At 37.9% G+C, this 66,076-nt stretch overlaps 2 protein-coding genes across 4 annotated transcripts in view; both read left to right on the top strand.

Moving 5' to 3' along the window:
* Window positions 1-3,407, top strand: part of DSC1 (desmocollin 1) — a 333,497-nt gene extending 330,090 nt beyond the window's left edge. Inside the window, exons 23-24 of the mRNA XM_082699479.1 lie at window positions 1-189; window positions 1,267-3,407. The exon at window positions 1-189 is cut by the window's left edge and continues 66 nt beyond it. Coding sequence (XP_082555605.1) covers window positions 1-189; window positions 1,267-1,464 — 387 coding nt within the window. The 3' untranslated portion in view covers window positions 1,465-3,407. The remainder of the gene's footprint in view (window positions 190-1,266) is intronic.
* Window positions 3,408-21,779: 18,372 nt separating this feature from the next.
* Window positions 21,780-57,936, top strand: DSC2 (desmocollin 2). Of its 3 annotated transcripts, XM_082699819.1 has the most exons (17): window positions 21,782-22,376; window positions 30,415-30,499; window positions 31,796-31,995; window positions 32,941-33,060; window positions 34,301-34,456; window positions 37,257-37,401; window positions 38,350-38,516; window positions 41,824-41,958; window positions 42,211-42,396; window positions 44,298-44,554; window positions 44,655-44,797; window positions 50,143-50,370; window positions 52,366-52,602; window positions 52,948-53,072; window positions 54,709-54,966; window positions 55,625-55,670; window positions 55,757-57,936. In XM_082699819.1, exons 1-16 carry the CDS (start codon window positions 22,308-22,310, stop codon window positions 55,658-55,660), a joined length of 2,547 nt encoding a protein of 848 aa, XP_082555945.1. In that variant the 5' UTR covers window positions 21,782-22,307; the 3' UTR covers window positions 55,661-55,670; window positions 55,757-57,936. The 3 variants fall into 3 exon arrangements, with proteins under 3 accessions (XP_082555943.1, XP_082555944.1, XP_082555945.1); XM_082699817.1 differs by lacking the exon at window positions 55,625-55,670 and having other exon boundaries at window positions 21,780-22,376; XM_082699818.1 differs by lacking the exon at window positions 55,625-55,670 and having other exon boundaries at window positions 21,780-22,376; window positions 32,950-33,060.
* The last annotated feature ends 8,140 nt before the right edge of the window (window positions 57,937-66,076 follow it).

Here is a 66,076-nt window from a genome sequence, read left to right on the forward strand (position 1 = left end):
CTTGGTGGCCAAGGAGTCAAAACACAGCAAAGCTTTGAGATGGTAAAAGGTGGCTACACTTTGGATTCCAGCAAAGGCGGTGGACATCAGACCTTGGAATCTGTCAAGGGAGCAGGACAGGGAGTAATGGAGGCTGGAAGATACACTTATACCGACTGGCACAGCTTCACCCAACCTCGGCTTGGTGAGGTGAGTGCCAATGTCTTTGAGTTCATATTCCATGAAAGTTAAAAACGATTTTACTTTTTATTTTTTTAAAAGATTTTATTTATTTATTTGAGAAAGACAGAGATAGTAAGAGAGAGCACAAGTAGGGAGGAGAGGGTGAAGCAGGCTCCCAGCTGAGCAAGGAGCCCAGCATGGGGCTCGATCCCAGGACCCTGGGATCATGACCTGGGTGGAAGGCAACCGTTTAACCCACTGATACACCCAGAGGCCCCTAAAAACGATTTTAAATCAAGATTTCCCAAAAGTTTTCCTCCTCAGGCACCTGGAACTCATCACCTTTTAAGTTCTTTAATTATCATATATATGGATTTAAGGCCCAAGCCCAAACAGAAAAATGATCCTTTCAAGTCTAACTTTTAAAATAAGGTTTACAAAACTGCTCAACTATCTACATATACATATATATATGTATTTAGGAAGTACAAGAAGACCAGTAGCTTCTTCCCTAAAAATTACCAGGAAAATCATTTGGAGTGAAAGATTTGTATAGAATGATACATGGATCATAAATTATAAACATTTTTTAGTATACTGAATCCTCTGTGTGGTCATAAAGGCCTGGCTATCAACATCAACCAGACAGGCTGTCAAGCTTTTATTTTGGGTTTTAGTTCCTTGTTTTAGGTTCAGATTAACCGATACTGGTTAATATTTATTCAGTTGAATATATTCCATAATTGTATATAAATGGAAGAATCATAGCCTATATGGGTTCCCCAAATATGTGAAGACCTACAAAGAGATGTTGGAACTATACAGCTCTTATGTTCAAATGGGAAATCATAAGTTAGTTTTGTGATATGCATGTATCTTTAATTTTCATAAATGTGTTCGCTAGGAGCATTTATATATCTGCTATATTTTCAGAATGAATATAATACAGACCAATCATGTGCATTTTTTATATGTAGGAATCCATTAGAGGACACACTCTGATTAAAAATTAAACAGTAAAAGGTAAATCAAAGACATTATTTTTATGCTAATATGTTTAGGTGTCTTTAAAAAAATAATAAAATGTGCTCTTTTTTGATACAGAAGGTGTACCTGTGTGGACAAGACGAGGAGCATAAACATTCTGAAGACTACGTGCGTTCGTATAACTACGAAGGGAAAGGGTCTATGGCAGGCTCTGTAGGCTGCTGCAGTGATCGGCAGGACGAAGAAGGGCTTGAGTTTCTAGATCACCTGGAACCCAAATTTAGGACGCTAGCAAAGACATGTGTCAAGAAATAAATGTATGTTTTAACAGAGAAACATCTACAAATGCATATGTAGGAGTTTGTTGAATGTAAATTGATAGCAGCATCTGCTAATATTTTGTTTATTGGAAGTAAACTTTGAGTCAGGTATAGATAAGGATGCTATAAATACAAGGCTCCCTGAAATTCTCCTCGTCTCGCATGACTTCCATATTCTCTAGAAAGAAAAGTTTCATGTGTTAATTTTCTTTTCTATGCATGTATATATCGCCCTTTTCAGGACTCTACCAATGTGGTTCTTGCATCTTCTATTTGAAAACTTATGTTACTCTCTATGCTACGAAAGTGTGTGGTGGGAGAGCTGGGTATTGTCGAGGCTAATAAAAAATGCATTTTAATTTGAGATGAAAATTAAATATTTTCCTTCAAAATTCTGGGGAGATTGTTTTTAGAAATCCTCTTAGAAACACTGTCCTTGGTGCCAGAGAATTGATTTCTCTACCTGAGTGGCTGTGTATTGAAGGACTTTTGTATTCTTTGGTTCAGTCTTCAGTTTGGGAAATAAGTACTCATTTCTCACTACACTTTTCACACTGCGGAGATGTTCTCAGCACTCTCGCTTTCAGAAGTCTTCAGCGCTTGGTCCTTGGATCTCTGCCCATAGGAATCCATATTCAGGTTCCTACAGCTTCTAGGTTTGTTGGAAAGGCATGGACCAGAACAAGCCCATAATAATGTGAGCCAGAGATTTTATAAGGATCAGATGGGAGAATTTCCAAGAAAGAATTGCAACCTTGATGCCCATGGTGTGACTTAGACTCACAAATAGGTTTTGTTTGCCCACCGGGATGTATTATTACCTTTTTAAAATATAAATACCTTGACAAGAGCATGCACTGTCTAGTTTGGCAGAGGCTGGCCATCTTCAAGCATTTGTAAAACCAGCCTGGCAGGCATTAGATTTGCAAGCCTGACACACGGTGCTTAGCCTTTTAAATATGGTAAAAATGGAATGAGGATCCATATTGGAATTTAACACTCTGCCTACCTTGGTAATTACTTTAAGAAAATGGAAAATCAGAAATACTGAATTTCTAGCATGTAAATGTTAAAACATGGAAATCTATGAAAGCAACACTCAACCAAACATTTGTTGAATGATGGATAAATGAATGAACACATGAGTTAATAAATTATTTTGAATGTGTAACATTTTAATAGGCTATTATATTGTATTAATTTAGAAAGCAGTTATATATTTAAATAGTATTTTAATAGTCTTTTGTGCCAAACTCTCTAAATTTGCAGACAATAGCAGCATATATTCCATGGAAATTTCTCATTCAGACCAAAAAACTGTTTCATTTTCTTTAATCTACTAACTAGTTAACTATTGAAAAGGTTATTTGATTTTTAAAAAATTCTGTAATTATTCTTATTCTCAATTACAGCTTCTGATTAAAGCTATTTCTTGATGTGAAATTGGGTATTAGAGCAGAATATAAAAGTAGTTCTAATAAATAAATATTTTATTTTATAGGATGTCCATAATGTATGATTTTTATAGCAACTGTGGGTAAAATTATTTTGGAGGATAATGCAATTTATGTTGTCTGAGGTATACATTACTCTGACAATGGTACCAGTTCAGAAATTTTTAAGTATAACATTAAAAATTTGGAAATGAATCACGCCATGTTATATTGTTGAATGTAGGTGCAGAACATTTTCTGAGCAATTAAAAACTATTAGCCAAACATTAATTTATATGTGTTTATGTTTTCATTTATTATATTTACTTAAATAGGAAAGAGAAACTTTATGTTTATAACATAAAGTATAATTACAAGCCAAAAGTTATCAAAATAAGACACCCTAAAGTATTACCAGAATTGTTAGAGAGTACGGAAAATGAATTTGTATTAAGCAGTTTTGGCTAGCTTAAATATTCTCAAATATTATTAAAGTTTATCTCACAAAGGAAGTATGATTTGTCTTTCTTTAGGAAGCCCTAATCTCTGTTTACACTCAAAACTAAATGTTATTTGTATGACTGATAAAATTTATAAAACTCCACTGGCCTGTTTACCAATTGAGTTGGTTAATAAAACATTATATTATCTTTATGGATTATTTCATATAAGTTATCAATAGGAAATCATTATGAATTGTTCTTCTGTAATTAAATCTATAGTTAGGGAAAATATACAATTACATTTTTATCTTGATTCAGATCTCAAAAGTATTCCAAGTTAAAAAATTCTATAGGAATACCAAGATAGATGAAATTTGATATAATTATTATAAATTAGCTTTGTTAAATACCTCTCTAAGTTTACTGAGCTTTCAATTCTCCTGAGTTATGAAAAACATTTTATAAAATTTGATATACATACTTATGTTTACCTTTAGAAATTGGGGAGAACCTTGGTGACTCAGTCAGTTGAGCGGCTGCCTTCCCTCAGGTCATGATCCCAGGGTCCTGGGATTGAAAGCTGCGCCAGACTACCTGCTCAGCGGGGAGACTGCTTCTCCCTTTCCTTCTGTCTGCTACTCTGCCTGCTTGTACTCTCTATCTCTCTGTCAAATAAATAAATAAAATCTTAAAAAAAAAATAGAAAATGGAATAGGCTGTTACTTGGAAATTATTCACAATAGATGTTTTAAAGTTGAATATTTTTATTATCATAGAAAAGAAAAGCTAACTCCATTTTGTGGTGTCTTAGCTTTAAAAACCCTGTACCGGTTGAAAATTCTCAATTAGATTAGGGTAATGAAACAAAACAAACTATGTATATCTCTGCATGTCTCTGGTCTCTTATCTGCTTTCCTAATAAATCTGAAGGAGCACTGCATCTGTCCTTCTGCTTACATAGGTGAAAAAGAGAGCTGGAGAAGGCATCCCTAAGGATGGATAGACCCTTGCATATTGTAGGGTTCAGGAAAATTAAGTGAACAAATTTTTAAAACAACTCTTTGAAAGGATAATGTTGCATAAAAGAAAATAATAAAAATCACACTTCATCTCAAATCTTTATCACTTATCCTTATCACTAACAATAAAATAACCACTTTCCAATATAGGAATAGACTATGTAAGAAGCATCAGAAACAAGCATGTTAAGAACATTCATAACACACATTTTGTAAAGATTGATTGAATTTTTTAAAGTCTTCAGTGTCGAAGAACAAAAATTTAACTGAGTAGATTTGAAGATGTAATTGACTTTACTCAGGGACTCAGAAATGTACCAGCAACCACTCTAGTAAGTTTACAGGCTCTCTGAGTTGTGCAAAATGGAAGGTTTTTATAGGTAGAAGGAAGAGGGTGAGAGGAGAAAGTTATCAGCAAAAGAAAAGAAAGGATTGTTTGGGGTCAGGTGGTATCATACAGATTATCTCACTAATGCTAACCAGGAAATTTCAGATTGACTTTTGAAAGATCACACTTCTGGGAGAGTCTGAAACTGAAATAAAGTCGAGGACTGCTGTCCTGGGGGCAAATGACATTTTGGGCCTGTTGTTTTTTTTCCCCAACACTATTTAAAGTAAGTTTTTTGATAAGAATAAAATGCCACTTGATAAAGCCAATCTATAGTTAGAAGTTTTATATTTCCAAACTGTGGAGAAAAGAACAAAATTAGAAATGAGTGTGGACTTCCTCTGTATTTGGCCGATTTTTGGTGTGTGTGTGTTTTTTTTTAAGATTAAGTTATTTATTTGAGAGAGAGTGCGAGAGAACAAGAACACACTTGAGCAGGGGAGGGGCAGAGGGAAAGAGAGAGAGTCCTCAAGCAACTTCGCTAGGAGTGCAGAGCCCCACAATAGGCCTTGATTCCAGGACCTCAAGACAACGTTTTTAAAATTTACTTGTCAGTGTGCGATAATTAATACCTGGAATTTTGGAGTGTTCTTATCTGTCCATGTTTAGGGACCTTTAAATGCTGCAATATGGAATTATTAATGACGAATAGAGGCTTCAAGTCTTCCTTTGAGATAGCTGAGGTTTTACCTAGAATTCATGCTAAAAATGCATGTAGCATTGTTTTCTGCCAGGTATATAGTTCAAGAAAGGCTAAAAGGAACTTTATAATCCAAAGTGGAAATGAATTCCCTTGCCTTTCCTAATGTACACAAAAAATTGAGGAATTAAAGATGGATAACATTCGTACAGTTTATCTATTTAAAATTTGAAATCCAAATTCACAAAAGACACTTCATCCATCATGGGTATTCTACAAGCTAGATATGTTACTATCTATGCCCTCCATATTTTTCACCTGTCTGAGATCTATGCTGAAAGTCTATTATCAGTTGTTCTTGAAATGTGATTCCTGGACCAGCAGTATCAACATCACAAAGGAGCTAATTAGAAATGCTAATTTTGGGGTTCCTGCCCCAGATCCATTAGATAGGAAACTGGGAGGGTGAGGCCCAGGCATTGCTGATTTATTACTAAATACCAGTACTAGCTCTTTGCTAGTACTCTGTGTCATTCATACTACCTGGAAGCTTGTGAGGAAATTGGATTCAGGCCCCACCCCCGGACCTATTGGATCAGAATCTGCATTTCGTCAAGATCCCCAGGAGATCTTCACGCACAGGAAACTTCGAGATTAGCATGGGTAGTTGATCCCTTGAGGAACCTGCAAAAACTAATACGTGAACTACACAATGAGCCAGTTATAGTAGGTGACACAAGTAGCCTCAGCAGCAAGTCTGTGGCTGAGATCTGGTGGGGAAATGGTGCCAGTTCACCTTGTAGCCTAAACTCAAGCCAGCTTGCCTCTTGCCTCCACAAAGCAGACCCTCCCACTCTGTTCTTCTGCACCTGGATCACCAGCTCTATGAATTTTATACCTAAGAGTGCCTTGCACTGGAGAGTATACAATGACACATACGGAAACCAAATTTAGATAGATGACATGTTCATTGTCGTTTTGCTTAGTAAATTTATTCTGCTAACCCGTAATTTTAAAAAATCACATTTTGAGAGTAATTATTTTTGATTAAGGCTATCCAATGTATTTACCAAATCATGTTTAAAAATCAACCTGAATAATCCTGAAAGTCTAAGCAAAACACACTCATAGTTTCCTGATTTCGTTTTGGCATATAGGTCTCTTGCTGTATTCTTTTCTGACTGAACCAATTTATCCCCACATACATTTCTAACGTTTTATTTTTCTGGGTGTAGCTGACTTGGACTATTATATAGGTGTGGCTGAGAACCTGTCAGAACCAGTGGTGTTATATAAGTCAGCAAAGTCTGTCATGATTATTTCTTCCTGTTTCAGACTGGGTAGAAGAAAATTAAGACAAATTTTCAGAGTTGTTTTGATTTTGGCATAGTGCATTATTAATATTCAGTACATATGGTACCATAGAAAAATAGAATATATTTGTTAAATATGTCAAATATTAACTATTAATATTAAATACTGACTTGATATTGATGTTTTTAGATTAAATATATTTGAAATTAAACGTTAAGAACAGTGTTGATGCTTTTTTTTCTAAGATTTTATTTATTTATTATTTATTTGACAGAGAGAGAGATCACAAATAGAGAGGCAGACAGAGAGGCTGAGCAGAGAGCCCGATGCGGGCCTTGGTCCCAGGACCCTGGGATCATGAGCTGAGCTGAAGGCACCCAAGAACACTGTTGATGCTTACAAGCACATGTCCCTTGGTATTTTGTGAGGGTGATGGCAGAGACTGCTGGTTGTCTACCTACGATCTTCTAAGTTAGTTCATTAGAGATGAAGCTCTGATTTCAGTCAGGCTGGCTATGTGCCTCACTGAGAGACCACTATTTCCCACCCCACCCCTGATCCAAGTGTGACATGCCCTAAATTCTGGCCAGTGAGAAGTAAGTGAAATGCTGTGTATAAGATTTCTGAGTAGGTCATTAAAGGATGTGATTTGGCTAGAAGATTTTTTTTTTTTTTTTTTGAGTAAGCTGTACACCAAATGTTGGGCTTGAACTCACAACCCCAAGATCAAGAGTCACATGGACTACTGACTGAGCTTTCCAGGTACCCCTGCTTCCTCCAGTTGTATTTCATGATGCCTAGAACACAGGATGTGATGCCTTATGCTCAAGCAATCCTATTGTGAGTTTCAGATTGGAAGCCATCAGGCATTTCTTGAGAATGGAGAAGCATAAGGATGGAGGATGGATCCCTGGTAACTTTGTGGAGCTGCCTCCAAACCTTCTCTGGATTTCCTATCTCTAGACTTGTTCATGTGAGTGATAAATCTGTGTGTGTTTAAGCAATGAAATTTTAGATTTTCCATTAAATGTAGCTGGATCTTATCTGATATAGGGAAAGAACAGAGATTGAATGGAAAGAATTGATTATGATTCAATAAACTTGGGAACTTTTTTCTTTTGGGTAAGATTTTAAAAATGGATAGACTTGAAGACATTCCCGTGTTTTCTTTCCTTCTTTTCTTTTCTTTTTATTTTTTTTGAGAGAGAGAATGCTCACAAGTGGCAGGGGGGAGCAAAGGAAGAGGGGGAGAGAGAATCTCAAGCAGACTCCAAGCTGAATAAAAAGCCTGAGCAGGACTCAGTCTCTCTACCAGGGGATCATGACCTGAGCTGAAACAGAAGTCGGACACTTAACAGACTAAGCCGCCCAGGTACCCCACGGCACACATTTTTATTTTGGGTTTTTAAAAAGATTTTATTTATTTATTTGAGAGAGAGAGAAGAGCAAGTAAGCAAGAGAGAGGGGGAGAGAGAGAGAGCATGGGGGGGGGCGGACTGAGCAGAGGAAGAAGCAGATTCCCCATTGAACAAGGAGCCTGACATGGGGCTCGATCCCAGGACCCTTTGGTCATGACCTGAGCTAAGGCAGACGCTTAACCCACTGAGCCACCCAGGTGCCCCACACACACTTTTAAATGTTGCATACCACTTCTTCCACTTCATCCTCTGCTCTTCTGAACTGTGTGATCAAGTTGATATGTTCCTTTAAGTCTGAAAAGATTCAATATTTTGTTCTATTCTAACAGCCTGAGGCATAGTCTCATTTTTTGATTAATTAATATATAGGTAAATAGAATTTATTTTTCTATTTATCCAATGAATTTCTATCATAATCTGAAACTCTTCTTATGCCAACTCAAAGAGACTTGAAAATGAGTAACGGTGTGTTTGACAAACACAGGAAATTACAGAGGTTTCAGCATGTGACAAGACAGTGTTATGGTTTTGGTATATGACAAAAGGTGAGTCCATAAGCTAATAAACACAGTTGGAATTCCGCTTTTTTATATTAGTGGCTATAGAAAAATGCATTTTAAAAATTATCTCAGTGAATTGGCTAGGACTTGCCTTAGAGCATTTGATAACAGAAATAAAGTGGCTTAGACAATGTAAAAGTTTATTTTTCACTAATGTAAAACAAACTCAAAATCTGAGACTTGGGGGCGCCTGAGTGGCTCAGTGGGTTAAGCCGCTGCCCTCGGCTCCGGTCATGATCTCAGGGTTCTGGGATCGAGTCCCACATCGGGCTCTCGGCTCAGCAGGGAGCCTGCTTCCCTCTCACTCTCTCTGCCTGCCTCTCTGCCTACTTGTGATCTCTCTCTGTCAAATAAATAAATAAAATCTTTAAAAAAAAACTTAGACTTGTATGGATGCTTAAAAAAACAAATTAATTTATAATAAAATAATAAATAATAAAATAAAATAATAAATAATAAAATAAATACATTTATTAAATTAATTTATTTTTTTACTGTTTTTTAAAACATTTTTTTAAGAATTACCATGAAGGGGAGAAGTTACAGATTGGAATCCACTGAATCTAAAAATTTCTCCAGAGAAATAGATATCTAAAACTAAGTCAAAAAACAAATAAGAAAATCAGGAACAAAAATAAGCATGTGTGAGAGACAATATATTTACTTTTAGTAATATACTAATGAATCTCGTAAATTGATATGAAAATAATAAATTACTAAGTAAAATGGGCAAAGAATATAAACAGGTCATTCACAGAAGAAAAGACAGTTAAATTTTATTTGAACAAATGAAAACATTCTTATCTAATGACTAGATTTAAAGCAATGAAAAAGTAAACATCTGTTTACTACTATATTTCTTTCATTAAAATTAAATAATTTTTAAGTACATATGGCCAGGAAAAATTATGGAGAAATAGAATCTCTCATAAATGACATCTGTAGGCCAAAGTGTAGCCAACAAATGTTTTGGAAAAAAAATTATGAATATATTGCTATATTCAGATTAAGACATTTTACCCAAAATGTAAACTTGTGATTTCTTTTGAAAACTTAGCTGTTCTGGTTACACTGAATCTATTTTCCCAAAGGCTACCGATCTGCTAAAGCCAGCACATTCTGAACTTGCCCTGTTCATGTCTCAGATGGGAAGGCTTCAGTTATCATTTATTAGGACACTTGTACTATTCTTTCTTTCTCTCTCTTCTTCTCTTCCTTTCTTTTCTTCCTTCTTTCTTTCCTTCTTTCCTTCCTCCTTTTCCTTTCCTTTCCTTTCCTCCATCTTTTCCTCCCTCCCTCCCTCTCTCATTCTTTCTTTCTCAATATGGAATGCTTCATGAATTTGTGTGTCATCATTGCTCAGGGCCATGCTAATCTCTGTATCGTTCCAATTTTAGCACGTGTGCTGTCGAAGCCTCTGTATTACTATTTTCTGAAGGTAAACTTAGGAAGTGAAAAGAAAAAAGTTTTCTGTACTTTTGCTTTTTCAAAACAATTTCAGAATAATTTAAAAGGGCAGCTTTTTTCAACAACGTGCCTTATTTTTATTTCTTTCCTGACCCCTGTAGGCATTAAGGTTTGGAGCTACTTGCCCTATTTCAACAAAGAAAGAGTTATGATACCTTTTGGCATACAATATAACTGACTTCCCTGTGTTCATTGTTTATTGTTTTCTCTCTCCTCCCTGCTTTTGAGTGTAAGCTCCACCAGAACAGTGCACAGCACATAAGGGGAACTCAATAAATGTTTTTTAAAGAAATTTATTGAGTGCCTACTATGTGCAAGCATTCCAGAACTCTCTATTCCTGAATATTATCTCATTAAAAATATTAACAACATAATTCCGATTTAGGCATTATTATTCCTATTTACTAATAAGAAAACTTAGGTGGAGAATGGTTAGCTGACTCAAACAAGCTCAGACTGCTAGGTTTCCAAAGAGCCAGGATTTAAATCCAAGTCTGACCAAATGAACATTCCTTTTCTAACAGCCCTCTGTATCCATAATACAATGGAAAAAAAAAAAATATTTAGGACTTCTTAGTCTTAAGAGAAAATTATGGGTCCTGTGACTCTAGGTTACTTATTCATGACCTTCTACAACGTAAATGTCAATCCTCAGCTGGTAAATCTCCATGTGAAGGAGGGTGACAAAACACAGACTTTCTTACCTCAGAGTAATCCTCTCCACACAGGAATTTATGGGTTAAGTAGGTGAATTGTTTCCATTTGGAGTTGCCCTAGTTATGTGCATATTGATAACAATCAAGTTTGCATTTCCAGATTGGATGTCTCTTGAATTCCACATCCATATTCTTTATTACTTATTTCTAGCTTCAAAGCTCACAGAAATAACAAACTCAGTATCTTCAAAAGCGAATTATTTAATGCCTTGTCAAATGAGCACTTTGCTGAGGTCCTTATCTTTGTTACCAACAATATCATCTCTCTTTGTCCAAACATATATCAAACCCAGGATTCTGAAATTATCTGGGCATTTAAAGAATAGAAAATTAATGCACTCCTGGAGGAGACAGATTTATAAATGACATAATTACAGCATTTGGGTCAGGTAATAAATAACAGAGGCACATGTTAAAGCCTGTATGAACACAAAAGACTTGGAAGTGCTTTTCCTCACATGGGGAAGTTAGGGAAAGCTCTATGAGCAAGGGAAAGGAGGCATTCTAGTTGAAGTGGAAGTAAGCTTTCCCAAACCAAAAGGGCCCAAAACAAACAAAACAAATGCAAAATAAAACAAGCAAAGAATGAGAATAACTGAAGTTCCAAAAAACACGATTTGAAAATCACTGTGACAGAGGATGGATCAGAAGGCTGTTGAGTTGAAAGACCCATGAAGATGGTCCAGATGAGAGATAAGGAATCAGATAAAGCAATTAACCCAGAGACGGATGGATGTGAGTGTGAGAAAGAGATGATGTCTAAGATGACTCCCTGGTTTCTTTCTTGAGTAAGGAAGAGGATCATGATACACTTAACTACAAGGAAGAGAAAAGCAAAGAAGTTTTGTTATGGAAAGACAATGGCTTTGGTTTGAGACATTTTAAACTTTAAGTATAAGTGGGAGTTCCAGGAAGTTATGTCCTTTTTCAAAGTTGGAAAGAACATGACTGATGCTCTTCACCCCACTTCCCACTCTATTCCTTAACATCTAAGTTATCCATCCTTAAACACCAGAAGTTCACTTAGGGCAGGGACCACATTTTAAATTGCTTTCTATCTAAGTAACTGGTGGTATAAATCCTTTTTTTTTTTCTGTATGAACATTCAAAACATCTTCTCTTACCTCTACTCAGCAAAGATCGCCTTGGTATTTCCCCTGACACCTCTTTTTTCCTCTCTACTCTAGACTCTAGGATTTGTTGTGAAAATCACGCAAACCAGCAATATGCTAGTGAGGATTACCATTGAGAGAAGTAAGATGAATGTGAGAAGGAAGGATGTGAGTTGTATCTCAATAAATTTGTTACAAAAAAAGAAAGAAAAAAAGAAGAGATGAGAAAAAAGAAGAGCTCAGAGAATGAGGAGGTAGCCTAATTTATGTGGTGATAGTTGTTGCTGGGAAATAGAAGGAAAATGTTAAATTCAAATTTAACGAATGGCAACATTTGTATTTGGTTTTGCTCTTCAGTTTTATTGAGCTGTAACTGACAAATAAAACTATATATACCAAGCCTACAATGTGATGATTTATTATACATATATTTTATGACATGATTATCAGAATCAGGTTAATTAGCAAATCCATCATTTCTTATGGTTACCTTGTTCGGTTTGTGTGTATGGTAAGAACACTTCGGGGTCTACCTGCTTAGCAAATTGCAAGTACAAAGTACAGTGTTGTTACCTATAGTCACCAGGCTGCACATGAGATCTTCAAAGCTTATTCGTTTCATAACTGATGGCTTGTACCTTTTTTTTTTTTAAGATTTTTAAATTTATTTATTTGACTGACAGAGATCACAAGTAGGCAGAGAGGCAGGCAGAGAGAGAGGGAAGCAGGCTCCCTGCTGAGTAGAGAACCTGATGTGGGGCTTGATCCCAGGACCCTGGAATCATGACCTGAGCCAAAGGCAGAGGCTTCCCAGGCGCCCCTGGCTTGTACCTTTTGACTGACATCTTCATCTCTCCCTTACCTCTCAGCCCCTGATAATCACACTTTGATCTTCATCAGGATATATATCTATATCTATAGCCCTATCTATTTATCTACCCATCTCTTTATCTATCCAATATTGACTAGCTGGCTTCCCAAAAACTGATGAGATGAAAAAACCAACTATAGTTAAATACATGAATCCCTGCTATTACTTTCTCTGGAACAAGTTTCATAGAATTGTCTGTATGGAATACATCTTTGTTGCAAATCAATTTTTATAATTAAGATAATTAAGAATCCTGGGACTTTTTTTTTTTTTTTTGGTTTGAGCCTCATGTTTATGACCACTGTTTATTAACATTTTTCATATGCTTTCTGCAACTAGAAACTACATAAATCTCTCATGTTTTCAGTTGTTTTGAAGGATCACAGCCTCTATATGGGGTGACTTCTCAGATGCCCTAGTGTAAATTTCAGGCTTTCTTATAGCCAATGGATTAGCTATGCTTATCTCAAAGCAACATCATAATTTGTTAATAATTAGCCTATGGGTTACAGGTAGTTTGATTTTGTATAATCATATATATATAATCATGTATAACATATATATATATATATAAATTTTTGTGTGTATATATATATACACACATATATATGTATATATTATATACACATATATATATATATTTGTTCAACAAATATTTAGCAAGGGCCCACACTGTGACAGGCACAGTTGTAGCCTCTGAAAGTGGAGAAGAATATAAGACCTCATGAAAATGACATTCTAATAAGCAGAGATAGACCAAGAAAGCAAAATGAGTAAAATACGAGAGACAGATGGTAGGATGGAGTGTTTACGGGAGACCAAAGCTCTCACCAAGACCAACAAGAGACCTGGATTAAATACAAAAATTTATCTATTTTGAGATATCAGAAAGTTGCAGAATCAACAAGAGCTAGAGAAGCTGATATTCCAGGGGCGACAGCACCAGAGAAAGGGGAGTATGTCCCCTGTAAGATAGCTTCACTTTTTCCCCATGGAGCATTTGAAGCTACTGACACCAGCTAGCTGCCAAGAACTCAGGCCTGGCCATAGCAGAAGGCCACTGCACTGGGAGAGAGAAATGGGGAGCTTCTGGCAATTGCTCAGGCATAGTGTGACAAAGACACTGGAGGCACTGCACTTACCTCTAGCTTTCCCTTTGAGACATTTGCTGGGTTCTAAACCTTCATGGGGTGGGACGCTAGCAAAAGCAAAACCCTCGGATAGACCAAAAGCCATTTCCATGGTCTCCTAGTGCAGGAGACAAAGACCTGCGGGGGGAAAGAGCCACAATAAACCCACCAGGTTCTCAGTTAAAACCACAGGAAGTCATCAGGGGTTTGATGTTTCAATTAGGGTGGACAGGGGAGGCCCCAAAGAGAAGGGGCACAAAGGTCCAAAGCTGAAGGGGGTGAGAGAGTCGCAGTGTAACCATCAGAGGGAGGAGCGTTCGTGCAGAAGTGAAAGCCTGAGGAGGAGTATGCCCAGCGTGTTCAAGGAACAGCTGAGCCCCCTACCCCCCAAACCCCCTGGGACTGGCAGCACAGCACGTGATTGGGGAGTAAGAGCTGGAGTCCAAGAGACATACCGTGGGATGTGTCAGCCCCCCTGGACCACTGGACAAACTCTGGATTGGATCTAAATGAGATGATAAGCCTCAGAGGGATTTTTGGTTTTAGTCTTTAAACTTTGGAATCCTTCTAGAGGAGTTTGGATAGAGAGATATCGTGACCTGACCTATTTATTACCAAGGACAGTCTGGCTGCTGGATTGAAAAGAGACCAAAGAGGCATATTGGAACCAGAAAGACCACTTCGGAGGTTTTTCAGATAACCCAGGTGGGAGGCAACAGTGGCCTGGACAAGAATTGACATGGTGAGGGGCGCCTGGGTGACTCAGTCTTTAAGCGTCTGCCTTTGGCTCAGGTCATGATCCTAGGGTTCTGCTCCCTGCTCGGGGGAAGCCTGCTCTCCCTCTCCCACTCCCTCAGCTTGTGTTCCCTCTTTCCCTGTGTTTCTCTCTGTCAAATAAATAAAATCTTAAAAAAAAAAAAAAAAAAGAATGGACATGGTGGGAAAGGGGAGACACCATGTATATTTTAAAGGTAGAGTTCCTAAGATTTATTGACTGAATGGATTCCGAGTATAAGAGAAAAAGAGGAAGTCCACAAGATGTTTTGATGGAAACAATTGGGAAAGATGGAATTGTCATTCACTGAAAAGGAAGAGACTGTGGTCATTGTCAATGGAGAAGATCAGGAACTCAGAACTGGAAAGATGAACTTTGCAGGGCCTTCTGAACATCTCTGCTAAAATGCCACATGGACGGCTAAACCTTGGAGTTTAAGGGAAAGATGGGGGATAGAGCTTTCTGTTTGCCAACCATCAGCATGGAGATGGTGTTTAAAGTCAGAAGCCTGGGTAAGATCAACAAGGGATGGAGCAGGGATAGAACCAGAACAAAGGTCCAATCACCAAGTCATGGGCACTCCATTAATTAGAGGTCATGCAGGGAAGGGGAATCAATCAGTGAGTGCAGAAGGAAAAAGAGAAACCCACTGAAGATGGTGTTTCAAGGACGGTGTGCAAACTCTCTACAATTAAGACAATAATGAGAAACGGAAAAATGACTATTACAGTATTATGAAAGTGCCCCCAACCTTTGTAAAGACACCTTTGGTGAAGCAGTAGGTGAGAAAATCTGATTAGAAAGAGCTCAGAAGATTTTGAGGAATAAAATAGAAGACAGTAAAGATAAAACTTTTTTTCCTAGATTTTTTTTTTTTTTTTTCTGTAAATGAGAACAGAGAAATGGAGTATGGTAGCAGGACAGAGAGATAGGACTTGGGCAGAATTTCCTGGTATTTTTGTTGTTGTTGCTGTTTTTGTTTTTATTTTTTTAGGTTTAGTTGATGGTCCTGACAAGGATAGTGATGGATTAAATTGATGCTATAGGAGACGAGGAGCAGAACTAGTAGCACAGTGCTCTTGAGTAGGTGGAGGAGATGGAAATGGATGCACACAGAGAGAAGTTGACCTTAGCTGCACACCAACGTGGTTCATCATAGCACTGAAGAAAAGGCCACTTGGATGGTACAGATGCAGGCAGGTGGGAAGTGTGGGGAAGCTTGTCAAAGTTCTTGACCGTTTCCTTTTCCTCTGTGAAATGGAAAGCTAAGTTAGAATGGAAAGTGAGAATTAAGGGTGACATACAAGAGATTTGAGCTGAGAAAAGGAGATTTTTTATTATCTTCAGATCGTATTTTTTTAATTTTTAAAAAAAGATTTCATTTATTTATTTGAGAGAGAAGGAGAGAGCACAAGCAGGGGAGGGGGCAGAGGGAGAGCGAGGGAGAAGGGGAAGCCGATTCCCTGCTGTGCAGGGATCCTGACAGAAGGACAGGGGGCTGGATCCCAGGACTCTGGGATCCTGACCCGAGCCACAGGAAGGCAGACGCTTAACCGACAGAACCACCCAGGTGGCCCAGAAAAGGAGGTTTTGAAAAAAAATTGCAAAGGAGAATGAGGGGTGGCTGGGTGGACTGGGCAGACAGGGTAAGGCTGTAGCAGTGTTAACTACAACTTAAGACAGTGATTGTGACCTTAAAGTGAAACTCCTGAACTTGGGTATGAGTTCATCTTCAGTCACATTCATCTGTGAGTGTGCAGTAGCTGGGAAGCTGAGAGTTCAATTTAACTAGGGAGTAACTTTAACCAGGGGGAATCCGCTTCTGATTTTGCCAGTTCAACTGGTGTAAAAGGATGTTTTATGGTTTTATTTTATTATTTTTTAAAGATTTTATTTATTTATTTGACAGACAGAGATCACAAGTAGACAGAGAGGCAGGCAGAGAGAAAGAGGAGGAAGCAGGCTCCCCGTGGAGCAGAGAGCCCGATGCAGGGCTTGATCCTAGGACCCTGGGATTCATGACCTGAGCCAAAGACAGAGGCTTTAACCCACTGAGCCACCCAGGCGCCCCTGTTTTATGGTTTTAATATGCAATTCTCTAATTTTTAAAAATATACTTTGTAGGCTTTGAGATTCCTCTATTGTAAAATGCCTGCTCAAGCTCTGCCCATTTTTCTTTTTATTGAGGTTTCTGTCATGTTCCCATTGATATGTGGGAGCTCCGTGCATGTTCTAGATACTATTCCCTTGTCTGGGTTCATCATACCTAATGTCTTTCCCAATCTGTCATCTGTGTCTTACCTTTATTCATGGTGTCCTTTGTTGAATAGAGAGCCTGACTTTAATGTAATCAACTATATCTTATTTTATTATTATTCCTATTTGATATATGCTTTTGGGGTATCATTTCAAATATCTTTCTCTACCTCTGGGTCACTTATTCTCCTACATCATCTTCTGTGGACTTTATGTCTTTGTCACCACAGGAAACTTTAAGCCATCTGGAGGTTGCGTTGTATGTGGTGTTTAGTTTTATTTTTCTCCAATAATGATTCAGTTTTCCTAATGCCATTACTAAATAATTTCTCTTCTTCTCAGTGCTGTGTATTGTCCCCATTTTATCAGATATTAAGTTCTCACTTATGCACTGGTCTCTTTCTGAGTTCTAAGTTAAAATTCATCAGCATATTTATCTGTCAAAAAAACACACTAGAAGTTCTCACGTTTTAACAAATATGCTCATACACGTCCATCATGCATGAGTTCCAATGAGGAACTCTCATCCGACTAAATTTGATCCAAGACCTCATTTTAACAGGCCAATACATATTAAAAATAGAGAAAGGAAAACAAAGAATTACTGATCAAAAGAATGCTCCAGCATTACTCATTTATTCACTCATTTACTTGATCATACAACAAATATTTATTTGGTGTCTATGGGCAGGGATTTATGATGGATAGAGCTGGAGATACAAGGCTGAGCCCAAAAAAAGCAAGTTGCTGAAGTCATGAAACCCTACACTCTTCAATGAGAAATAAACATTCGTCAAATAATTATCCAAAAAAATTAATGTTGTAATCGTGACAAGTACTCTGAACAAGTTTAATGAGGAAGGCTTGACCTCATAGACAGATTTGACCTGGGAGAGGAGAAAATCAAAGGTAATATTTGTAGGGTGGACAGGAGGTTACCAGGCTGGAGAGATGGAATAAAGTTCCAGGTTGTGGAAAGAGCATGTACAAAGCACCTATGGTAGAAAGGACCTGGGTGCAAAGGTCTGAAAAAAATTCAGGTGTGTTTGTGTCTTAATATTTAGAAGTCAGAGCAGAAGGAGCTAGACACGGAGAACACATGGGCACAGCCAGCAAGAGAAGAAGAAAACAGGACACATTGATGGCAGAGAAACCAAGAGCAAGTATGCTCTAGGCTAGGCGATCTCACAGAACAGTGTATTTCTTGTCCCTTGGTCCTTTTAAGAAGTGGATAACATTTCAGAATCCATGAAGAGATTGAACACAGGATGTTTATATCAGTCTTATAGAGTACTGTTTATACATCATTTTGTACTTAACTTGAGGTTAATCTCTTTTCTTTTACAAAGGAGTCAGCAGGATGTGTGTATCTCAATGGAGTGTCCTTCTTGTCCTACCCAGTTGTTTTATTTTTCCCTACACACTTCCCTGTCTTGTTCACCACAGCATTCCCAATGCTGAGAACAATGCCTGAGACATAGTAGGTTCTCAGTAAATACTTGTCAAATGGTTAATTTGTGAAGCAAACAAATGAAGATTTGTTGTTTTACATTTTTGTATATTTGTTCATAGCACTTGTGATATCCATATATCAATGGCATCTATTAAAGGCGGAACAGGTGTCATAGATGGTCTCTGGTCATGTTCAATGCAATTGCCTCAAATTTCTTTCATTGGCTTATTTCTATTAAGGGCTTTTTAAGTCAAAAGTACTGTTAGTAAGAATTAATTTGCAATTTATTTCACACTCTATCCCTTATTCAGTTCAAAAATATGCTTTGAAATGTCATGGAAATGGAGTTTGATTATTACACTATGCTTTATTGAGCCCAATTTTGAAAAGAGAACACCAGAGATATACGGACAGCTTTAAAAAAATAAAAATGTTATTTATCAGACAAAAACATTTAAAAAAACTTTTCTCCCATTACATAAAAGGATTCTTTTTAAGGAAAAAAGGTCTAAATTTTTAGAAAGGGAACCACTAGCATAGACTGTGGCTTCTCACCGTAGAGTTGCGTACTTGATCCACTTGGGTCAGACCAGGTCTGGGGTTTATGTTGAAGGGAAGGGGGTTGAGAGACTTAGCCCTGGAGTTCAGCCCTAGATCAGGGTCTGAGGTGGATATTGGAAGAACAAGAACCAGGCAGCTGTGGTAGAGATGAGATTGGGTGGGGAGGGGGTTGGGTTATAGGGATATGGTAGTACAGGAGGGATACCCAAACTAATTAGCACTTAGGGAGCACTTAGGACATCCTAAGTGTATTCTTTCCATTTGGGTTCCATTCTGTGTCCTTACCCCATCCCAAGATAGATTTGCCCTGAGGGTCTCCTGTGCACATTGACCCTCCTTCCCAGGCTCCAGTGGAGGGAAGGCTGGCAGAAATCATACAGTTTGGGAAAAGATGTCTCTATGTACACTTCAGTGAGTAACTGGGCTTTTTTGGTCACCATTAACAGGCTTGATTTCTGGTTTTTGAAATTCGAAAACTGTGAAACTAGTCAACATAGTTATGCCCTCCTGGACCTGGGGTGGTTGTTTGTTCATCTCTTTAAGGACAACTCTGATTTTGATTTCCTATGTGGAAATAAACAACCATTTCCAGCTAACCTTTTCCAAAAGTCAGCCCCATGAAGTCAAAGTAGTTTAATTTTAGAAGTAGAAGTTACCATAGACAGCATCCAGTGTTACTTTAATTATATTACTTAAGTGGGACTTCCTTTAAGTGAGGGGTAGGGCAGAAGGAGCACACTTCCCTCTGAGCAGGGAGCCTCCTGCGGGACTCCATCCCAGGACCCTGAGATCACGAGCCAAAGACAGAGGCTTAACCAACTGAGCTACCCAGGAATCCCCCAAAAGACATTCTTTATATATATATATATAATTATATACATATAATTATATATATATATATATTTTTTTTTAAGATTATTTATTTATTTATTCATTTGACAGACAGAGATCACAAGAATGCAGAGAGGCAGGCAGAGAGAGAGGGAGGCAGTCTCCCTGCCCAGCAGAAAGCCCAATTTGAGGCTTGATCCTAGGACCGTGAAAGCACGACCTGAGCCAAAAGCAGAGGCCTTAACCCACTCAGCCACCAAGGCGCCACCCCTCCCAAGACATTGTTACCAAAAAAATTCTTCTATACTCATTTCATTCTTTTCAAATTTATACCTGATATTTCAAAAATGTATAATAGAGGAATCCAGTGACCATTTAGTCTAATTTAAATATATTAAATAAATTAGGCAACTTGTTTAGAGGAAGTCCCTTATATTTTGTTTCTTTTTTAAAAGATAAAAAGTCACAATACCCCCATAACCATTTTAATAGCCTCAATTAGATACTTAGTGTGAAAGATGAAAATAATATCTAAGATGAATTCTTTTCAGATTGCTCTTCCACCCATTTCTGGAATGAGGAAAAACGTAAGCTACCCTTAAGGCAATAAGGGTTAAAGGGTAGCTAAGAGTTTGGAAATATCCTATTGTCAAGGACTATGATGATAGCCTGAGTACATTCCTAGAACCTGAAACTAATTTGTTTCTCTGTCCTCTGGAGAGCTTCATGCTAGAGATCATGATGTCATTAGTACAGGATGAGGTGTGTTTATGAAATCATTGCTGGAAAAACATGGGGGTTAAAAAAACATGGAAACAGAAGCATGTCAGCTATAGTCTCATGCCAATGACCCAGGCTTATTTTATGAGCAAATGTTCAATGATAAATTTTCTGGCTATGGAAATAACAGAACAGCTCATTATGGGTCATTAATAAAACAGAGCATGGGACTAATATGTAGGATGCAAGCCATGTAGTGTTTGACCTTTGAGTTTAACTATATGGTCAATATTATAATAATTTTGGCTCTGTGTATAATGGTATAAGATGGTACACGTTTTTAAGAACTGAAATGGTGAGCGACATGGCTGGCTTTTGAAACAGGTTTCTCCAAACATCCCAGGGGAGGCAAACCAAACGAAATGGAACAGACAAATTTCTCCTTTGTGGTCCGACTTCCCTGGTTTAAGCCAGCAGTGGAAAAGAGGTGCTGGAGGATGAGTCAGAACGCCCTGTCATTGTTCTCTGGAGAGCTCAAGCAAAGTGCTTTCATATTTTAATCTTCCAAGTTAAGGCCGGAGGTAATTCATCTAGTTCAAGTACGTTGCAAACCAAACGTAAACTGCGTCCCATTCTTTTTCTTTTCTTTGGTGGTAGGAAAGGAAGAGAGAAATCTCTAGTAAATGTCCAGGACTTCAATTTAGGAGACAGGTGTACGAAGGTCAGTGGAGGGCTTTACTTTGGGACAATGCAGGGTCTTGAAGAAGGGCGGTAGCGCACATTTAACTAATGTCAAGGATTTGAATAGATGCGTTTTCTGTTGTAATTTATCCTTGACTTTTTTTTTTTTTTTTTTTTTTTTTTTTGTAGCCTGGAACCCCTTCATTAATTAATGTTTTTAATTTATGGTAACTTTCTTGCATCACTGCTGTATTGGCCATGGCATTTCTAAAAACAAAAACAAGACCCCCTGTCCACCCCCCTCCTCCCCAAGAAAGGGTGCCGCACATGAAAACCCTGTCCGAACTGCACTTGGAAGATCTGCAGTCAATTTACTCTAGCAAGGAGTTCCTGGAGTTCCTTTCCAGCATGTAGGCCTCACGCAGCTGGGACAGCCCTGGCGACCCGTCCACCTCTGGCGACCCGTCCAGCTCTAGCTGTCTCTGACCTCGGAGCGGCCCGCAGAGAGGGCAGCGCGCGGGGCGGAGCCGCGGCGCGAAAGCGCGCCCAGGCCCGCGCCCCCTTCCCGCGGCCCGCCGCGCCCCGGGAGTGAGTCTTTGTACAGTCAGGGCTTCTGCTGGGCAGGGCCAGCTGCTAATCTTCCAGGCGGACACCGGGGTGGGGGGGCGGTGGCGAGATGGGGCATATAGGTGGCGTCGGCTGCTGAGAAACACCTAGCGCAGGTAAAAGGGTGGCGACGAGAGGGAGTTCCCACCTGTTGCGCTCTAAAAGAAATGAAGACTTGAGAAAATAGCAAGGAGGGGCCGATCGGTGGCTTTTAGACGCGCCTGGAGCCCCACCCTCGGCCGGAGGAAAAGCCCCTTGGGTGCGAGGCCAGCGCTCCAGAGAAAGCCAGAGGAAAAGCGCCTCTCCCCGCGCGCCACCGTCTGTGCCTCGCACTCGTCCTGCGGGGCCGGCCCAGTCTGCACTCCGGCCGCGGCCTTTGGCCCCGCCGAGCCTTCCCACCCGACCTCCGGGCGCTTCTCCGGTGACCTGTCCCCGAGTGCTCCCATGGCGTCCGCCCGCCCCGCACGCTCCCGGAGCGGAGCCCAGTGCTGGCAACTGCTGCTGACCCTCTCGGTGAGTGGCCGCCCGGCTGCCGGCTCCCGGGAGGGGGGCTCCGCCCGATGGGGGTGCCAGAGGAAACTCGGGGGGCAGGGGTGGCTTGTGGGGTGGCGGGCAAAGTGGAGGGTAATGGGTCGCCGGCCGGTTGAACGAATGGAGTTGGAGGAATGGGGGAAGGTTGCCAGGAAGAGGTTCGCGACCTGGGCGCCGCGCTCCCGAAAGGGAGGAGAAGGGTGTCATCGGTAGATGTAATCAGCGCAGGCAGACGGAGACGCAGACGCCAGCTGCGAACGCCCAGCCAAAACCGTGGCCTCTGGGGACGAGCGGGGAGCGCGGCTCCTCCGAGCCTCTGCCATTCCCCGGGAAGGTGCGATCCGCTTCTGCCTCGGTGCCGAGTTCCGGCCACCGCGAAGGGAGCCCTGCGCGGACCCGGCGGAAAGTGCTCGCCCTTGGGTCAAAGGGAGGGGACTACGCGCCCTTCAGGGGGTTGCTCTCCGTCTGTGTGTGAGTGTGAGTGTGCGTAGAGGAGTGGTCTCGACGCTCGCGCCCGGAAACGGTAGATGGGCGGGCCCTAGGTGACCCTTTCTGTGGTTCCCTTTGTTTGTCAGCGTGTGCGGTTGCCACCCCCTTAATTTTAAGGGAAATGTTCTTCCGAATCTCTTGTGCACAAAGGCATCTGGATTCTTCTCCTAGGCCCTCTCAGTCTAAAACTGAGAAAGAACACAGCAGCAAAGTGTTCACTCCCCAAACCTGGGAGTGAGAAGGCGTGGCCTTACTTGGGGAGGGACAGTTCCCCACGGCCGGGGGCGGGGCGGGGCAAGGCCGAACGTACAGGAATTCGCTGCCAATGGACAGACCCTGGGAGAGTTTGGGATCCGAGGTTTCCCCAAATGGACTTCCTGAGTCCCCCAGGAAGAGAAACATTAAATAGATCAGGTGCCAGAAAGTTCTCAACCTGGTAGTGTCCTTTCTCCTTGAGTTGGAGCTCAAGTTCTCTGAGGGACAAGGGAACAAACCTGGACAACAGACAGCAGGAAGATTCCTTCTGGGAGTGCTGGAACCGGCGTGGGGGGAGGGGGGAGGGTGAGAATGAAATATTCTGATAATTTCACTACTCAACCGCTCTTAGGTTACAGGCAATTCCTTAAATTTTTACGTCATGAAATTATAGTACTGTCATTCCAATGTCTTTCTCTAGGAATTCTGTGGACAAATTCCCAGGGCATATCCGTATCACAGAAAGGGCCAGGGGCACAACAATTAATATTTTACAGTTGAGAAAAGCAAGAATGGCATTGGTAACGGTCACAACGTATGTAGTTGATGACAAAGAAATGCCTTTGGTTAGATCCCTAATAAAGTTGCCGCTTTTAAAAGCACTGGCCATTATTCTTTGAAGGAAAAGGGGTAATTAAGCAGGGACAGCAATAAGTATGAGCAATAAATAGGACTGCTTTGCCTCTGCTTACAAAACTTTCTCTGTTTGCTCTCACATCCTTTCTGGAAAAAAGACGATAAAGTGAACGAACTAAAGGTGACTTGTCTTAGCTTCAGAGTTGGATTGGCCAGAAGTGGGGTAGAAAAAAAGCTCTGGCGCTGGCTACACCCCACATCCTGCTACATTCTTGGCTGGAAGGCGTGGTGTGAGTCCTTCTAGTTGTTCTGGTGTCTGTGGGCATACCAGGGCAAAGTCCTGCCAGCCTCCGGTGGTTCTTATGCTTGTGGGCCTCAAGTGTGATGGATGTGTAAAGAGCATTTGAGTAGAAGGTATTATTAAAGAGTGAATAATTCCTATTCACTGGGGGAACACCCTTTACATTTCCTCCTCTCCGTGCACCCAATTAATCCTTCACCGTTCCACAAATCAGCTTCTCTCTGCTTCCTAATACAGCCTTACCTCACATGGGTCTTAACCAGTTGAACTCTGGTTTCTACCTAAACACCTAACGAGGCTGCTCACTCTCTAAGGTCATAAGGGATCTCCGCTGCCGAATAGAAACCATTCCTTGCACAGTTCCACCTTGTAGCTTGTGCCTTTATTGAAATTCACTCCCCCTTTCTTTTCTTTTGACCTTCCTGTCCCTGACTACTCAGAATCAGACTCCCTATTCTAAGTCCTGTCCAAGAAATATCATTACAGGTGCCTCCTTAAATGAAATTTATTTTGTTAGTTGGGATGTCTTCATTGAACAATACGTCTTTATATCTACCTAGTATGATGTGGGACACAGCAGTTATTATCTTCTCAAACAATGTTGCTTTTCTTCTCATAATATCCTGTAATTCAGTGACTGACACTACTATACACCTTGTTGCTCAGGTAGGATGTCTGGAAGCTGCTTGCTTTTCCTTCCTCACTGCTCCCCTCATTAAGAGAGTATCATTAAGTCCCATTAAATCTACATTCAGAAATATCTTATGGATATCTTTGCTTCTATCCGTCACCTCTGCTATTACTTTTTGCTATTACAGGGAATGCCATAGTGAATAAACTTGTGTATATATGGGATTTCATGTATGGGCAGATGTATGAATGAATAGAATAGATTACCAGAAGTAGGATTGCCAGATACAAGTATAAATGACTCTCTACTTTGGTAGATATTACTAGCTCCTTCACCCCTCCATAAAGGTTGTACATGACTAGATGGAAGGCTATTTTATAATGGATGGCACATCACATCATTGAGGATACATAGAGAGTATTATATATGTAATATATATATTATACATAGTATACTAATATACTATACTAGTTATTATATTATATTGATATAGTATAGAATTATAGTATAGTACTATACTATGTATAATATACTGTATTATATAGCATGTTATATTATACTGTATTATAATTTGTATATAGTATGAGACTACTTGATCTAGGCAGACATTTAGCAAAAGATAAGGTTGAACCAGTAACTCATGCAGAACACAGAGAAATCTAAACAGATGGAAGGTTTGTGTAACATATACCATATACTTAATAAAAGAAAACATGGAAAATTCCTATTTAAGTTTGGAGTCAAGAAGGGGTATCTATGGTTAACGTGGCTTAGATTTCAAAAGCCGTTTATTAATATTGAGAAAACAAATTATGTTAAATTATAACCATTAATATAAATATATTATAAATATTATAAACAATATAAATCAATTAAATTAAGGCACACACACACTTGTCCATGGCAAAAAACCCAAACCAAACAAAAATATTATAAATAAGTCAAAGAGGTAATTGAAATTGGAAAAAAAATTGCGGATCATATTTTTAAAAGGCTAATATATGAGTATATAAAGAGCTCTTATAAATCAAATAGTCCAACATGAACATTGATATGAAAAAGTCCCATAAAGTTATAAAAATGGCCCATAAAAATATTTCAGCCTCACTCATAATAAGAAAAGATGTAGTTAAACTTCAACAACATGTTCCTCCTTTGGCAAACATCCAAAAGTTTGACAACAGGCAGCATGGGCAAGAATGTGGTGAAATCGGAACTCCTATAAATTGTTGGTGAGTGTAACAAAGTTACATTTATGGACTGTATACAGTTACAACAAATGCAAACAGAAACTTTTACTTCCTTTTCAGCTTTTTTTTTTTTAAGATTTTATTTATTAATTTATTTGACAGAGAGAGAGATCACAAGTAGGCAGAGAGGCAGGAGGGGTGGGGGTGGGAAGCAGGCTCCCTGCTGAGCAGAGAGCCCTAGGCGGGCTTGATCCCAGGACCCTGAGACCATGACCTGAGCCCAAGGCAGTGGCTTAACCCACTGAGCCACCGCCCCTCCTTTTCAGTTTTTTTTTTTTTTAAGATTTTATTTATTTATTTGACAGAGGGAGATCACAAGTAGGCAGAGAGGCAGGCAGAGAGAGAGAGGAGGAAGCAGGCTCCCCGCCGAGCAGAGCAGAGAGCCCGACGACGTGGGGCTCGATCCCAGGACCCTGAGATCATTACCTGAGCCGAAGGCAGAGGCTTTAACCCACTGAGCCACCCAGGCGCCCCTCCTTTTCAGTTTTTAATGCATCTAATATCTTTCTGCATATTCATATATAATACTGCAGTTATGAGTATAATTATGAGACTTCATGGATTTTTTTAAATACCTGCTAGGTCTAATATCCTTTCATAGCTTTTCTTTTTCATAATTTTCCCATATATTCTTAGGTTTTTAATTTTGCCTTATGATCTTTTAAATCAGCTTGTGTAGTTCCAGAAAAGATGCTGTTAAGACTTTTATTGACATCATGAAATTTATAATTTAACTTAGTGGAAATTGATATATTTATGTTGATTTTCTTTTTCTATCCAAAATAATGATACATCTTTTTTCTTGTCTGAGTCTACCTGCCTGTCCTTCAGAAATGTTTTCAGATTTTTCTCAAGTAGGCTTCACATGTTTCTTGTTTTTTACTCCTGGCTTTTTAACTTTTTATTGCTCTTGAAAATGATTCCTTCTCTTTCATTATATTATTTGACTTGTATTTATGTGTATAAAGACTAATGATTTCTGTATTCTAATAGTTGTTCCTGCTCCCTTACTGAAGTTCTTTATTGTTTTATAGTAATTTACTAGTTGATTTGTTTGAGTTTTCAATTAGTCCTATCAAATGCAAATAGAGATTCTTTTTTTACTTCTTCCTTTCCAGTCCATATGTCATCTAATATTTCTCTCTTACCTAATATATTTTAATGTAAAGTTAACTATAAATGATGACCTTGGAAAGTCCATGTTATTTCTTAGTTTAGTGGGGCTGCTGCTAATGCTTTCCCATAGATGTTGTGATTATAACAAAATATAATATAAAAAAATCACATTACAGAAGTACTTATTAACTCCTGGGGGGCTATTTTTTTTTTTTTTTTTTTTTTTTTTTTAAATCTAAGGGTTGTTATTGCATTTGGTCAAATGTCTTTCAGCCTCTGTGGTAATGATTACACATGCCAGGCCTTCTTTAAACTAATCAGTGGCTCGAGGTTCCCAGACCAAGCAAATAAGGTGACAGATCCATTCAAGGACTGGTTTATCTCAGGCTCCCTCTACAGCAAAGGTTTTCCATTTGGGGGTCCCAGATTAATGTGTGCAGCTCTTCTCTTAGATCTTAGGCAGGCCTGTGCTTCGATTTCCTTCTCTTTTATTGAGGCCAAACAACCAGCATCCAGTCTTCTTAGATCAGAAGTTGCACCTGATCACTACTCCCTGTTTGAGTTTGATCCCCAATTTCTGCCTAGTAATTCTTTGCTAGATGGTTTAGGAGGGTTAACAACAACAACAACAAAAAAAATCCATCATTTTTCGTTTTGCATTTTTTCCCCTCGAATGATCTAGCTGCTATTGTTGGAAGTGAGAATCATTCTCCTGATCCATTCTCCACACTGCTCAGACCCCCCTTACTCTGATAGGAAGCTGCTTATGTCATGTATTCGCTTAAAGCAAATCTTTGGTTTCTTATTATCTTTAGAGAAAAAAAAAGATCCACATACTTTGTTAACACTATTCATAATTTACCCCACACCTGCCTGTCTGAATCCATTTTCTTTGATTTCTTTTTTAAGATTTTTATTTTTAAGTGATCTCTACACCCAAAGTGGGGCTCAAACTCACACGAGTTCAAAAGTCGCATGCTTTACCAAATGAGCCAGCCAGGCACCCCTGAATCCATTTAAATTTTGTCCCTCTTGTGCTATGAGTATCAGGCTTTTAAGATGTTCTCAGATCTGTGTCATCTCTGGGCTTCAGATATGCCATTTCTGTATCTGGACCAGAGAAGCTCTGCCCCTCTTGACGTGGCTACAGTACAGCCGCTCTTGAGGTAACCTCACCTAGCTCTTACACCATGAAGCTAGCTCCCCCTGCTATCCTATCACTCTAGACCTCTCCAGCAGAGCATTTATCCTACTTTATTGAAATTACGACTATGTCTTATCCTTGAAGTGAATGTTTCATGAGGATCATTGTTACTGCTCTGTGTCTGGTACACAGTACACATTCAGTAAATATTAGTTAAATTCATGAATGAATGGATGTCCAGGATGCTGTTCTCTAAAGTCTTGAATTAATCCAGCCATTTTTCACTTCTCTGCTGTTTTCATCTTAGTCCAAGCTACCATCCTCCCCCCTTTCACATTTCTGCTGGAACCTCCCAACTGGTCTTCTTGCTTCTGCTCTTGCTTCTCTGTAGTCTGTTCTCATGTGGCCACCAGAATGAGTCTGTGTAAATGCTCACCACATTATGCAGCTCCACAGCTTTTAAACCTATGGTTGCTTCTCTTTGTACTCAGAATAAAATCTACACGCCTATTATGGCCCTTTAGACCATATGTGATATGCCCATGCCTGTCCCTTTAAAATCACCTTGTATCACTTCACCTCACTGTGCTTTCCTACCATGACTCCCTTTTTGTTCCTCTAATACACCAGGTAAAATCCTCTTTCAGGGTCTTTGTTCTGGTTTTTCTTCCACCTGGAAGACTTCCCAGTTAGTGAACTGGTTTGCTTCCTCATTTCATTCAGGCTTCTGGTCTTCCCTTTGTCACCTTTTCTCCCTGCTTTATTTTTCTTGTAACATATATCTCCTGGCTTTATATGATCTTTGTGCATTTATTTTTTTTTTTGTCTCATTATAAAGTAATCCCCATGAGTTCAAGGACTTTGCTTTGTTCACTGTTGAGCACTGCCTTGTACCTAGAATGCAACCAGTAAATGTTGGTTGGATGAAGAAGTAGATGCATGCTTTCAATCACCCTGAGTTGGACTTGTCACACATCTCGCTTTACTCCTGTTCTAAGATGATACGGCTAGTGAATGTTCTTCTCATCTTTTAATATCCAATCCAGTAGTCTCTTCACCATGTCCACACCTAATTTCCAAGTGACATGTAATCACTGCCTTGCCTGATCCTCCGTATATAACTTAAATTGGATAATTAAATGTATATTGGAATGTGTAGTAGAAATAAAACGTGTGTATTAGGAATGAAATTTTAATCCAAATTTTTGATTTTTTAAATTTGTGTTTATAGACTTCATAAATACAGTGTAAATGCTAGTCAGCTATCTTGCTTTTGGTCAAAAGCTTTTGCAAAACTGTAGAACTGTGAATCTTTCAGAAGTGTGCATTATACAGTTTTAGAACAGAATTACATTTCACTGTGTTCAAATATATATTATATTGGAATTGGTTACCACAAATCACTAATGCATTTCAAAAATTTTAAGTGAAATATTTTGTAAAATGACCTCACTGGTCACCTATGAGAAGATGCGCCTTCAACATAAATTCGTATTTCAAAGTTATGTGCTTGTTTGTGTGGATCATGATAAATAATCTCCAAGTCACTCCATGAAACGAGTTGATGCTTCTCCTTAAAGCATTGGGTTTTCATTTAATATATTATTGATTTGGTACCATGGTTCATAGGCAATTGACTATTAATTGAAGCTGTTTGCTGACTCTGTAAATTTGTTTTTGTTTTTCCTAGTCATATACCTGTGCTGCCTACCTAAGTTTTTAGTGCTCTCACATTGGTTCTCATTCAGTCCTCCAGAGACTCATTACATTAGTGAATTAATTTACTATTCACTCCTTTTTACAGAATAGGAAACAAAAGCTAAGAGGGTAAGGAATTCTTGGAGTTTACATGCTTTGTGAAGGAGGGAGCCTTCACTCTTGGCCTGTATTTTATCCTTCCTCATCAGACAATTTTGTTCTGATTTCTGCTGCAGTGTATTTTTTTTTTTAAGATTTTATTTATTTATTTGACAAAAAGAGATCATAAGTAGGCAGAGAGAGAAAGGGAGGCAGGCTCCCTGCTGAGTAGAGAGCCCTATGCGGAGCTGGATCCCAGGACTCTGAGATCATGACTGGAGCCAAAGGCAGAGGCTTTAACCCACTGAGCCACCCAGGCGCCCCTGCAATGTATGTTTTTAAATTTTATTTTGCTAGTTGTATAAACTAATTTATAATTATACCAATTTCTAATTTATATAAACTATGTCTACATTAAGAAGATCTTTTTTTAATGCATAATTACTGATTTGATGTTTTAGATCTTAACATTTGCCTGTGACGCCTGCAAAAAAGTCATACTACATGTTCCCTCCCAACTAGATGCTGAGAAATTTGTTGGTAGAGGTAAGAAACTGCTAAAATGTAAAATAAATCTTATTTGGTATGATCTTGTAAAATTAGTGTCATTTTTAAAAGAATAGCTGCATTGGAATTAATAGTTATAACTAATATATTATCATTTGTAATACATGTAATGTCATTCCAATAGAAGGAATATTGTCCTTTACTGAAAAACATGATTATATGAAGTATATAAAAAGATTTAGTTTGAGCGATAAATAATTATTAATATTTCTTTTTTTTTTTTAAGATTTTATTTATTTATTTGACAGAGATAGATCACAGGTAGGCAGAGAGGCAGGCAGAGAGAGAGGAGGAAGCAGGCTCCCTGTGGAACAGAGAGCCCGATGTGGGGCTCGATCCCAGGACCCTGAGATCACAACCTGAGCCGAAGGCAGAGGCTTTAACCCACTGAGCCACCCAGGCGCCCCTAATATTTCTGCTACATGGGGGTGAAGGTATATGTTATTACATACTTCTATGAAATTGAGAAGTAGTATTGAATCTATTTCTTGAGTTTAAAGGTAGTTGTTTTTGGATTTTAATCATAAAACATTTTGGCATTTTCCTGATATATAATTCCACAAATGCTTCTTATCAACTATTACTTATTTTTTTTTGAAAGAGAGAGAGAAAGAGGGAGAGGGAGTAGGGTAAAGGGGCAGAGGGAGAGGGAGAGAGAGAATCTAAGGCAGACTCCGCTCAGCATGGGGCCTGACACCAGGCTCGATCCCACAACCCTGAGATCATGACCTGAGCTGAAATCAAAGCACACTAAACCACCTGAGCCACTCAGACACCCCATGTCAATTAATTTTTCTCATATAACTCAAATGTGCAAGGAAAGAGCAGACCAGTGAGAACCCAGAATATAATGACTCTAACAATAGATGCAAAAGGTTAAGAAATATTTTAATTTAATAACTGCTGATTAATGTTCTAGATTCTGTCTAAGTTTTCTCATGTGTTGCTCTATAGGTAACTTCAGTTAATAAAGAATAACTTCTTTTGGTATTGGTTTACCTGTTCAAACACTGGAACTCACATGCTTTTATTTTAGGACAAATGTCTCTTTAAAAAAAAAAAGAGTAAAGTAGGTATTAGAAGTGACGTATGTGTTTATGCACAATTTAATTAACCATGTAGTTTCATATACACTTTCAAAAAATACAACATTTACAAGTATCAGTGTAATTTTAAGTTTTTGGCTCCCCACCCCAACAAATGCATAGATTGCTGGTAGCACTATATATTGTTTCATTTTACTTTACAAATGATTGCTGTGTGTTTTTCCTACAGTTAACCTGAAGGAGTGCTTTCAATCTGCAAATCTAATTCATTCAAGTGATCCTGATTTCCAAATTTTAGAAGACGGTTCCATCTATGCAACAAATGCCATTCTTTTGTCATCTGAGGAGAGAAGTTTTACCATATTACTTTACAACACTGAGAACCATGAAGAAAGGAAGCTGCATGTTCTTTTACAGCATCAAACAAAGGTACACCAAACTATAAAGATGATGTATAGTGAGTTGTTTTCTGCAGGTGTAACATTACCAGGGAAGATGTGAAATCAGAGAGGATGTGGGATAGTTTAGCTTGATGAAGAATGGAAACCATCATGCAACATAACAGTGTTCAAATTGTGGAAAAAGGTCTAACCTCATCAGTTATTCTAGGTTGTCATTGCTTTTCATATGGGACAGGAACAGAGAACTTGGGAGGCTACAGCATGGGAACTTGAGATTGGACACAAAGAAGGATTTCTTAATCTTTCCTGTAGAATAGATTTCTAAAACAAATTTTGAAACTCTGCCTCTGGAGGTCTATATGTATCTTAGACAGCACAATTTGTAGTCTTAAAAAGTAGATGACTATTTTAGGTTGAGGTTCAGACCTCATGCCTTACTTTTGGGACTCTGACACCAAAGATCCAGATGATTTCTATTCAATCATCGGCCATTATTCACTGCAGTAGCTTGAGAATTGTCACCATTTTTCTCTCCTCATTCTGACACAGATCTCTCTTTTGGTCCGTGGCTCTTCTTAGCTGCTGGTGAGTGGAAGGTGCATATGCTAGATTTAGAGGGTCACTCACTTAATTTCTCTTCCTTGCATCTCTTGCCCTCCCATGGTTTTGCATGGCAATATGGCAACAGTAATGTTGATTTTGTTTTTGTTTTTTAATTTTGCTTCTAGGCTTCCAATTCCATCTCTCTTTCTTCCATGTTCATACCAAGTTATTTTCTCTAGAGGATTGATGTGATAATAGTTAGGACCGCTATTTCTTTGTTATCTTTTTGCAGTGTTGACATTTAGTTTGGTTTTCCACCATGGTCTTAAACCTTTCCAGTTAATCCTCCTAAGAGAGAGGTCAGAATTTCGGGGTTTGTCAATAAAGTAATCATTGACTTTATTATTTTTTTCCTGTGTTCTAAATTGAGGTATTAAAGAAGAGGCATTCTAAAGAAAAAGTTCTAAGACGTGCCAAGAGAAGATGGGCTCCTATTCCTTGTTCAATGCAGGAGAATTCCTTGGGTCCTTTCCCACTTTTTCTTCAACAGGTACAGTTTATTGTCCTTTCACTGTGGACTTTTATGGTTTCCATTTTTTTTTTTTAATTTGGACAATGAATATGCAGTTATTTAAAAATCAGTTCTGTCCAAATACATGTGTGAGTATATGTATTGTATGTTTGAATAAATGGGTATAAATACATATCTTTATGCCAGCATATACTTTTTTTGCAGTTTTAGTCATGCAAAATCCATATATGAAACTGTAAAACCCACCTAGCACTCTCAAACACATGGTTCCTTAATGAATTTTCATATTAGCACGCATGTCACTTGGACATAGCCTAGAAACCCCAAACATCTTCCGTAATAGAAGAAATTACCATGAAGGGCAAAAGACACAAACTTCCTTTCTATTGTTTATCCCCAAGTCCACTACTAAAATCATACTGGATCCTTTCTCTCTTTTTAACTTTTAGTAGCAACCTCAGCAAATCTTTCCTTCTTCCACTAGCCATTGCCATGGCCATTCAGTCCTTGACTTGGGTTTCTTTTCTCTCAGTTCTTGAAATTTGAGAGAGAACTCTTCTTTATATCCCACCGACAAATTTAATACAGCTGAGAGAAGAGCATATAGAAGTTGGGAAAGACATTATTTGAAAATAATTTTGCGTCATCCTGACATATAGTCAAGATATTACTAAAAGGATCAAAACAATTTGGGAAAAGATTTCAAGTACCAGAATATCACACTTGCCAGGATATTATGTTATTCGTATTCTCACTCCTTTCCACTCCCCCTTTCAGCTCAGCTTCAATAATAAAAAAGATGCTGACAAATAATAGAAACTAATTAAAGAAAGCATTTCCCATGGTTTTTGCCCTGTAGACAGTAACTTTAAACCTAGCAACTCAGATATTATGTATAATAAAAATTTAAGCTTAAAAAAATTGATGAAAGCATAGTTTTTCATACTCAGAATACTTTGTTTTCTCAGACAGTTAAAGTCTTAAATGTTTGGTCCACATAGGTAACATTTAGCCTTTAAAGTATTTCTCAGTTATTCTGGAAAACTAAGACACTACTACATTGTTTTCCTCATGCCTTGCTCTTGAAATTTCTTAATCATTAATCTTCCTTACTCTATTGCTGTTTTTTTATTCATACATGATAGTAAATTAAAGGGGTAATTGCTTATTACAACAAAATGGCAGTGTGATTGCATAAATATATAGAGATGAAAGTTATACTAAAATAAACATTTGTCTCTTAACATCTACTTTCTAGATTCAATCTGACACTGCACAAAACTACACTATATTCTATTCCATAAGAGGACCTGGGGTGGATCGAGAGCCTATGAATTTGTTTTATGTGGAGAGAGATACTGGAAACCTGTATTGTACTCGTCCTGTAGATCGTGAGGAGTATGAATCCTTTGAGGTAAAGTCTGAAGTTTATGTATCGTATTAGTCATTGTTAAGTTTGGCTGTTTCCTCTCCCATTCTGAATTCATTTATCTTTTTCTATTCTCTGAGCTTGTTGTCTATGCTGTGGCTACATCTGATAGCATAGACCTGGAGCAAAAAGAGTTTTATAGAATAAAGAGCATTAGATTCTTAGATTGGTCTTAGTATGATAGTTTAATTTTTTTAAAAAAGATTTTCTTTCTTTCTTTCTTTTTTCTTTCTTCCTTCCTTTCTTTCTTTCTTCTTTCTTTCTTTCTTTCTTTCTTTGTTTCTTTGTTTCTTTGTTTGTTTGTTTCTTTCTTTCTTTCTTTTCTCCCTGAGTGGGGAGAGAGGCAGAGGGGGAGAGAGAAGGAGAGAGAAAAAATCTCAAGCAGACTCTGTGCTGAGCACAGAGCCCCTAGAGGGCTTCATCTCAGGACCCTGACTGAGATCATGGCCTGAGCTAAAACCAAGAGTCTGATACTAACTGGTTGAACTACCCAGGTGTCCCTAGGATTGAATATTTAGGTTTGGAATTGCTATAAGAATGCCTTCTAAGTACCTGTGATGTTTTGCTTTCTCTGAGAGCAGTTATGAGAAAAATTGGAATTGAAATTCACATTATGAAATTAAAAGAAATATATTGCATTCCATGCACAGTTTACATCTGTGCATTTGTTCTATTTCTGACTTTCCTTTTTTTTTAAAGTAAAAAATTCTCTTGAAGAGAATTATCTAACTTTAACTACCAATATGCATGAAATCCTAATTAGGAGAATATAAGATAATATTCTAGTTAACTGCATCTGGGAGTTTGGAGTCCTAAGAATTCAAAGTTATTGAAGATTCAGAGCATGGTATTTAAAATCCATGCTCTGGAAACTTCCAAACAAAACAAAATAGTAGAGAAACGGAAAGATATTCTAGGCTCATGGGTTGGAAGAACAAATAACTGTTAAAATGCCCCTACTATGTGAAGCAATCTATAGATTTAATGCAATCCTGAACAAAATACCAGCAGCATTTTTCACAGAACTATAACAAAGAATCCAAAATTTGTATAGAACCACCAGAGACCCTAAATAGCCAAAGCAGTATTGAAAAACAAACTTCCAGATGAAGTTACATTACAAAGGTGTACTAATTAGGGTGCTTGGCTGGCTCATTTGCTGAAAAATGTGACTCTTGATCTCAAGGTTGTAAGTTCAAGCTGATATTGGGTGTAGAGATACTTAAAAAAAATTTTTTTTTTTTCAAAAATAAAAAAAGGACACCTGGCTGGCTCAGTCAGTTAAGCATCTGTCTTGGTCTCAGGTCATGATCTCAAGGGCCTGGAATAAGCCTCACATCTGCATCCAGCTCCCTGCTCAGCAGGGAGTCTGCTTTTCCCTCTGCCCCTCCCCCTGCTAGGGCTCCCTCTCCCTCTCTCTCAAATAAATAAATAAATAAATAAATAAATAAAATCTTTTTTAAAAAGATAAACAAAGTTGTACTAATCAAAACAGAATGGTACTCGCATAAAAATAGAGACCTATATTAATGGAATAGGATAGAAAACCCAGAAATAAACCCAGAATTGTTTGGTCAATAAATCTTCACCAAAGGAGAAAAGAATATACATCAGGAAAAAGACAGTCTCCTCAACAAACGGTGTTGGAAAAACTGGTCAGCTATATGCAAAAGAATGAGAAAAATGAAACTGGAATACTTTCTTATACCATACCCAAAAATAAACTTGAAATGGATTAAGTGTAAGACCTGAAACCATAAAAAGCCTAGAAGAGAGCACAGGTAATAATTTCTCTGGTACCAGCCATAGCAACTTCTTTTCTAAATGTCTCCTGAGGCAAGGGCAATAAAAGCAAAAATAAACTATTGGGACTACATCAAAGTAAATAGCTTCTACACAGTGAAGAAAGCCATAAAATTAAAAGATAACCTACTGAATGGGAGAAGATATTTGCAAATGACTCCTCCAATAAAGTGTTAGTATCCGAAATACATAAAGAACTTATAAATCTCAAGACCCTAAAACCAAATAATCCACTTAAAAATGGGCGAAAGACATGAACGGATATTTCTCCAAAGAAGATATACAGATGGCCAACAGAAACATGAAAAGATAATGTCGTTCATTATCAGGGAAATGCAAATCAAAACTACACGAGATATCACCTTACACCTGTCAGAATGGCTAGAATCAAAATACAAAAAACAACATATATTGTTGAGGATGTGAAGAAAATGAACCCTCTTGCATTGTTTTTCTGTTTTTCTATGAAAGATTTTATTTTATATAATTATTTGAGAGAGAGAGAGACAGAGAGCATTGGTGGGGGGAGGGAGAGAGAGAGATGGATTATCCGCTGAGTGGGGAGCTCAACATGGGCAGGGCTCCATGCTGTCTGGAAGTGGTGAATCACTACAGTACACCAGAAACTAATATAACACTATGTTAACAACTGGGATTAAAATAAAAAACTTAATAAAACAAAACAAAACAACCCAAAAAATAATCTTCAAGTCTGTTCTGGGAAAATAATAGTAAAAGCTGTTACACTCATCCACAACAGGACAACTCTAAAATTATCTCTGTTATTATATTAGATAAATGTAAAATCCTGTAGTACACCATGAGATTAACCACCTCCTGTGACATTAAGGTTATGTCGACATCCTCAAACATAACAAATGGTGCAGCTCACACTGCAGGGCTGAACAGTTTCCAAATTAAAGCCAAAGGAAGTTGGAACCATATTTTAACTTTGCTTTATTTCTTATTTGACTCTTCACAGCTAATTGCCTTTGCCACAACTCCAGATGGATATACTCCAGAGCTTCCCCTGCCCTTGTTAATAAGAATTGAGGATGAAAATGATAACTATCCAATTTTTACAGAAACAACTTACGTTTTTACAGTTTCTGAAAATTGCAGAGTTGGTGCGTACCTACCTTAACAATGTATGGCAGCTTAATGTTTTAATTCCTAAATTGAATTTTACTGTGGCCATTGGGAGGCAGCCTATTCTGCCGACAAGCAAGGGACTTGCCACTCAGGGTTGCTGTGGGTGGAATTTTGCTCTGCCTTTCACTAGCTGAGTGCTGTAACCCTGGGCAAGTTTCCTAGTCTTGACAAACCTTAGTTTCCTTATCTGTAAAATGGGTTTTTGATATGCGAGATTGTTGTGAAGATTAAATGATGCATCATACCTTTGAAAAGCCAAGCCTAGTGCCTGAAAACTAGACAAATTACTCAGTTACTTCCTATGTGAAATAAAATAAATAATTTTACGAGAACACACTCTAAAAAGAAAAAGGTTTTGAGCAGTTGAAGTCTTAGTCTTAAGGAGATGTACTGATATTCCATACTGATTAAATGATTGACAGTACTCTGAGCATTATCATAAAGGTCACTGAGAGTAATACAAAGGTTTCCTCAATCTTATGTCAATGGACCCCATCCGCTGGAAGTCGGAATGCAGTTTTTGAGTCTTCCAGAAAGATCTAACTAAACCAAGAGTTTTGGACACATTCTTGACAATTTGATCAATTTAAGGGCAGACTTACAAATAGAAAAAGGCTAAAGAGTAGTTAGAATTCTTTAGTCTAGAAATACAAAGGCAATGGATGGATGTTTTCAACATTTATCAAATTGTACAGTAAATGCAGTAAATACAGATGTGGTCAACAAATTCCCAAAGGTTAGAATGCTGGGATATTTTTTAAAATGATACTGCATATAGAAGTCTGCAAATGTATAAAAACTATTATTCTGCCATATAAGTAAATGGTCCAAAAGCTTTTTGAGGTAGATGAAAAGGAATGAAATAAAGGAGATGTTGATAATGTAAAAGTTTTGGAAATTAAAGAGGATTTCTCAATATGTAGGTTCTACCGTGGGACAGGTATGTGCGACGGACAAAGATGAACCTGACACGATGCACACGCGTCTCAAGTACTCCATCATCGAGCAGTTGCCAGCATACCCCACGCTCTTTTCCATGCATCCAACTACAGGCGTTATCACCACGTCCTCATCTCAGCTAGACAGAGAGGTGACCTAAATATTGACAGACAAAGCCTGATTATCACATCGCCATTGAATTGTACCTGTATATATGTTGTATAGCACCTATAGATGTGTTTGTGAAAAGCATATTGTGAATCTCATTTTATTTTATTTTTATTATTTTTAAAATATTTTATTTATTTATTTGTCACAGAGAGATATCACAAGTAGGCAGAGAGGCAGGCAGAGAGAGGGGGGGAAGCACACTCCCTCCTGAGCAGAGAGTCTGATGCAGGGCTCAATCCAGGACCCTGGGATCATGACCTGAGCTGAAGGCAGAGGCTTAACCCACTGAGCCACCCAGGCGCCCCATGAATCTCATTTTAGAAAAGTTATTCAGTATGCTGATGGAAGTCATTAACCTTGCAGTGTGCTAATTTTGAACCACTAATTTGTTCTCCCTTGAAGTGTACACTTTACAAAGTCAAGTTTCCTAATATTAATATTAACATTTTTACAGAATAAAAACAGGAAGTGTCAAATATGAAAAGTGGAACTTTTCCTCAAATTTTCTGGTCTCAGGACCTTTTACACTCTTAAGTATTATTCAAGATTCCACAGATTTTTTGTTTATATGGGTTATATTTATTGATATTTATTTCATTAGTATTTAAAGCTGACAAAAGTTTAAAATATTTATTTATTCACTCATTTAAAAATCATAAGTGTATTACATATTATCATAAATGACATTTTTATAAAAAACAATTACATTTTCTAAAACAGTAAACAATTTACTGAGAATGACATTATAATGCATTTTTCCAAGCCTCTTTAATACCTGACATAATATAAGACTGGTGGATTCTCATATCTCCTTCTGCATTCAGTTTGTTATAATATGTAGTTTTAGCTAAAGTATATAAAGAAAATCCAACATGATAGGAGGTTAGAAAAGAGAGGAATATTTTAATAGTGATTTTAGATCATTGTGGGTACTCAATTGATACTACACCAAAACTTGACAAGTTTTGTTTCATAAATGTGTTTTTTGCAGTGTACACTCTAAAGCTTTATGAAGGAGCTTTCATACTTTGTTATATTAAAATCCATTGGTCTGTCTTGTACTCTGGACAATTTATCTATGTATAATTTCTTAACATCCTGCGTTGACCAATTGGAAAAGCGTTTTTCACTGAATTATGTAAATTTTCCATAGATTGACACATTTTAGTAAGCAATATAGGGAAAATGTCACCTTCTTACCTCCATTGATATCACAGTGGTTGACAAAAGTTTTCTGGAAGTCTCATTTTTTTGAAACTCTAATATTTGACAATAAATAGTTGTTTTCCTTGAGTGATGGATTCACTTTATTAAGATATAATGTCTTCCAAATACACTAGTCTGAATAATGATAGATGTCTTTCATGTAAAAATGGGATTTTGTGCAATTAAGCTCCCCAAAACAATAGCTAGTTCAGTTCATAAATAATCACACAAGTACTTTACTTGAGAAGGACATCATATTATGTGATGTAGCAGAACTGCTTTATGCATATCTCCCATCTTCACTAGACTATGGGTTGAAATTTAATAAAATTTAGTAAAATTAATCATTTTTACTGCATCTACAAGGACATTTCTTTTTTTTTTAAGATATTATTTATTTGAGAGAGAGAGAGAGCATAAGAGGGAGAGGTCAGAGGGAGAAGCAGACTCCCCGCCGAGCAGGGAGTCTGATGTGGGACTAGATCCTGGGACTCCAGGATCATGATCTGAGCCGAAGGCAGTTGCTTAACCAACTGAGCACCCAGGAGCCTCTACACGGACATTTCTAAGTGAAGTTTTATTTTATTTTATTTTATTAAAATTGTATTTTATTTATAAATTCATTTGTTTTTACTGTATTTGCCAGTGAGGAATACAGTATCATTTGCAGAATAAATGAATGAATAAATTGCTGTTAAAGCTCCAGAAATTGCAGATTCTTCATGGAATTAGTGTGCTCAGGAGAAGCAGGTTATAGACCAAATCCTCTTATTAAGTCTTAAGTAGCTCCTTCTAATAAGTCAGTTGCGAACATTGGACTAGTGAAGGAGTCTTGGAGTGTTTTTACCCAAAAATGCACTGCAGATGCTTACTGATGCCAAGATTCTAGCTTTCATCTGTTCCTTTCAACCCCTTAAGCTCTTTAAACATCACAATTTTTTCTTCCATCTGAAGATATCGCAAGTTAATATTTAGGTCCCAAACTTAATTTCTTTCTTGTTTTATCAGCCAGTTGATTATTTTGAATAAATCTTAATTCACTGCCAACAAAACATGTATTCTCTCCTTGAAAGTACACTAGTATGAGTTTTTAAATATGGCCAGTATTTTTTAACTCTGCATATGTGATTGATTATGAGAGAAGAGTACATCAGGAAAATCGTGTGTAAAAAACATAGAGATAGAGAAATTTTAGTTTTATTTTTGGTAAGACATAAAGGACAAGAAAGCTTAAGAAGTGACAGAATTAGGAGAAGGGTAAACATTCTTGATAGAAGGGTAGGATGGTTTTTTACATATTATTTTGTCTTATGAAAAGAGGTGAGTTATATAGGAAAGGTATTAGTATCAATTTTATAGGAGAGAAAACCTAGCTAAAAAGACTTTTCCAACTGCCAGAGAGATTACATTTGTTATTTTCAGAGCTAGGAAAAGAACCCAAGGCTCCTAAAATTTGTCCAGAATGCATTATTATTAGAATTGCTTTTAATCCTTTCATGCCCCAATACTTAAGATAAATGAAATCATTATGAGGAGAAACACATTTTTAAAAAAAAACTGGCATTGAGCCTTCTACCATCCCCGATGAATGTAAAGCCCTAAGAACCAGATTACATTTCCCATAGAGGGAAAAAATATATATAGTTCCAGATCTTCTTATAAATGTAAATATTTAAAAGTTGCCTTTGTAATGGAAGGCTATTTTACTGTATTATTCAAGACTGGTTTAAGAGTCACTACTGTATATTTTTCAACTTAAGAATGTATTTTGGATAGGAGATAAAGATTTTGATTAACTGCTTGGCAATTTAAAATGTGCTATGGCTACATCTTCCCTTTCTGGTGAGTAAACTAAAACCAATTTTTCTACATTCTATATAGAGTAGCACTTTAAATTTGAGAAACTACTCTATTTTCATAAATTACTGGTGTGAGGAAACTATTCTTTTGCCAGTACATGAAAACTATGAAATTTAATAATGCATTTCTTAAATTTTTAATTCAAGAAAAATTCCAGAGTGTAAAGTAAGATTTCATTTACAATGTTGCTTCCTCTCAGTGCTTAAATTCTTTCTTTTCAGCTAATTGATAAATACCAGTTGAAAATAAAAGTACAAGACATGGGTGGTCAGTATTTCGGTTTGCAGACAACTTCAACTTGCATCATAAATATTGGAGATGCAAATGACAACTTGCCAACTTTTACCCGTACTTCTGTAAGTACATGATAGTAGGAAAAGAAAAATGTACAACCCAGTGTTAATTGCTAAACATGCTTAACTCCATCCATGCCTGCCCCATGATTTCAAATGCAGTATCCCCAATCCCATGACAGTAATTTGGATTTACGGCTTAAAAATCATGTATACGTAGTCCTTGGAAATTAGAACTGAGTCTATTTCCCACAGTGCTCTATTTGTGACAGTTACTAACTAACTAACGCTTTTTTGTTGTTTTTATTGTTTTAGTATGTGACGTCAGTGGAAGAAAATACAGTTGATGTGGAAATCTTACGTGTTACTGTGGAGGATAAGGACTTAATGAATACTGCTAATTGGAGAGCGAATTATACCATTTTAAAGGGCAATGAAAATGGGAATTTTAAAATAGTAACAGACCCCAAAACCAATGAAGGAGTTCTGTGTGTGGTTAAGGTAAGAATAAATTAGTAAATTTTTTTATTTGCAGCTTATAATGTCATAGATTAGCATTCTAGAGCTTAATGAAAAAAGAATTGTGGTAACTATAGGGATAAAATAGATACATAGGTAAATATAAATGCCATGTTCTCTGTATCTATAATGAGATGAGTATATTCAAATTGGGAGCACCTTTTATAAAGTCCTGGTATTTAAAATAATATTATGTGTGTGCATGTGTGTGTGACTTAATAGTATTTACTTTGTAACCAACACCTCTTAACAATTAAAAACCTGGCTTTGATGTCTATGGGACAATGCCAGACTTTCCTAGACCATTCTTTCTGTAGCTGGTTCAGGGAGCCTCCACTTAATGATTTTCCCAAATGGTGAGTTATTCCTGGTGAAACTGATAGGGACAGAATTTGTAGATGGGTTCATTTATATCTAGCATACATTACAACCTTAGCTTCCTTCTCGGTTGAGAATGGGAATCTTCAAGCATTCAGAGATCCAAATACTTACAAAACATCCTTCTACTATTATTCTTTTTTTTTTTTAAAAGATTTTATTTATTTATTTGACAGACAGAGATCACAAGTAGGCAGAGAGGCAGGCAGAGAGAGAGGAAGGGAAGCAGGCTCCCTGCTGAGCAGAGAGCCCGATGTGGGACTCCATCCCAGGATCCTGAGATCATGACCTGAGCCGAAGGCAGTGGCTTAACACACTGAGCCACCCAGGCGCCCCCCTTCTACTATTATTCTTCAACATCTCAGAAGACCTCCCTGCTAATTCAGGAGCCAGTTAGCACCTAAAGCCACCTGCTTTGGACACAGTCATCGTCTTATTTCTGCTGCATCATTAACTAGAAAATGATTCTATCTTGGGTCCATGCACTTTCTCTTTTGTACATATTCATAAGAAGCGTGAATCAAAAATGACAAATCCTTTTTCTTACAATGATGAAAATTAACCGCAGTTTGTGGTTTAATTTCTCTGTTTCAAAACAGCAAAAAAAAGGTCTTTTGGACCATATCTCTTTCCTCATCCAACCCCTGCCCTGATCCGTAGTATTCTAAGAAGGAATTTTATCTCTGTGAAGTCCAAGACCTGACAAAATCTCTGTCTTGGAGGAAATGACTTTACATATTCTCATTATAGCTACATATCAGGCAAGAAAAAATAAAAACCTTCCATTAAATTTGGTACTACCAGTTCTTTAAAAAAGTAACTGGGATGGAAGAGCTAAAAAAAAAGGAAAGTGTAATGTCCGTGAACTTTCTATTTTCTTCTCGGTTCTCTCTGAAAAACTTTTTATAAATTTGACCCACATTTTCTACCCCAAACAAGGTACAAATAATTTTCTTCATCTAAAGAATAGGGTAAACTGTCCCCAAATGAATGAAGTAGTAAATAACCATTGGTTAGGGTATGGAGTTCCTCAAGTAATCTCTCAAGTGTTAAACATTGAAACACTTTAATTAAATGCTTTTTTTTTTTTTTTTTAAGATTTTGTCTATTTGACAGAGAAAAATCACAAGTAGGCAGGGGGGAGGGGGGAAGCAAGCTCCCTGCCTAGCAGAGAGCCCGATGCAGGACTCCATCCCAGGACCCTGGGATCATGACCTGAGCTGAACCCACTGAGCCACCCAGGCGCCCCTAATTAAATGCTTCTTGAATTCATTATCAGGACCTCTGATATTACTCACAGTTGAGGAACAGTTTTTGTTTTGTTTTTCGGGTTCCACCCAAATACTGAATCGGTTGGATTCCCCTCCTCCAAACACCACCTGGTTTCTGGGTATTTATTTAATATTTTCCTGACTGTTCTCAACACTAGTTATGTATGCCAGTTAGCATGGCCAAATATTACCAGGAAGCCTTGATCTGATTTTCAGCACACTTGTGTTTTGCAGCCACTGAATTATGAAGAAAGAGAACAGGTGAATCTACAGATTGGGGTTGTTAATGAAGCTCCGTATTCTAAAGAGGCGAGTTCACAATCCATCATGAGCACGGCGACAGTTACTGTTAATGTAAAAAATCAGGACGAGGGCCCTGAGTGTAGCCCTTTGGTGCAAACCGTTCAAATTAAAGAAAATGTGCCAGTGGGAACAAAGAGCCGTGGATATAAAGCATATGACCCCGAAACAAGAAGTAGCAGTGGCATAAGGTATCCTGTTTTAATGAACTCCAAATTTACTTGTTTTGATGCCAGAATTATAATGTTGCCTACGATATGATTTGCTACTTTAATTCATCTTTATTAACAGGTATAAGAAATTAACTGATCCAAAAGGATGGGTCACTATTAATGAAAACGAAGGATCAATCACAGTTTTCAGAAACCTGGACAGAGAGGCGGAAAGTGTCCGAGGTGGCATATATAATATCACAATTCTTGCATCAGACAAAGGTAAGAACTACTTACCTTTCCCCCTACTTATATTCTCAGTTTTTAAACCAAAACATAGATTTGCAATTAGCTGCATATATACATATATATGTATATATATATTTATTTATTTGTGTTATATTAGTTACCATAAAATACATCACTAGTTTTTGATGCAGTGTTCCAGGATTCACTGTTATGCACCACATGCAGTGCTCCATGCAATCCATGCCCTCCTTAATACCCACCACCGGGCTCGGCCATCCCCGCACCTTTCTCCCCTCTAAAATCTCCAATTTGTTTCTCAGAGTCCACAGTCTCTCAGTTCATCTCCCCCTCCGATTTCTCCCAAGTCACTTTTCCTTCCCTTCCCCTAATGTCCTCCATGTTATTTCTATGCTCCACAAGTAAGTGAACCCATATGATAATGGACTTCCTCTGCTTGACTTATTTCACTCAGCATAATCTCCTCCAATCCCATCCATGTTGATGCAAAAGTTGGGTATTCCTCCTTTCTAGTGGCTGCATAATATTCCTTTATATATATGGACCATATCTTTATCCGTTCGTCTGTTGAAGAGCATCTCAGCTCCTTCCACAGTCTGGCTCTTGTGGACATAGCTGCATATATTCTCAAAATGTATTTCTCCCCAGAAGATATAGAATGGTTGAAAAGTTTGCTGTAATTTATTAACTCATGTTTGCTTTCTAATAACACCCTCAGTTTTATGTAATTGTAAAATAATTTAGTAATAGAAATACTGGAGAGGATAATTTTTTAAAAGTAAACAATTGAAATTGAGAAAGTTACTCTAGTAAAATTAGCTTCAGTTTATCTAGTCGTGTCTTTTAAAATGTTCACTTTGGCAGGAGAATTCGTTGCAACAGAGAACATGCTCGTTGCCTGATAGTGCATTCCTAGAAAACTGTTCTGTCTTTTTACAGGAAACTCTCAGTATACTTAGGGATTAAATTCTGACTAAGGAACGTTATTTAAAAATAATTATAATCATGATTAATGGTATATTATAAAATTAGAAAGACAAACACTGTGAATCCATAAAACCATATGAAAGATAAAATATTCTGTGAGTCCTACAAAATGGAGAGGAATATGACCACAGTGGTTATGTATGAGATGTATTTGGTGCATGACATACATTTGACTTCAGTGCCTCCATAAACTAAGTATGCTAACTACAGCAAACATATGTTATTACACTATAGCTTACAACATTAGAGTTTAGAAGCAATTTTGGAAGATGTTTTAGGTATTTCGGTTCTATCTAAATGAATGAGAAATGGTTCCTATCCATTGATTGAATCAGTAAGGTTGTAGTTATTATTAATTTAACTTTGATTAATTAAAGACTTTCCTTTAAGGCCTCAGGTTCCTTTGTCCCTTAGTCAGGACATTCTTTTTGGTCAAAGCCAGGTGAAAAAGAAGAATAACATGAAAATCAAATCTGTTCTGTTTACATTTTTAACAGGGCTTGGCAAATGGTTTGTTGATAGATCAGATAAATTTATTGTCCAGAATTAAGAGATTTGGGATATAATTTTATTCTACATTCTCCTTTGTTGCAGAGGAGATAAAATAATTGAGAGGTCAAATATTTGTATGGCGCTTAGATGAGCTAATCATCCTTGCGGAATAGAATAAATGCATCATGGGGCCCCTTCCCATTCATTTCTGTTGAAGAGAGTAGGGACTGAATGTTACCATTTATTTTATGAACTCAGATCATACAAAGGGGTTTTTTGTTTGTTTGCTTCTTTGCTTTTTCTGTTTTTATCTTTTTCTAAAATCTGTGCTGACTACTTTCCTTTGGACCCTACCAGCTGCTTCCTGATGAAAGATGGTGTCTTGTGAGCACAGACATTACATCCATTCTCACTTTCCATCCTCCTGCTTCTCTATGGCACTTGCTTCCTCTTTCTGAAACCCTCTTGCAAGGCATCTGTGTATAAATATTTTCACACTTTCCTCTCTGGTCCATATGCTTTCTGGTACCACCTTCTGCTGTCCTGAATACAGCTGTTTCTTCAACTTTGGGTTCAATTTCTCTCTTCTTCTCAGTGTCTTCTCAGATCAAACTCTCTTGGTAGTGTCACTCAGGTGTGTCCTCTATATAGCTCAGTTTTAGATTTTTTAAAAAAAAGATGTTATTTATTTACTAGAGAGATGGAGAGAGAGCACAAGTAGGTAGAGCAGCCGGCAGAGGGAGAGGGAGAAGCAGGCTCTCTGCCAAGCAGAAAGCCCGATGCGGGGCTCAATCCCAGGACCCTGGGATAATGATCGGAGCTGAAGTCAGCGGCTTAACCCACTGAGCCACCTTGGTGCCCCTTAGGTTTTTATCTTTGTTGGATTATTCCAGCTTTGAGGAGGAGTGTGCTTTCAAAACTTTTGAAACATTGAACAGGAGTGTGCCATGTTTAAAACTCATGAAACCAAGGGTAGTTCACTTTCCATGACTTCATATTTGGAATTAGTACTTACTCATATAGAACCATATAGAACCGTGTTAATATTAGAAGGTGAGCATTGCATGCCTACATTCCAATGAATTAGAACATTATTTATTTAGTCAACATGAAAAACAGAGCTGTGAAACACTGTAAATTAGATGTCTAAGATCTTCGGTTTAAATATTGTACACTGATACAAATCACAATGCCTCAAAAAATAGAGTGTATTGTACAACTCTAAATGTTTAATGGAAGTGAGGTTCAGACATTTAACACAGTAGTGGAGGAGCAAACATTGTAGAGGTCAATTTTTTTTTAATTTTTTTAAATTTATTTATCAGAGAGAGAGGGGGAGAGAGTGAGCACAGGCAGACAGAATGGCAGGCAGAGGCAGAGGGAGAAGCAGGCTCCCTGCTGAGCAAGGAGCCCAATGTGGGACTCGATCCCAGGACTCTGGGATCATAACCTGAGCCGAAGGCAGCTGCTTAACCAACTGAGCCACCCAGGCGTCCCTGTAGAGGTCAATTTTTAAAGACAATGCAGTCAATCAGGTTCAGCCAGGAAGCCATGTGCTTTCAACTCTGTGTGTGGATCCAATGTCAAGAAATGTTCAAGACATTCCTCAGTCCCAGTTTTCAGAGAGAGCTAGAACACAGTACATAGAGAGAGAAGAGATTTTTGAGAGGTGAAATTATTCTGCCCTCTGGAAAGTATAACAGGTAGATAAAATACAGATCTCCCTGCTTCCTTTGTCTCCCTTTCCGTTCTCTTTTTTTAAGTTGTCCAAAGTGAGAGATTGTTGCATTATTTCCTGTATCTTATTCCTTCTCTCCTGGTTCCCTTTTCTTCTTGCTGGTGCACATTCCTTACTAGTTCTTCCAAAGTGGTTGTCTAGGGGACAAACCCTACCCATTTTATTCTGAAAAATATTTCAATGTCATTCTCCTGCTTGATTTGATCATTTGACTTGATGTACAGTTTTGAGGTAGGTCCTTCTTTCCCTCAGCACTGTGAGGGGTCATACTCCATTATCTATTGGCATCTCATGTTGCTGAGGCAAATTTTATCTACTGTCAATCTCATTATTGTCCATTTGTAGGTAATAAGTCTAGGCAACTTTTTTGGCTCACTGGGTTGCATTTTATAGTTTTAATACAGTGTTTATGGTGTGAGTTTATTTTTATTTATGTAGCACTGCCATCAGAATATATTTTAAAAAAATCCTTGCTTCTCTTTAATTCTGGGATATTTTCAGCAATTATCTCTTTAAATAGTGCTTCCCTGCCATTCTATTTATTCTCTTGTAGAATCCCTATTAAAGGAATGTTGTTGTTTTAGTTCTACTGGAATTTAAGCTATAATTTCATTGCTCTTGAAACAGTTACCCCCTTTTCTTTAAATGTCTTTGAAGATACTAAATATACATGTTTCAAAGATGTCTTGCATAGAGTGAATTAATCCTCCGTTGAGTGTTTTTTTTTGGTTTTCCTTTTAGCATCGCTCTTGCGCATTCTGGAATTTTGATTTGCAAGCTTATATTACATGGGAGGTATCCAGTTTGCTTTCTCCTTTTGGTTTCTTCCTCTCCACTTTACCCCATAGCAGTCTTGTAGTTGCTGCCACTTTGTCCTTCTCTTTTCTTTTTTTTAAGATTTTATTTATTTATTTGACAGACAGAGATCACAAGTAGGCAGAGAGGTAGGCAGAGAGAGAGAGGGGGAAGCAGGCTCCCTGCTGAGCACAGAGCCCAATGCAGGGTTCGATCCCAGGACCCTGAGATCATGACCTGAGCTGAAGGCAGAGGCTTTAACCCACTGAGCCACCCAGGTGTCCCTGTCCTTTTCTGGGGCCCGCCTTTCAGGTCTCCTTGTCCTTGATGACACTGCAGGTATCACAGGGCCTGTCGCCTTGGTCCAGGTAATGACCCCAGGGCTGCGCCTGGTCTTCCAGCTTTTCCAGGTTGGCAGCTTCATGTAAGACACGGCCCCAGACAGCAGGTGGCATAGGTGGGTTTATCCTCTTGTCCATCATTGATGTCCCAAGGCCTCCTGATGAAGCAGAAAGAAGTGATCTAGAGGCAGATATCCTGATTTGTGTTCAGCTTCAGACTAAACAACTGTGTTACTGATTTGGGGCCTGGACCCACATCTCCTTCATCTTTGAATCCCCTAGATTTTCCAGTACGGTGCCCTGTACGAAGTAGTTATTTAGTAAATTTTTATTAGACATAGAGATTGATGTTTTCCTTAGGCTGTAGCCATGGGGATTAGTTTGGTTTACAAGTGATTTTTTACTTCTGGAGTCTTTTTACCTTCAAACGTTTCTAGGTACTGTTTTGTTCTCATCTTCCAAATGCATATCTTCTCCCTTTTGGTTCCCCTGCTCCAAAACGTTATGCACTTTCTATATGCATATGAAATTCCGGGCTCCTGAGGTTGGCTTTTGGGGACCCTTAGCTCTTCTCTGTGGTGTCAGTTCCAGCCAGTCTGCCTTCCCCCCTCATTCTGTCTAGAACATGGTTGTACACACTGTGCCTTCCCACCTTCTCAAATATCCCTGTGCTTGTAACTATACCAGAAGCGCCCTCGGTCATATTTTCTTCTTTAAAAAAAAGTCAGTCAAGGGGCGCCTGGGTGGCTCAGTGGGTTAAAGCCTCTGCCTTCGGCTCAGGTCATGATCCCAGGGTTCTGGGATCGAGCCCCGCACCAGGCTCTCTGCTCAGCAGGGAACCTGCTTCCCCCTCTCTCTGCCTGCCTCTCTGTCTACTTGTGATTTCTGTCAAATAATTAAATAAAATCTTTAAAAAATAAAAATAAAACTATTTTTTTCGATGTACAAGTTCCCTAATAAAAACTCAGAACATTAAAAAATTCATATTTTTGTATCCAATTTTCTAGATGGGAGAACCTGTACTGGAACACTGGGAATTATACTTGAAGATGTGAACGATAATGGCCCCGTGATACCCAAACGGACAGTAGTAATCTGCAAACCCGTCCTGGCATCTGCGGATATCGTTGCCGTTGATCCCGACGAGCCTGCGAACGGCCCGCCCTTTGACTTCAGTTTGGACAGCGATGCTGATTCAGACATAGAAAGAAAGTGGAGATTGAGAAAAATTAACGGTACGTGAATGCCGTTAATACCAGTTTAGTTCTTAGTCTGTACTTCTGACTTTAGCCATGAGAGGATCTATGGTGACAGGAATGACAAAAATGAAGAGGCCCTCTCTCAGCTCTTAACTCCTCAGAGGGTTCCTCGTTTCCTAACTGAACTACGCAGGGGCCCTGAAGTCTTGGTCGCCCAGCACTTCAGCTTTCACGACTCGAGATCTGCTATAACCTGAGGGGCTTTTCTTTTTTTCTTTTTTTTTTTTTTAGGGGCTTTTCTTTTGAAGTGTTCTTGAATGTGAATTCCAACCCCATGCTTCCAAGGAATATTCCTCCATTTTCTTTTATGACAAATTAGAACACAAAGTTGTAACCCAACGGAAGGGGAACAGGAAGGGAAAAGGAAAACAAGGATGTGTAGAAGCTGTGGTGACAAGTTAAGGCCCTGTGCCCCGAATCCTGCTCTGTGAACTGACAGCATTTTCAGTCTTTTTAATAATATTCCTGTGTGTGTGTGTGTGTGTGTGTGTGTAAGGTTATCAACTGTTCTTTCTTGGGAAGAACTAACCTTACTTTTAGATTTTCTCCATTCTACTGATTTGATGTCATAACATCATTTCCTTTTAGATCGTGTGAAAGGAGGTAGTAATTTTTTTTAAAGATGTTTATTTATGTATTTATTTGACAGAGAGACAGCCAATGAGAGAGGGAACACAAGTAGGGGGAGTCGGAGAGGGAGAAGCAGGCCTCCCGCTGAGGCAGGAAGCCCGATGCGGGCTCAATCCCAGGACCCTGGGATAATGACCTGAGCTGAAGGCAGCCACTTAATGGGCTGAGCCACCCAGGCACCCTAGTATTTCTGTTTAATATTCCTGCTTTGTACAGTAAAACATTGGAAGGCTTATGTCAGTCAAAATTTTGTTGCTTTTAAGTTCTACTCATTTGTGAAATAACCCCAAAGTCTGGGAAACACCAAGTTAGGAACATATTCCAATGAGTCTTTGAAGTCAAATAGACTAGGTTAAATGCTGGCTCCACTGATTATTAGTAATGTATGTATGACCATGCTACTTATTCTCTTTGGGCCTTAATTTACTTATACGTAAAATGGGATTATTTGGGGAGTAAACAAGATAATGAAAGCATCAGACCATGGCACGTTATACATTGTAAATTTTGGTTTTGTTAGTCTTCTTATTTTTAACACAGAGACTCACCAAGTTAACCATGCTTTCTTCTAAAATGGACTTATCCACTGATTCCTTTACCCAAATACCCAAATTTATATTTAGAGCTTCAAACACCCTAATAATAAATGGGACAGTTAAATGGAGAAGGTTTCTTCTTAAGAATGGGCATGTGGCATCAACATTCAGAATAGGTATATATTTTGGATCTATACCCAAGACTGAATTGGATATTGACCTGGATATTCTCTACCCCCAAAAAATACATCAGAACTATAAAGTGTACAGTTGGCCCCAGGGTCCTAGAGGATTGTGAGACACTACAGCATCAAGACAACTCACACATACCAGTGTGTTCAAGGTCAGCCATGTTCCAAGCTGATTGTGACAGTGAGTCACAACTTTATATCTGTTTGGCACAATATATGAGAACAGAATAAAGGGAAACATCCAGAATTTCAGATTACTGTTCTCTGAAAAACCATGTATATAAGAAAATTGCACTGAATGGTGATATTAAAAATTTTTGAAGATATGAGTGCTTTAACACCTCTTGTGATAAGAAGGGTTTGTTTATGAACAGAAAAATATATTATTATAAAAGCCAAAGGATGTTTATGTAAGAGGCAGCAGAGAGAAACTTGGATATGCAGTATGTTTACCGTTGCTGTAGATGAGAACTCATCAGTCCATTTACATTCTCAGTCCTGTAGCCTTTGTGCCTTCCCATCAAGAAGGCCTATTTGTCAGGAAATATGGCAAATATCCTAACGCTAGAAGAAATTAGTGACATTCTCTATCACTCAGTTTTATTTTCTTTCAGATACGGCCGCTCGTCTTTTCTTTCAGGAGGACCTTCCATTTGGAACATATCAAGTACCTGTCAGAGTCACAGACAGACATGGTGTGTCGCTCATTACTCCACTAACTGTTAAGTTATGTGACTGTGTTACTGAAAATGACTGCACGCTTCGCACAGACCCGAGGATCGGCCACGGAGAAGTGAGACTCGGAAAGTGGGCCATCCTCGCCATATTGTTGGGCATAGCCTTGCTCTTTTGTAAGTCCCTTTACCAACTTGAATAACAGCCTTTGCGATAACTTTAAAGACACAGGCTTAGAATCAGCACTGCTACCTGTAGCTGTTCATTTGTATATAGTTCTAGTTCTACTTAACACAACATACTGAATTTATTTATTGAAAGCACTGTTCTCGTGCTATTGCATCACAGACATAAAATTCAGTGCAGTGAGCATGTCTTTGTGGCATACCAGCTTAGAGCAGACTTTCTCCACAAGCCACCATATTTATATTTTCTGGAAAGCTGACTTTGTGTGAGTCATCCTAAATTCATAACTCCATATTGTTTTATGATCAACTGAAGTAACTTCTCTCATCCTCCAGGTATTCTGTTTACCTTAGTCTGTGGGGGTACTGGGGCAGCTAAGCAGCCCAAAGTATTTCCTGATGATTTAGCCCAGCAGAACCTCATTGTGTCAAACACGGAAGCTCCAGGAGATGACAAAATAGTAAGTAGTTTGTTCTTTTTAAAATAAGTACAAAGGACAAATTGGCCTAACCAACTATAATTATCTTTTCTGAGAAAAGTTCTTTTGAAATCAGGTAACTGACAATATATAAAATTTCATCCGTCCTATGGACTAGATAAATGATGTTGATTCTCTTGATGATACGTGGCCTTTCAATGTGGGCATATAGTATTACTTAAGAGTTACAATTCTTTAGCATCTCATTATTATTTCTACTTAAAATGTTTCATGACTTCAACTTTAGGTCCAGTCTTTTTTATATATTGAAACTGCTGGTTGTGTTGTAAAAATATTTCATTTAATTATTCACAGATCATCAGCATAATTATTTTAATTTTTTTTTCTGGCAACAGCAATAAAATGACTACGAGCTTTGATCAGTGTGGGAAGAACTTTAATGGAGTCTTTCTGGTTCTAATATGGGTTAGAAAGAAGCCCGAGGTCAAACATGAAATGACAATGCTAGCAAGTGACTACAGAGCTCCAACTTTGATTTCTAGCCTAGTACATAGATGAGGGACTTATAAATTTTCTATGGAAAGCATAATGATGATAAGAACAGGAAAGATTTAGAAAACAAAAGTCGTTGACATCTAGGAAGGTATTGGAAAAAAATAAAACTTAAGAGTTTCCCACAAAAACACAGCATAGAAAGTTAGTGCCCAGAGCTGCTTTGTTCTTATTTTCCCTGCTGATTAATTTTTCTTTATTGAGATTACAGGATTTATTATTGCAACTAAGATTTTTATGGCAACTCCTTTTTCTGTATTTTTGTTTTAGTTGAGGGGAACGACATTAGACACCATAAAAATACTGATCGCCGTTTCTGTTTCTTGTTCTAGTCTAGTCTAGTTCCTCTAGGTGAAGGAGTGAATTTAAACCAAGCAGGGTAAATTCACATGAGATGTTGATGCCGGGATCCTGATTTTGAGCTTTGAGATTTTGGAAGGATTTAAGGAATGAGCTTGTGCAGTATTCTAAGAAGTTATTTATTTATTCATTTATTTATTTATTTATTTATTTAACAGAGATCACAAGCAGGCAGAGAGGCAGGCAGAGAGAGAAGAAGAAGCAGGTTCCCTGCTGAGCAGAGAGCCTGATGTGGGGCTCAATCCCAGGACCCTGGGATCATGACCTGAGCCGAAGGCAGAAGCTTTAACCCACTGAGCCACCCAGGCGCCCCAGTATTCTTTTTTTTTTTTTAAGATTTTATTTATTTATTTGACAGAGAGAGATCACAAGTAGGCAGAGAGGCAGGCAGAGAGAGAGGAGGAAGCTGACTCCCTGCTGAGCAGAGAGCCCGATGTGGGACTCGATCCAAGGACCCTGAGATCATGACCCGAGCGGAAGGCAGCGGCTTAACCCACTGAGCCACCCAGGCGCCCCCACGCCCCAGTATTCTAAGAAGTTTTTAAGAAGGAATATACAGTTAGCTTTCTGATTTGTCTCAAGGTGTAGACCAGTTGACATCTGCAATTTGCAGATGCCCTGGACGCCGTACTCAGAATTGTCAAGACAGATTTAGTTCTTGCCCTCAGGGAGCTTACCTTCTAACACAAAAATGTAGAGCATTATCTGCATGTTCGCTTCTGTATGCAAATTGTTTGCCTTTCAGTGTTCCACCAATGGTTTCACAACGCATACTGCGGGCAGTTCGGCTCAGGGAATTTGTGGTACCATGGGATCAGGAGTGAAAAATGGAGGGCAGGAGACCATTGAAATGGTGAAAGGCGGACACCAGACCATGGATTCGTGCCGGGGAACTGGGCACCATCACACCCTGGATTCCTGCCGGGGAGGACCGGTGGAGGTGGACAACTGCCGATATACCTACTCCGAGTGGCATAATTATACTCAGCCTCGTCTTGGTGAAGTGAGTTTCCCCGGTGTCCTACAAATTTATTTTAATTTCCTTTCAGTTTTCTAAATTATTTCAATTTAGTAGCCTGACCCTTATTTTCAGTTAATTATTAATCTATTAATTGTAAAGTTGTTTTTCCTAATTTTGATTTAGTAATGCTCAGTATTAAGTGGAAATTTACTTTTCCTCTCAGTTGGTTTCATTTTTCATTCTTACAGAAATACTGTTAGATCTAATACTTTATTAGATATGAAATGTCCTATTTATTTGGTATAAGAACAACAGAAAAGAATTGTTATCCCAGTTTATGTGTTTTTTTTTTAAATATAGAGCTTATCTGTACAATATTTAAATTATTTTTTTCTATGATTTTGTGTTAATATTTCCCATGTGACAAATCGTTATCTTAGAAAACAAAAGCGTGGGACAAGGCAATTATAGCTTTATGGTCCCTAAGCCTATCTGGAAAGATCTGAGCCCACCTAAATTTGGGTTCAGTTTAATGGGTGCATCTCACTTATGAGATGATTTTGAAAGGGAAACTAATGATCACCTAACCTGAACCCTCGTATACTTGCTGCCACATATGTGAGTTTTTAGAGACATGCTGTAGAGTGAATTTATAGATGATTTATGATATAGACCAATCATGTGCATTTTTTATATGTAGGAATCCATTAGAGGACACACTCTGATTAAAAATTAAACAATGAAAGGTAAATCAAAGCCATTATTTTTATGTTAGTAAGTTTTGGTGTTTAAAATAATAATAATAAAATATATTGTGTTTCTCCCCTGGCAGAAGGTGCAACTGTGTAATCAGGATGAGAAGCATGGACATGCTCAAGACTATGTCCTTACGTATAACTACGAAGGCAAAGGATCGGTGGCTGGTTCTATAGGTTGTTGCAGTGAACGACAAGAAGAGGATGGGCTTGAGTTTTTGGATCATTTGGAACCCAAGTTTAGGACACTAGCAGAAGCATGCATAAAGAGATGAGTGTGTTCTGATACATCTGCAAAAGCCAGTCGCTTTATCTCCCTCCCACCCGTGCTATTTTCATTACAGCCCATGTTTTTTAAAAAATTGGATATGCTGTTTCAGGTTTTCCCCTCTTTATTTCAGTGGTATCTCTTTAAACATATGCATATTTACAGAAAAAAAGCTGTAAATACATATACAAATCTCCCAAGTTTTGCATAGTTATTAATTAGTTGTCTTCTACCCAAGGAGACATACAGATAGAAAAATTAAAGAAGTCAGTGTTATTGTTTACATTTGGGTATAATGACAATAGCCAATTTATTGTGCAATCGAATGTAATGAGTTCAAATGTGTGTCATACACTACTTAAAGGATAATCTAATAGAAAATTGTAGAGAACTCGCTTTCACATTAATTAGTTGTTTGTACAGTGCTTGAAAAGTGCTATTCTCCTAAACATTGTAAAGTGTGTATATTGCATCCTTGATAATGTTTTATTTTTAGAACAACCTTTCTTTCTAATTCAAAGGGAGCGTCCCAGCCAGGCATTGACTGGTAATACAACTCCATTTTGGTAGAGTTTAGTTTCTGTTTTACTCTATATAAAATCCTGTGCTGAATCTACGTTTCTCTGTTAATCTATCTTGACAGCAAAGTTTAAGTTTAAAAACTGCTTTAAGGATGTGTTTTTACTTCTGCAGGGTTTTGGTCCTTGGTCTCTCTGTGTTTCTTTCTCTCTCTCCCTCTCATTCTCTCTCTTTCTTTTCTCTTTATTTTTTAAATTTCTACTTGGGTTGGAGAATCTAAATATTTTTAAAAGCCACTTTTCTTCTAAAGTGAGTGATTCTGTTTGTGTTTTATGTAAGTGTTCTAGACTCTGTTTTTCTTGAAATCAGTGTGATGCCGATGTTACTGTTTCAAGTATCTTTGTCGTTGCTTTGTTATTTCCTCAACAAAGGAACTTTAACTTTGTCCTTGAAACTACAAGTAAGTCATGCTTTTATTAGATGCAACACCTGTTGCATGTTAAAATTAGAATGTGGATAATTAGTATATAATAGCGTGTTTACAGTTCCTATCTTCAATGCAAGGATTTAGTTTTTAAATGCAAAATAATGACGGTTTTTGAAATAAGCTTTGAGGTACTGGGATCGTGAAAGCTCTCCAGGAGTAAGTATTTTATAACTTTTTAGATGAAATGGCTAGTCATATCTACGTGTTTAAGAAGTTGCTGTTGTTGTTGTTGTTTTCATATTTTAAAATTAAAGTTTTTAACAAATGTAGAGTGGGCCAAACTATGTATATTTTGAAACAATAAGACAAAATTAAACTGAACAGCCTACCAAATTCCAGGCCAGTTTTCACAGCTGATTTCAATGAATTTTCTATGTGTACTAACTACATGAACATTTTAAGTGTATTTTTGATAGTAACAATTGTTAATAATGTGCCTATCTTAAATTCACAAGTCTGGCTTATAACAATTACTTTTAAAGTTTAACACTAGGTAGTTATTCCATAGTCAATTTTATCATTTTAATAGTTTTATTATTGTTCAGTCAAAAATACTGTTTCTCAAAGTTATTTTAAATAAATCCTGTCTACAATGTTGTGTATTGCTACTTATGAGAAAGTAAATCAAGTAGTTTCAAAATATTAGTGTAAGTTTGTTAATCATGTGCCCGATATGACCTCATAAGATTATATTTGTCTTACTTTGAGCAGTGAGTCTATTCTTTAGAATTGTGTTCTATGTTTTTCAGAATTTTTGTTTGATGTGGAGAGATCATTGGTCCATTGTCATCACTACATGTACATAATTTTGCTATTCTAAAGGTTGTCATGCTATGGGATATTGTTTAAGTTACATGGTTTCTCTGTGTCCGTGTTTTGGTTTGTTTTTTTAAATTTCATCATAAAATGGGGGATAATAGTATAACTCCTTTCCTAGGGCGACTATAAGACATTTGAATAAAAAATAGTTTTTAAGCATGAAATTCATATAGAGTTGTCCACCTAAAAGGCACTCTCCTATAATACTAAATGATTTAATTTTTTATTTTATTTTTTTAAAAAGATTTTATTTATTTATTTGAAAGAGAGAGACCCAGGGGAAGAGGGAACATAAGCAGGGGGAGTGGGAGAGGGAGAAGCAGGCCCCTACCGAGCAGGGAGCCTGATGCTGGACTCGATCCCAGGATGCTAGGATCCAGACCTGAGCTGAAGGCAGATGCTTAACCGACTGAGCCACCCAGGTGCCCCACTAAATGATTTAAAATACGACACATGTACAACCCAATTCATACTAACAATGATCAATTAAGAAAATAGAATAATTGAAAGCTTTTTTTTTCTTTACTTTAGAATGTCTGTCAGTTGAGAATATGTCTCTTCATAATGATTACCTGATGACTGAGTCTTGTCTATCCAATGGTTCAGAACAAATATTGCAAAGATTTCTGAAGTATCTACAAAGGATTGCCTAATCTGAAATACTGTGAAACTATTTAGTTCCAGTTGGATGGAAAGCAGAACATCTACGAAAAATGGGCACTAATTCTAAAGCACTATGAAAGTTATATATGCTTAAGATTCTTCCTGCCATGCCCTTCCTAGGCTTCTCTCCTAGCTGGAAAGGTTGCTTTTCTCAGAGACAAGCAATTGCTTGCCTGGGGAATTTAAGACAGTTGGCCTTCTTCAGGGTAACCCTGAAAATTCAAAGACTCCAGAGAGTGCCTTGATGCAAATCCCACCACCACCCTTACTAACTGTGGGATTTGAGAAGTCACTTAAACTTTGAGTCTAGTTTTCTCCTCTATATGACCTTTATTTGCAAGGATTTTAAGAGTCCATTTCATAGTTTTGTTGTCAGAGTTAAAAGAGTTAATTCGTTAAAAGAATTGGCACAGAAGGATCACTCAATATACATTAGCTGCTGTTATTATCATAAGAGAAGGGAATGCCTTAGTTGGGATAATCATAGCTTTGGTCTCAAGTCTCATTGTACCTTACAGCTGACATCTTGCCATGATGTTCCCATTCATCTTTCCCAAAAGCCTAACGGCCTTTTACCTGTGACGGTCTTTTTGGGAACTAGATGGCTCATAAGTGTTTCCAAGTCTCTCCTTCTTGGTATTCAGAAGCTCCATCTTATCCATAAACCACAAATCAGTGTGATAAATCTTGAGACTTAAATGAAAAACATATACAATTTCTAGTCACCAGATATTTTCTCCTTGAGAGATTTCCCTAAGAAATGGATGGAGCTACTTCAATGAGGGAAGTACTGTTAGTTCATTGCATACAGTCATCTAATGCCTTCCCAGTAAAGCCATGTAAGGCCTTCCTCATAAAGACTGTGCTGGTATGAGAAGGTACATGATGAATTAGCTATTCTCCCCACCCGCACACTCTACTGCAAGACAAGATATGATATAGTTTTGAGCCGACGTTGAAATGGTCCAATGCCTGGAATGGTCCCATACCTGGAAAATGCATCACATGATACCTGGCATGTGGTAAATACACAATACAGTTAAAAAAAAATTCCAGATGATGCAAAAGAACTTTATTACTCTAGTGAGTGAAGTTGTGTTTCCACTACTCCCAAGCTAAGTGTCCGTGAACATGAGGACCCCACCTGTTGTCCTCCATTCCTCTTCATTTGTTCCTCCCACCAGTATCCCAGCTCAACTCGGCATCACTCAGCTCCAACAGTGGTTATGCCTCCAATCTCTTCCCTCTTCCATCCTTCTCCCTGCTGTCAAAGAACAAATAGCATCATGGCATACTCCTGCCTAAGGGCCTGCAATTTTAGAGGATAAATTTGAAATGCATATCACATTCTAATACCAGTTCTCCTGTAAACCACCCCCTCCACCAACACACACACCATTCTCTTATCTTGTGCCTTGCTCCTAACTGGGCCTCCTTGTGCAGTATCTCTACTCATTATCCATTTCTTTCTTACAAAAATATAACTTTTTAAAAAGATTGAGTTCAAAAACCATCTCCCTCTAGCCATATGACATTTATGTGCCTAGAGCACATGGCTATAAATTTTCACTAAGAGGTTATAGAGGTGTGTATGCATTCGTACATGCATGGGTGTGTGTGTGTGCGTGCATGGATGCGTGTGTGTGTGTGTGTGTGTGTGTTATTATATGGAAAAGTTACCGAAGATGAAGGTGTTCCCATTTGTATGCACATTGAACTCTGGCCATCAGTGCATTCTGATGAGCCAAATTATATTGACCAGGTCACAAAGGGAAAACAAAAGGAAGATTACAAATTAAGTTATTTGATTCCTAGCAAGCTACGTAACTTTCCCTTGACATAAATTTTCTATTAGAGATGTGATGTATTTTAGATTCTGCATTGAATTCTTTTTTCAGTGCTGGGGCACTGAATACCTAGAACATCAAACATTCGCATTTACTACTTAGAAAGTGAGGTGATGAGGTTTTGGAATCCCTGTAGTGATGAGAGTGGCAGATCCCATGTCTACATTGTGGTTCAGTTTAGCTCATTCCTTCCTACCTACCTACCTCCAACAATTGTCTGACCTTCTCAGAACTAGCTACACCATGCTGAAACATAGTCCTCAAAGGTTCTTGTCATCTTCACCACTGTGTGCCCAGCATATAGAACAGTAGATTTTCCATAGGTTTGTTGAAATCTTTTTTGCGACCATCTTCTCATCATCAGCATGTTCTAACACTAGTGAAAATAAAATTTTGCTAAAGGGCAAACTACCTTCCCGTCCCTGAGGAAAAGCAACTAAGACACACTTATATCTTAGAAATTCAAGAAATGATTCTTACGGGTTTGCCAAATCCAAGTTAATTATTTATAAATTTTGAGAGTCAAGCCTTGACTCAAAAAGTATCTTGAGAAACCAGAAGCAAGAAAAGTGCAGATCTCAGAGCTTCCTCTGACTTAGAGTGGAACATCACTCTGTAACAGGACACCATGGTGCTCAAGAGCATGGCCAGGAGGAAGTTGAGAGTGGAAAGAAAAAGACAATTGTAGTTTTGAACCTTGGGAGACTGTGACTCTACCACACTGTGAGCTGGTAATGTGGCCTGAAAATAATACGGAAGACAGAGATGTCTGTTCTGCTGTTTTAAGGAACAGACCCACCCAGTGAATGGTGGTCAAAGTTAGTAAATAACCAGTCAGCTATGTTTCTGGGTTTTTGGCTTTCGGGAAACATCCATATGCCTTCTTTTATTTCCTCTGACCTGGATCTGGCTTTCAGTCTGAGAACTGAAATCTTAGAAAGTGAGATCTATTTTTCCTTCCCAGGTGGGTCCTCTGTCCTCACCTTCCCCTGTCCCTTACTATCGCAATAGCTATAGAACAGTGTAAGTCACTTCTGCTTCACTTTTTTTTTTTAAATAGAGCAGATAAATGCATCATCCAGCTGCATTTTTAAATTAAACACACAGCATAGAGTCCTCATGTAAAACCAAAGAAATAGTGTTGACAAGACAAGAAATGAAAACTAGTGCTTGGCATATAACTAGTATACTAAGTAGAACACTGTGAGCTTATTTTATTAAAAAAGACGCGGATCTTATTTTATAGAGGAGTATTGCTGTGTCATGGCTTTGGGACGTACTCTTTACTTTCAAACCTGTTGGGTATGTTTTAAATTCTAGGTACATATGAGACTAAGGAGAAGAGTCTCACTGGTGGCCCTCTGTGGGTAGTGACGGTGCAAAGGAAAAGTCAGGGGCTATTTTGTGCCACTGTAGCTCCTTTGTGACAGTACCCTCATGCCCCAGCAGGAAATCTGGACATTGCTAAGAGTAGTAGAGTTTCTACTAGCTGCCTCTTTTTGTTGTTGTTATATTAGGATGCAGGAGAGAATACAGTGCAGAATATTGTTTCATTGCAGTTGACAAAAATTAGAACAAATTTCCTGAAATATTTGCACTATTTTTTAGAGTGTGGTTCACAGACCATCTGCATCCAATCACCTGTCGTGTTTGTCCAAATAAACTCCCCCGTGGAATCAGAATCATAAGGACGACAGGGAGGAAGGATGGCAGCCTTCACTTTTCAATAAGCTTCCCAGGCCACTTGTCCATCCTCTAAAGGTTGAGAACTATTGATAGGGACTTACTGACTGGGTCTATGTGATGGCTTGGAGGTTTACGACACTCAGGTATTTTCAGTTTTCTTCTTCATATAAGATGCATTAAATGCTAGAATTGTACCAAAGAGTTGAAACACACAATTAGTAAAATTCTGTACTTTCAGTAAATGAACGATTTCAGAATGTACTCTACTCCATCCTTCCTACTCACCACGTGGAGGTGAACCAGAGGTATAATCTTAAGATATGATTGTGGGATCACGACAGTAAACAATCAATAAAAATTAACTGATTTTGCTACATAAATGTGGCTAGCCAATAAGATGCATCCAAATTATATGGCGTATATTCAAAAAATAAATTGGGATTGTCAAATCTCCAGAGACGAATAGGAGCAGAGAGGCCAAGAGTAAGAGCATCTGGTGACTCTGTCCATGAAGTGACAGCTGTTTGGCCATACTCTGCTGATGTGTGGAAGCCGTATCAGGTAGGGTGACAGGTAATGTTCGTAGGGTGACCATCATGGCCAGGATGTTCAGAGGGACCTATGAAACAGGAAAAGGATATGCAGGAAGAGTCAAGAGTTTTCAATTTAAGGTGTGTTTCCATGGAGAGAGGGCCAGTTGGAAAACTTCTAGGAATCAAAAACATGAGGGGAACGCATAGGGAATGAGATGCTCAGTAAGCCGGAGGTGGAGGACAGGGGATGGTTGTCAACATACTAGCTTCAGTGCAAAATTACCAGTCAAATCCAATAAAAGGAATTTATCTTAAAGAAGTAAGATAATGGTACAGGGGCCTGGGTGGCTCAGTGGGTTAGGGCCTCTGCCTTCGGCTCAGGTCATGGTCCCAGGGTTCTGGAATTGAGCCCCGCATCAGAGTCTCTGCTCTGCAGGGAACCTGCTTCCTCCTCTCTCTCTGCCTGCCTCTCTGCCTAGTTGTGATTTCTCTCTGTCAAATAAATAAAATATTAAAAAAAAAAGATAATGGTACAAAGATCCCATATACATGCAAGAATGTTTGTCTCAGTGGCATTAAATATGTGGATAATTGGAACTAAATCAAATGTTCCATAACAGGAAAGTAAATGATTTATAATGTGTTATTGTGATACAGTGTACAACAATTGAGGGTAATGTATAAAATGAGCATAGGTACTGACTTGTAGTCAGGAAGACATGAATGCAAGTTGTAGTTTTGTTCTCACTAACTAGGTAAACTTGGAAAGTCACAGAAGCCTCAGATTCCCTACATACAAAATGGGGATAAATGAAGAAATAGGAATAAATGAAGAAATCGATATATAGTTCTATCTTAGTGTTTCACTCCTGAATTTATCAATAAATGGTAGCTACTGATATTTTTATGGTAATGATGATAAGGGAATGTCATGAAATCATTTTATTTTGAAGGCTAATTAAATAAGAAGGGCATAAAATATAGTGTTAACAAAAAAGTAGAATAATCCTACAGTTCTGTATAATCCCAAATTCATTTAAATATCCGAATGTATGTAATATACTAAATATTGAACAATAATCTCAGGGTGATGGGAATATTTCTTCATTATATAGTTCAGTGTTTCCATTTTTACAATGAATATTATTATTTATAAAATCAGGGGAAATTAATGGAATGAAATTTAGAGCAAAAAAAAAAAAAGCTCATAAGCTTTAGGATTAAGATTTGCTGACCTGTGTAGAAAAACCGTAAATCTAAGCCTTACTATGTCAAGCCTACAATGAACATCTATCTTATACTCATACAAAATGACTGAATTGAAGCAAAAAAAAAAAAAAAAAACATCATCTTACATTATTGTAACTATGTTTTAATGTTTTCTTTTACAAAGTTTTAATAAACATCAGTTAAATCCCTTTTTTTGCATAACACATACAGAAATCATATAAAGATCATTTTAAAAAACCTTCTACATAATAAAATATTTCTACAGCTCTATATGATTCTTTGCACATGAGGTTTCAGAAAATAAACTATAGAAAAAAGAAGAATTTGGATAGTTTCCTAGAAATCAGAACAAAGTTTAACTTGCAGATACAGTTTTGTTTTTGACAGTTATAGTTGAACATACCATTTCTTGCAAGAATAATAATAATTTAAACCCTGCCAAAACATTTTAGTTTTAAGCAGAAAAGAAAAAAAAAACAAACCAGCAGTACTACTTTCAACCATTTTGATTTTGATTAACTCGTTCTTTTATCTCTGTAAAATTTATCGAAAAGAAAGGAATAGGAGTTTAAAATTCTGGGGTTTTATCTCAACCTTCTTATTTTCAGGTAAGTCACAGAACTCCTTCTTTGGGTATCTGTCTTTCCTCAGTAAAATCGGGAGTTGTACGAGATTCAGCAGAGAATCACTTTCAGTTATAATTTTCTATTGATTCTATTTTATTTAATTAATTTATTTATTTTTTAAAGATTTTATTTATTGATTTGACAGACAGAGAACACAAGGAGGCAGAGAGGCAGGCAGAGAGAGAGAGAGGAAGCCTGCTTCCTGCTGAGCAGAGAGCTGATGCCTGACTGGATTCCAGGAGCCTGGGATCATGACCTGAGCTAAAGGCAGAGGCTTTATTTAACCCACTGAGCCACCCAGGCGCCCCTACTGATTCTATTTTAATTGAAAATGAGCGAAATGTTAATCTAGCTTCAGTAAAACTTTGATTGTCAAACTTTTTCCAAGCCAAAGAGATTGTATTTCGAATGTCTGTGGTATGTGGGTTATATGCCAGGGGCAGGGCAAGGGGGCTTGGATTAGTTTGTTTTTAGCTCCATACCCACCTGAATCTGGTAAGTGGCTTGAGAACATGTCTCTAGTGGGCAAAGGCACAGATCTCTGTCTTAAATCTGGGACTTTTGATCCTTTGTCTCATTTGTCTTCACCTGAACTGAATTCTTCAGGAATAAAGTGGCCAGTAATATTTCTGTAATATTTTTGGCAATTTCTAGTCTCTTGTAATATAGCCAAAGTTCTTTTCTTGAGTCTTAGCATTTGCATAGGAAATTTAAAATGGCAATATCCTATCATTTGTTATTTAGGCTTTTTACCATGTTTCCTTCAAAGAAGTCTAAGACTTGTAAAGTTGACTGCTTAAAAAGGAGGAAGTGAATGGCCTCCCAGCAGATCTCCTGATGTAATCCAGGGTTCCCTGTGCTGATGGATGATACTGGAGAAAAGGGTGGCCCACATTCAAATGTCATCCTATTTGAAATAGGACAGAGTTCCATATAAATGCCATTTACATTCGAGGATGTTCAGTGTTGCAATATAGCATCTAAATAACGCTCTGAAGTTTCTGAAAAAGCGTATTTGAAAATGAGATTCATTTTGTTCACTTAATGGTTCTCTTAACATGCTAGTACAATGCTAAGATGATATTTAACACTATAGATGAATTTTCATATTTTCTTTTATTGCACAATGAGAGCTATGTAACTCCAAAACTAAAAGTATGATACTTTGCCTAAATATCCAGGAAGTTATAAGCAAAATCCAGAACTCAAGGGTAGTAATTGACCCACTTCAGTTGCTTTACTGATACCTGATTTTTAAAAATCTGCTTTATATAATTTAATTTTTTAAATAAAGATTTTTAAAAATCCACTTTATGTAATATAATTGGATTAAATTTCTTTTTCAAAAGTGGGTGGGATTAACTTGAATTAAATAACCAAAATGTTTATCAACTCTCTTTTATTCTGATAATGTAAACCAGCAAAGAGAGAAGAAAACACTAAAATTCTTTGACCTGGGTGCGCGAAAGTTTTTATATTTTATTTTATTTTTTTATTTATTTTATTTTATTTATTTGACAGACAGAGACCACAAGTAGGCAGAGAGGCAAGCAGAGAGGGAGGAAGAAGTAGGCTCCCTGCTGTGCAGAGAGCCCAATGCGGGGCTCGATTCCAGGACCCCAGGATCACAACCCGAGCCAAAGGCAGAGGCTTCAACCCACTGAGCCACCCAGGCGCCCCAAAAGCTTTTTTTTTTTTTTTTAAATATTTTATTTATTT

This window comes from Mustela nivalis (genome assembly GCF_964662115.1).
Source record: "Mustela nivalis genome assembly, chromosome: 14".
NCBI classification, from domain to species: Eukaryota; Metazoa; Chordata; class Mammalia; order Carnivora; family Mustelidae; genus Mustela; species Mustela nivalis.

Excerpts from the sequence above, each read along its gene's own strand:
- DSC2 (XM_082699817.1), top strand. The coding sequence starts at position 22,308 with ATGGCGTCCGCCCGCCCCGCACGCTCCCGGAGCGGAGCCCAGTGCTGG. Across the intron at positions 22,377-30,414 it reads AACTGCTGCTGACCCTCTCG|ATCTTAACATTTGCCTGTGA; the intron begins GTGAGTGGCCGC and ends TTGATGTTTTAG. Across the intron at positions 42,397-44,297 it reads GAGTTCTGTGTGTGGTTAAG|CCACTGAATTATGAAGAAAG; the intron begins GTAAGAATAAAT and ends TGTGTTTTGCAG.